At 36.3% G+C, this 72,089-nt stretch overlaps 3 protein-coding genes and 1 non-coding gene across 5 annotated transcripts; 1 reads left to right on the forward strand and 3 right to left on the reverse strand.

The window, feature by feature from the left end:
* The first annotated feature begins 12,442 nt into the window (after nt 1–12,442).
* LOC132645552 (ferric reduction oxidase 2-like) lies at nt 12,443–20,259 on the forward strand. The gene is made up of 8 exons (XM_060362575.1): nt 12,443–12,717; nt 13,125–13,233; nt 13,331–13,513; nt 14,749–14,983; nt 18,197–18,524; nt 18,626–18,869; nt 19,069–19,772; nt 19,861–20,259. The coding sequence occupies exons 1-8, from the start codon at nt 12,519–12,521 to the stop codon at nt 19,998–20,000; spliced, it is 2,142 nt and encodes a 713-aa protein (XP_060218558.1). The 5' UTR covers nt 12,443–12,518; the 3' UTR covers nt 20,001–20,259.
* An 11,340-nt stretch (nt 20,260–31,599) lies between these two features.
* On the reverse strand, nt 31,600–45,090 carry LOC132645553 (uncharacterized). Of its 2 annotated transcripts, none has more exons than XM_060362576.1 (23): nt 44,699–45,090; nt 44,514–44,621; nt 42,883–43,031; nt 41,958–42,039; nt 41,369–41,793; nt 40,029–40,461; nt 39,696–39,919; nt 38,532–38,727; nt 38,239–38,387; nt 37,804–37,978; nt 37,655–37,708; nt 36,634–36,813; nt 35,396–35,508; nt 34,462–34,635; nt 34,190–34,247; nt 33,862–33,963; nt 33,642–33,683; nt 33,424–33,554; nt 33,154–33,286; nt 32,999–33,076; nt 32,394–32,510; nt 32,172–32,234; nt 31,600–32,094 (listed from the first exon to the last, which is right to left on the reverse strand). In XM_060362576.1, exons 1-23 carry the CDS (start codon nt 44,843–44,845, stop codon nt 32,008–32,010), a joined length of 3,420 nt encoding a protein of 1,139 aa, XP_060218559.1. In that variant the 5' UTR covers nt 44,846–45,090; the 3' UTR covers nt 31,600–32,007. The 2 variants fall into 2 exon arrangements, with proteins under 2 accessions (XP_060218559.1, XP_060218560.1); XM_060362577.1 differs by having other exon boundaries at nt 33,904–33,963; nt 44,699–45,088.
* LOC132600911 (U6 spliceosomal RNA) lies at nt 41,053–41,150 on the reverse strand. The gene has a single exon (XR_009567371.1). It is a non-coding gene; the product is annotated as a U6 spliceosomal RNA (small nuclear RNA).
* A 921-nt stretch (nt 45,091–46,011) lies between the features above and the next one.
* On the reverse strand, nt 46,012–57,084 carry LOC132645554 (uncharacterized). The gene is made up of 8 exons (XM_060362578.1): nt 56,818–57,084; nt 56,703–56,724; nt 50,132–50,188; nt 49,967–50,048; nt 49,666–49,761; nt 48,260–48,384; nt 48,154–48,172; nt 46,012–46,575 (listed from the first exon to the last, which is right to left on the reverse strand). Exons 1-8 carry the CDS (start codon nt 56,918–56,920, stop codon nt 46,276–46,278), a joined length of 804 nt encoding a protein of 267 aa, XP_060218561.1. The 5' UTR covers nt 56,921–57,084; the 3' UTR covers nt 46,012–46,275.
* Nucleotides 57,085–72,089: the final 15,005 nt, after the last annotated feature.

Consider the following 72,089-nt stretch of genomic DNA (forward strand, 5'->3'; position numbering starts at 1 on the left):
ACATTATTCATGTACTGATTCTTTTCTTTTCGTTTTTGCATGACCATCGCATATGAGTCCGAGGGACTTGTCTCCCTTTGCATTCGGTGTTGGGCTAAAAGCCCAACGAAATCTCCCTCGCATCAGCTCTGTCCGTGGCAAATAAAATGCTGGGCCAAAGGAAAACAAAAAATATTTGGGCTTTGGCCCATATAATAGCAGCAACCCACATCAATGCAATGAAGTTTCTGGGCTGGAGCCCAACAGCAATCTGATCATAGTAGCCTTGAAATGGGTTGAGCCCATTAAATTTATTCATTCCTCTATTTTATTATTTTATGTATTTAATTTGTATTGCATGACTAACATTTGATGATTTAGATCTAAACCTTAGTGAAATCAGTAGGTTTAGTCTTAATAGTGGGTAGTTAGTTTAAGGATGACTAACCATCAACTCCATAAATCTTATTATCTTCTTTTTACATTAAAACTATTTATAACGTTTAATATTTATATTTTATTCGGAATGATTGATTCGCAAAAATGGCACGACTATATATTTTTTATCGTATCAAGACGTCATTAATATGTCACTACAAACTCAAATATATTTTATAGGAAACTTATTCAAGTTGAAACGTTCATGCATATTTTTAAGCATAATTAATATAATATATTTTGAATTCTATTTATAAGTCTAGATTTTTCTATATTGCTACATTCCTATAATATAATTTATTCAAAGTTTAAAATTGCTAAATCCTTTTCCCAAAAGCTATTATTTTGGCAAAATATCCTAATTTCATATAAGTCTTATTTTGAATAGCATTTATTATATTTTCATATAAAGTCTTAGTAACATTTAAGTTTTATTTTAAATAACATTTAAAATCCTCTTTTATGCGAGCTATTATACTTTTACAAGTATTATTTTAAATAGCATTATTTATTGCTTTCATTTAAAATCTAAGCAATATTTATAAGTCTTATTTTTAAGTAGCATTTAAAGTCCTATTTTGTGAAAATTATCTTATTTTTTCATAAATCTTAACTAACATTACTTTCCTTTAAGACCTAAGCAATACCTGTAAGTCATTTTAAAATTTGAACAATGTATCTCGTCTTAATTAATTAACCTAAGTTTGGTCGGATAACTGTAAGTTAACGAATTCTAAAGGATGCCTAACCCCTTCCCTTTAGGATAATATAGATCCCTTACCTAGAATCACACTGGTTAAGCAGACTATTAATTAAGGTTTAGTTTTAACTTTCCCTTAGTTAATATTTAGGTGTCTTAATTCACCGTTAAATTAATTAGGTGGCGACTCCTTAAAATAAAATAAATAAAATGGAATCACCAATACGTCATACTCCTAATTTTAACTTCCCGGTTAAAATGGGGTGTGACAGCTTGGCGACTCTGCTGGGGAAATACTTAGGTTCTTAACTGTAACAACTTAGGTTAATAAATAATTTGTTGGATGTTTTGTTTTATTTTGCCTGTATTTTTGTTTTATATGCTTTTAAATGTTTTTATTATTATTTTATTCCGTATATGCATTTTTATGTAATATATATATTTCTGCTTTCCTTAAACTGGCATTCCGCTCATACTTCCTCCACTCCTGGAAAATTCACACAAATTCACACACTTAAAGCGGTTTCGCGGTTCGCGGCCGTGCACTACTAAATTACCCCTTTAGTTGGATCGATCTTGTGGATTTAGTCGATCGGCGGTGCAGTCGACGACCACGGACTTTCCACTCCCAAGTTGTCCGCTTGGGAGAGCCTTGTGTCATAGGAAAACCACTCCTAGTCTACCTAGGTAGAGCGAAAACCAAAATCTTTTTTTAAGGACATGCACGAGCCTAGGGGGCTTAATACCCTTGGAGTATTAAGTTCATTAGTCAACCTTACCAAATGTCCAAATGAGTCTATGACTCTAAGTGACACTGTTCACTATTTATGTGCATTATTTGAAGGACAAATATGTGGAATATGTGGACCTAGTACTCTATAGATAAATATTTCAAGAAAACTGACATTTTGTTGCAGGTGGTCGTGGAGCATCCAATTAATGCCGGAGGGTTTAAGACAACTAAACGAAATTAGTAGAAATGAAGTGTTAGATATCTTAGATTAACTTTGAATTGTATTATTAAACCGGCATGTAATAAATTTTTATTATTCTTGTAAAGAGTTATGGAATAATACATAAAAAACATGTTTGTCCTTCAAATGTTCGTTAGGCCTACCTCTGGCATAAAGAAGTCCCTTGCATTATAAAACGCGATGTATTATGTGCAATAATGTGTTTATATGCAATAATATGTCCTTACCTTATACTAACTCGTTTCCTTTTTCTTTTCTTATTTTATCTTTTATTTTCTTTTAAACTCATTTTCAACAAAAAGGTTGACTTGTGCTAAAAGGGGAATTGGCGGAGTATCCATATTTCACGCGACCTAAAGCCAAGAAATCAGACTCTGACTCATCACTAATCACCTGGTTAACTAAAAAGACTCGTTCTAAAATAGAGCAAAGTTTGATCAGTGCAACTTCATCTGAGCCATCTCTTAGTTTACCGATCACGAGTGATCCCACATCCTCTAATGAACCATAAACGCATTTGGAGATCATTGCTCGTCTGGAGTGACGAGTTGCTGAATTAAGTCACCTGGTACTTCAAAACCGATCATTTTCTCAAACACCAGCCTGTTCGAACCCACATCGGGTTCGGCCCTCCTTTTAAACAAAAAAAAAAAACAAAAAAAAAAAAACCTCAAAAGTTCTTATTTTTATTCACGAACTACGTCTGGCCTGATTTATTTGGGGATACGTAGGCAACCCGAGGCGGGTTCGGCCCTTCTATTTTAAAATTTTCAATATCTTCGGTTTGTCCAACCATTTTGTTTCCTATAAGATACATAAAGATTTTTATACAAGATTTTGGTCTTCCCACTGTTTAAATCGGTTAAATCGCTTCCAAAAATTTTCATTATAACTTCTCACTTTTCAACTGTTTAGAACCAAGCGCCTCCAGAGCTAGAAACTGGACAATTTTTTTTTTTTAGAAGTAGCACAAGAGTGGTCTTAAATGTTCAGCGATTTTAAATAAAGTCCGTCCATATCCTTCTAAAAATGTGGATAAGTTTGAATTCGAGTTTTCATAATCATTTTATCTATTAGAGCCACTAAATATCCTCTTTCGAAGTCATCCAAATCTCATTACTCTTAATTTCAAAAGACGTTCTTTATTACTTATTACTGAAACTCCTTGGCAAGGAAAAATATCTGGTAGGGCCCCGAAGAACGTGGACACAACTGAGACAAGAATCAATTCAAGGACCAAGTTCCCCGACATGCACAAGTCAACCGATTTTCTTTTAAACTCACAATTTTTCTTTGATGAGACAGGTTCATTAACATGAATGTGGTGCATATTTGACTCTTCTAAAATTTTTAATTATGCACGTGATCAAAGAGTTAGCTTTCTTCAAAAGGCAAATATTCTTCAATGTGGATGTAAAGTCAGCCTGCGCTAAACGGTGGACGTTGTTCCACTCTTCATGAAATTTTGATCGCAACAGTGGACATGAATTTATCTTCCCAACCAGGGACTGCGAGCGTAATTCTTTCAAACCCAGCTATTTACATATTCTTACCACTAACAGTTGTTTTAGCTCGTGGCATTTCTCGATGGATCAAGTGCACATAATCGTGGATTTAACTTTCTTCAAGGTGGATACGGACATGATCACCTATTATCGGGTTAAATTCCTCAACTTTTTCATCGCTTTATATATACTTATTTATTTCAAGTCGATAACAAGTTATTTTTTTAGAATGTGATATTTACTAAGATGACAAGATCGAAATCTTGCATCGTATATTAATTGTGGGGATAATTATAGATTTAACTTCCGTCACAACGGGACATGGATTAGGATGTGGATATAAACGTGGATACCTTTCTACAATACTATTTTTAAAGTGGACGTGGATTTACATTTTTTTTTACATTGTGGATGTGGACGTGGAAGTAGATTTATATTTGTACATTATAAAAAAATAAAATTGTGGAAGGGGATGTGAATTCATATGAACATTATGGACGTGGAAGTGGATTTATTTTTAAAGTTTGTGAAAGTGGAGGTGGATTTATTTTCTTGCACCGTGAAAAGTGGATGTGGATTTATTTTCTGCATTGTGAAAGCGGATGCGGATTTATATTTTTTGTACCGTATAATACGGACGTGGAAGTGGATGTGGATTTATTTTTTATACCGTATAATACAGACGTGGAAGTGGATGTGGATTTATTTTTGATACCGTATAATACAGACGTGGAAGTGGATGTGGATTTATTTTTGGTACCGTATAATACGGATGTGGAAGTGGATGTGGATTTACATTTTTGTACAGTGAAATGCGGACGTGGATTTATATTTTTGCACTGTGGAAGTGGACGTGGATTTATTTTTCTGCACTGTGGAAGTGATGTGGATTTACATTTTTTGTACCGTGAAATGTGGACGTGGATTTATATTTTTGCACTGTGGAAGTGGACGTGGATTTATTTTTCTGCACTGTGGAAGTGGATGTGGATTTACATTTTTTGTACCGTGAAATGCGGACGTGGATTTATATTTTTGCACTGTGGAAGTGGACGTGGATTTATTTTCCTGCACTGTGGAAGTGGATGTGGATTTACATTTTTTGTACCGTGAAATGCGGACGTGGATTTATATTTTTGCACTGTGGAAGTGGACGTGGATTTATTTTTCTGCACTGTGGAAGTGGATGTGGATTTACATTTTTTGTACCGTGAAATGCGGACGTGGATTTATATTTTTGCACTGTGGAAGTGGACGTGGATTTATTTTTCTGCACTGTGGAAGTGGATGTGGATTTACATTTTTTGTACCGTGAAATGCGGACGTGGATTTACTTTTCGGCACTATGGAAGTGGATGTGGATTTACATTTTTTGTACCGTGAAATGCGGACGTGGATTTTTTTTTTACACTGTGGAAGTGGACGTGGATTTATTTTCTGCATTGTGGAAGTGGATTTATATTTTTGTACCGTGAAATGTGGACGTGGATTTATTTTTGCACCGTGGAAGTGGACATGGATTTATATTTTGCACCACGAAAGTGGATGTGGATTTATATTTTGTACAGTGAAAGTGGATGTGGATTTATATTTTTGTACAGTGGAAGTGGATGTGGATTTATATTTTTGTACAGTGGAAGCGAATGTGGATTTACATTTTTGCACCACGAAAGTGGACGTGGATTTACATTTTTGTACAGTGGAAGTGGACGTGGATTTATATTTTTGTACAGTGGAAGTGGACGTGGATTTATATTTTTGTACCACGAAAGTGGACGTGGACTTATATTTTTGCATCACGAAAGTGGACGTGGATTTACATTTTTGTACAGTGGAAGTGGACGTGGATTTATATTTTTGTACAGTGGAAGTGGACGTGGATTTATATTTTTGTACCACGAAAGTGGACGTGGACTTATATTTTTGCATCACGAAAGTGGACGTGGATTTACATTTTTGTACAGTGGAAGTGGACGTGGATTTATATTTTTGTACAGTGGAAGTGGACGTGGATTTATATTTTTGCATCACGAAAGTGGACGTGGATTTACATTTTTGTACAGTGGATTTATATTTTTGTACAGTGGAAGTGGACGTGGATTTATATTTTGTACCGCGAAAGTGGACGTGGATTTATATTTTTGCACCACGAAAGTGGACGTGGATTTACATTTTTTGTACAGTGGAAGTGGACGTGGATTTATATTTTGTACAGTGGAAGTGGATGTGGATTTATATTTTTAGTACAGTGGAAGTGGATGTGGATTTATATTTTATGCCGTGGAAGCGGACGTGGATTTATATTTTATCGTGGAAACGGATGTGGATTTATTTATTTTACACCATGGAAGTGGATGTGGATTTATATTTTTGTACAGTGGAAGTGGATGTGGATTTATATCTATATTTCCTCAAAATAAACGTGGATGTGGATTTAGCTCTCGTTAAAGTGGATATGAATGTCGACTTAATTGGAAGCCGTAAATTTAATTCATCTTCAAAGTATGTTGTGGATTCAACTTTCGAAACAGGGGTTACAAGTGTAAGCTTCTCCAACCCTGTCTTATTTACCCATATATTTCTTTATTGCTAACAATTGTTTTTAGCTTGTGGCTTTTGACAATATTAAAGTTGGCATCACACATCAATTCGTGGAACTATTTCTTCGGCAGCGAACTGGGGCAATTTGTCGGGAAGGATAAGCAGACTTCCCGACACGGGTCAAGGATCTACCTCGAACACTCGTCTCTAGTTACAAGTATTCTCTTGCATTCCAGCAATTCAATTTTTCAGAATTCTTAAGTTTCTATCATAATACCCAGTGTCATCATAATTCAACACTGGGACAATATTTTGCAAAGATTCGCGCCAATCGTTAGTCATAAGGTGTCGTAATTGTCCCAGAACTACACTCGACCTGATTCTCGTGCAGCCCGAGATATGTAGGCAACTCAGAGGCCGGAGTTCGGTCATAATCCTCTCAAGTTTCCTTTAGCCGGGACAAAATAGGCTATTGAGTCAACGTATTTGCCCGACAACTCTTTTCATCATTACCGGGCAAAGAGGGACAGCACCGACATGGGCTTTTACGAAGGCGTCGGCGAGCATTTCAAAAGAAGTGATCGAATGCTCGGGTAGATGGTCGTACCACGTCAATGCCCCCTTCGATAGAGTCTCTCCAAATTTTTTCAACAATACCGACTTTATCTCATCTTCTTCCATATCATTGCCCTTTATAGCACAGGTGTATGAGGTCACGTGCTCATGCGGGTCCGTGGTGCCGTCGTATTTCTGAACATCCGGCATCTTGAATCTCTTCGGGATCAACTTGGGGGCCGCACTCGGAGGAAAAGGCCTTTGAATATACCTTTTTGAGTTTGGCCCTTTTAGCAAAGGTGGAGCCCCCGGTATCTGATCCACCCGAGAGTTGTAAGTCTCGACCCTCTTTTCGGTGGAATCCACTCGCTGCGCCAAAGTTTCGAGCATCTTCAGAACCTCGGTGGAGGAACCGGCTCCAGAATCATTACTCTCGACCGCCCGTGGCTCGTTCCTTCCGATTTCCACTGTACCCTTAGCCTTTTTAGGCCCAGCTTCACCCTTTCCGCTCTGCAGTTGGGCAATTGCTAATCCTTGCTCGGCGATTGCCGCCCTTTGTTCCTGCAACATTTCGAAGATTAAACGCAAGTTAATGCCATCGTTTAGTGCGTCCGGTTCTTTCCGGCCCCGATCCCGGGACAATGTAACGGAATGGTGAGTGTTTAGGGTGTCAGTGGCCGGTGGGACGGCGTTCTCTTGATCTACGGTATTTTGCCGGTTGAGTCCTTCCCTTGAATCAACGGGGTTCGGATCAGCGGGGTTCGGCAATGCCCGCAGTCCGCTCCTTTCGTTTTCCGCCACGATCTCGGTATTATTGATATGACCGGATTGTTCGACGTCAGCCATTTGGACCTTTTTCACAGAGATGGGTAGGGACGCTTTTGGCTTTGATGAATATGGTAGAAATCAAGGCCAAAGACCACTATTATCCTAGCCCTACGGTGGGCGCCAAACTGTTTACCCCTGATTCGGGTAGTCAATTAAATTTATAGGTGGGTATAGGATATGTGCTTTGTTCTTGATGTGTGTTAGACAAAGAAAACGAAATATTTGAAGTTTCCTTGGTGGAACGGCTAATGATGACTGTTGGCTAGCGATACAAAGGTTTGTGAGCAATGTATGATACTTGATGGATGAAATGCAATAATAACAATAACAGGTGGCCTTAGCCGAAAATGATGAAAGAATATGTATACAAGAATTCTTCTATTACAAATGTTCTTGGAAAGTAAGAAAAGCCAACCTCCTTAAGGGAGGAGGATAGACCATATTTATAGCAGTGAGCCCATGGGCCTCATTCAATATGAATTAATAAAATAGCAGTAAAAAGGATAGCCCCTGCATGAATTTGGTGGGATTGGACTGACGGCGCCGTCTGACATACGCATAGTTGGTAGCCGACCATGACGTGACACCACTGATGCGCTTCAGCAACGGTCATAACGGACCAACGGACACACGGACAAATGGCTGTCTGGATCAACGGTGACGAACCCTCGGGAAGAGTCCCCGAACCATCGGTGGCATAGAGACCGGGCCAAATGGCGTCTCTTCTCAACTTCGATTAAAGCTCTTACCCGGAAAGGTGTGATGCCTCTCGTGCGAACTCCCAGCCCTTTTCTTCCTCTGATCCATAGTTCCTCCGGATTGACTCATATCCGGTTTTTACCGTATACAATCATGTTATTCCATGTCTCATGTTATTTTTTCAGTTGCTTTACATACCAGTACATTCAATGTGCTGACGTCCCCTTTTATTTGCCCGGGGGCCTGCATTTCACGATGCAGGTACTGATTTACAGGACGACACATCTGCTCAGTAGGACAACATTCGTATCAGCTTATTGGTGAGCCCCATCTCATTCGGGGTTTAGTCAACTCTTTATTTAATGATTAGGTATGCTCGGGGCCTTGTCCCAGCGAGTATGTTTTCCATGTTCAGACTTATGTTAGAGGTTTCATAGACTAGACAAGTCAGTTATGTCATGTCACACTTTCGGAGTCGTATAGCCATTTTGGCTCATTCATGTTATTTCCGCACTCATGTTTAAACAAGTATTTTGATTAAGTATTATGACTTATTTCATTTTATAAAGACTCATCATGCATTCACATTATATTCCGCTCATGTTATGCCTCATGATGATTCAGCAAGCCATGTGGTTCGCTCGGTCACATGCAGTAAGGCACCGAGTGTCGTGTTTCGCCCATTCCATGGTTCGGGGCATGACAAGTACCGAGTAGGATTGTTTAAAAATTTGATACAAACCACAGTATTTTTGCCATTAAGTACTTTAAAATATATATATATAGTCACTTCACTTTTAATGAGCGATTATCAAGTAGTATATCATTTTCATCAAGAAGATCATATTAACTTCTCACCACAATTGTCATTAAATTATAGATCCACACATCGAATAATTGCATTTAGTCCACACTATCATTCAATCAATAGCATATAGGATTTCCAACCACATATTATGCCCGAAGACTAGACATGCTTTGTCCTATCAATCTCATAACACATACAATCAACTAATCAAAGTCTAACTCAAGTAAACCGTAACCTATCTCAACTGCAGAGTTGGAACAATGCGAATCACTGCGCTATAGCCTTTCCCTTATGTAATGCCTCGGAATGCTCAAAGTCTAGTAATTAATATGCTAAATAAGTCACACCACTCTAGCCAACAATATCAATTCAATGAACACCCTTCCACTTTACCCCTTTCTAATGCGTGAATGCTTACTAGGTGTAAATCATCCTAACGTTGGCCTTAGCAACCATAAACTATCCATTCTTAAGGTTATTCATTCAAGTTATCTCTTACAAGCAGTTTCTATGGTCAAGCTCCCATCTTTGTGAAACACTAAGTCTCAATCCACTTGATTCATGTCTCTAACAGTTCAATTCTTGATTAGAAAGTGATAACCCAAGCCTTTAGATGATGATAACCCAAGCCTTTAGATGATAAACACACAATAATATTCATAACCCACTAACTATTAAAGGTCTATTAAGTTCTAGGGTTACTAGTCCTCAATTTACCATTGTAGACCCATTAGAATGATGACAATCTTATAGATGAATGCGTAATGAAGAAAGGAAGAGTTGAGACTTACCTCTCAAGAATATTCTTGCCCTAGCCTTAGAATTTCGCCCTAGACTTTCCTTGGGAAGTGTTTAAAACACGGCTTACTGCTCTGTCGACTGCTGTGGCGATCGTTCTGTCCACTGTAGCTGTCTCGCTATGGTGGGCAAGGACCCGCTGTAGTGTACGCCTGAATTCCCTTGGCTCGTCGTGCTGGGCACTGGTGCAATAGCGGCATCTCATCCGTCGTAGAGGACTCCCCCATTTTCCTTCCCCTCGCAGCAGCGACCGGTCCGTCGCTACTGCGGCCTCGCTGCAGCGGGACTTTTTCCGCCCCAACGACCTCTCCGAACCAGTGAGCTCGATTTTCTCACCAGTTTTTATTCCAGCACACAACACTTCATCCGAGGCCTCACCAACACAAACAAAATATGCACATTAATGTAAAAACACCATACAGACTCACCTGTGGCTTCGGAATCCCCAAGGAAGGTCTAATTTCCTACGTCACCCCCCAATGCACTCAATACAACCAAACAATAATCGCAAACAAGCCAAGTTTTCAGTTCTTGAACTTCTACATTTGAGTTTCTATTAGCTCGTTCTATCTAAGGAAAGGTTCTATTAGAAGGGTGATCCTAGATTTTCCATAACGACCGGGAATGCCGTTATAGAAGTATATTTGTAATTAAGTATATTAAAATATAGTCAAACCTCTTTATGATGACAGCTTTTGTCTGAAAATCTCATAGCTGCTATAGTGAGATGCTACTATGTATGTATACTGACATTTCATATTTGCCTCTCATTTAGCTATTATAGACAAAACTATGCAATTTTTTTATGTACTTTTTATGTTATAAACGAAAACAACATACTTGTTAATTTCAAAATCTCAATTGATTCATATTCCGTTAATTAAAAATTGAAGCTACTAATAAATCTATTACTAGTTGTACCGTACCGATAAAGAATTAAAATCTAAAGAACATATGCTTTTAAAATTAATTGAAAATTTAAATACTTCAAGTTTGACGTAAGAATTCTACAATTGTAGGTTGTTTCGTAAATTCTAGTCTCTTAGTGCTAATATAACGCTTGAATTGACGGAGATTTTTGTCCAAATTTTCAGCAAAAGGAATTTAATAGCTTTTACTTGATGATTACCATAAGAATTTTAATATTTTATTTTTATACATAATATATTTGTTCCAAAATATTATTACACAATATTTGAGTATGACTGTTAAAGAGAGGTAATTTTACAAAGACTGTGTATCGCTATAATGAATGTCACTGTTGTTATAGGTAAAATACTGTTATAGAGAAGTAAAATATAACATGAAAAATTAGTTTCGGAGAAAATCAGGCCGTTATAGTGAAATGTTGTTATAACAAATGACAATATAGAGAGATTTGCCTGTATAATTATTAGTTAAATTTATAAATAATTTTCTTGTGTATTTATTTTTATGAATTCCCTTCTTTGCAACTTTATGTGTGGACACTGCTGGATATGGTCACTGAAGGATTTAGTGGCACAACCCATATCCACCACTAGTTAATTACTTGATCCTTCCTTTTTTGTATTATTCTTTTTTATTTAAAAGAGGAAAAGGAAACAAGTCCACTTTTTCCATAAATATAGTTTGTTTGTTTTTACTTATTTCATGATACTTCCACACCTACCTCCCCTAGCTGCTTCGTCAGTAAGGTAATAACCAACAAACAATACCTAAAATGGAGAAAATCTAAGGCAACAACCACAAGATTCATGGTACGTACAAACTAAAGTTAAAAGATTAAAAAAGAAAAAAAAAACCTCTACAACAATAAAATCAAATGATGTTTACACCCCATAATCTTTGATATACAATTATTCACTACCGGACTACCACCAAAAAAACCACAATACCCTTTATCAAAAACCAATAATCTCCCTTCCACCTAACAAAGCAAAAAATATTTCTCTCTGGAGAAAGAAGCATTCCATTTAAAAATTTGCGTGACATCGAAAAAGAGTAACCAATTCAAAAAAATTGTCGCTGCAAAATACCATTAAATCCATATTCCTTTATGACAATAGGTGGAAAATTTGTTTTCAAAAATTTAGAATTAGCATGAAAGATTGGTGAGTGTTAGACTACTCAACATACCGATAATTATACCCAACACCTTCTAATAGACTTCTCTTTCCATCGCCAAGAAATATTTCAGAGCATTATACCTCATTAATACTTAACCTATGTCCCACGCAAACAAAGGAGAAAAAATAGGAATCAGAAATGGCCAGTCTGACCAAATTGCATTAAAAGATTCAGAGATGGAACGAAACATGTGACATAGTTATGGGTATAGAAATTACATAGGAAAGAGAGCTTATATAACAATTAAACTCATTGTACAACCCCGGAAAAATAACTTAGTTTAAAGGCAAAGTTTCGACCAAAACTTGAAAAAGAGCTCAAAATTTACATTTATTTGTCCCAATGACCTAAAGTAAAAAGAATTTTGCAAAGTTAGGTAAAAATGTTAAAAGAAGAAATATGTAAATGGGGCCCTAGAAAGACAAGATTACCATACCATTAAGAGGTGCAATAATCTTGTCAAGTCAGCATCCCATACGAACTTTGCTTATATATAGCACACAACATATAAACACTCCTTTGCTAACAAGTTCACTATATCCATTGAGAGGCCATAAAAAAAAAGCTAATTAATTAGAAGAAAAATGGAGGTGAATAGGAGATCATCATCATCACTTTCTGATGGAACAATCAGAATGATACAAGGAGCAATATTAGCTTTAGCACTTACAGTATTTCTTGGGAATTTGATGATGTGGGTGATTATGCCAACGTTCACATATTATCAAAAATGGGTTCCTGTTCTTGTTGCTTCTACCAACTCGACATTCTTTGATATCCAAGGTATTTGATTAACTCCTCCATTTTCTCCATTCTTTTCTCCATTAGAATACTATAAGTTCGAGTTCGGAATCCTTGAAAAAAACTATCAAAAATTTGCGTGTTTTTAGTAGTGTGTATATATATATAGCACAGCTCATTTGATTACTGGGTTCAAACTCTACTATTTCTACTTAAATAGTGGATTTTTGACACTTATACAAAGTCTGAGCCAAAGATATTGAATTTAGGTGAATCCATAAGTACTTAACTGCATCCTCCCTGCCTTTTGGGAATTTTCAATAAAATTGGAATTTTATTTTACAGAAAAATATGAGCATGAAATGGGACTTCCTTTTTTTTTTTTTTTCATGTTTAGATGAAGGAAAATAAAAGAAATTATAAATTTGATTCTTGGTGTAATTCTACAGGTCCCATTATGATGAACTTCACATTCCCAATCTTATTCATAGCTGTTTTGGGATGCATTTATGTCCACCTAGAGAAGAAAAAGAGTGATATTGTCACTTCATCATGCTGGTATATACAAAAATGTCTTAATATTTTCTTGTTTTCTTTTTTTGACATTATCATGTATTAATTGTTTTTCTGCTTGTTATTGTTGTTTTTATTTCAGCAACAAAGATTGGTTGAAGATATTGAAGAAGCCAAAAATCATCAAACCATTAGGGATAGTGACATGGATAGAGCTCTTTTTTCTGGCTATGTTCATAATTCTCTGTGTTTGGTATTTCTCAGCTTTTGTCTATTTTCACTATAGTACCATTACCACTTATGCAGCAACCAAAGGAGTTGAAGTGTAAGTTTCTTCTATTCAAAATCCTCCTTTTATAGTTTACTCATTCACCAACGGAAAGCTACACTATAAAAAGAAAAAAGAAGTTCTATTAAGATTAAATATAGTTGAAGCATTAGAGCCCGTTTGGATTGGCTTATAAGTTGGCTTATAAGCTGTTTTCAGCTTTTTTGAGTGTTTGGCTGGCCAGCTTAAAGTCATTTTATGCTTAAAATAAGCTCAAAAAAATAATTGAACCAATTTGACTTAGTTTATCTAAAGCAGCTTATAAGCTGAAAACAGCTTATAAGTCAAAAAAAATAAGTTGGACTACCCCAACTTATTTTTTTCAGCTTATAAGCTGCAAACAGCTTTAAGCTGTAAGCCAATCCAAACGGGCTCTTAGTCTCTCCCTTTCAAACACCTCTTTTTATAAACACTCATTCTATAAGGAAAAATTTTACTATAAAAAGAAAAAGAGAAGTTCTATTAAGAATAAATATTGAACGTTATTACTTTCTGTCTATTATATTACCTCTTGTACATCTTACCTGTCTTTTAAAAATTCTTGCACAATTCTAGTGGTCGTTTGGTTTGAGGTCAAAATAGTCCCGGGATTACAATCCCGGGACTAATTTATACCATCTGTTGGTATAATTTTATACCATCTGAAAGATGGTATAAAATAATCCCAGTATAAGTGGGTTAAGAAGGTATAAGTTGAGTTATTCCAGCACTAATTTTTATACCACGTTTGGTACAAGGTATAAAATAATCCCGGGATAAATCTATACCTTATACCAAACGTGGTATAAAAATTAGTACCGGCATAACCCATGTTATACCTTAAACCAAACGACCCCTTAAGAGAATTTAATAGCCTTAACGATAATAACATTTGATAACTTTTCGCAAACTGTCTGACTTATTGAGTACTCCACTTGAACAGTTAGGGTGAATTTGATAAATTAGAAAAAGTATAAATAATTTTTTTTTTAAAACGCAAATATCTTGGAACAAGTTCAATTTGCTGAAACCACTAATATTTGAACCGACGAGAGTACCATTTTTCAAATTTTACTTGTATTGAAATTGATGGTTCACTATTCATGAATGCTTGAGTAGACGTACAAGAGTAGCATGTATAGAACTTTTAGCCTTTTCTTTCACTTTTTTTTGGTCTTTTTTTGGTCTTTTTTTTCTTCAATCTTTTGGTGAGCGGTTATAACATTTTTTTGTGGTGGAAACTATATATGCAGGTGGCAGGCAAGGATTGATAGGTTGGCTTTGGTGGTAGGGCTAACAGGGAATATATGCTTAACATTTCTGTTTTATCCAGTGAGTAGAGGTTCATCAATTTTGCCTCTTTTGGGGCTAACTTCCGAAGGTAGCATCAAATATCATATATGGTTGGGACATATGGCTATGACCCTCTTCACTATTCATGGTCTTCTCTTTATTCTCTTTTGGGCTGTCTCTGGGAGAATACATGAGGTAATTTTCCTCTATCCAATTCATGTTTATTCACAACGTATTATTTCACTAATTGCAATATCAATTGTGTGGGTATATATGTGGAGAGAGAAGGGGAACTGTATCGTAATTTTGCCGTATTCGATTATCGGGTACACTAAGATTAACAGATTTTCACTGAGATACTGATGTACAAAATGTTACTCAAACACTACGTAAAGGAGATTTTCAGTGGCCACCCACATAATTGCGATCTTAACAGGACGTCCATAGAAAATTAGCGATTTTCTGGTGATGATATCCTAATTTCTTAGTATTGAGTATACTTAAATTTGAACCTTTTCGAAATTAGATCTCTTTTGGAACAGAGGGGGTTAGTACATGATTTTTTTTTTTTTTTAAAGTACTAAATTCAGGGAGATATTGCTACGTAAACTTTATGTACAAGAAACTACTAAATCAAGATTCAAGAAAACGTCAAAAAGACGATAAACATTAATGATACTTTTGAAACTTAACTTATATACAGCCGAAAAAGAAGAAGATGATCACTACGCACTAAGTTCTTGGTTTGCCCCTCAATGTCATTTTGTTAGGTTGATAGTGCCCACACTAAGAAAAAGATGTGAATATCAAGTTCACTAGGTTTCAAACCTCACTGTATGCTAAAGGCACTAAATTGGCTTCTTGGTGGCCTACAATATCTAAAATTGTGACTTTCAAAGAAGTGAGCAATAATAACAACCAACAAACAATTTGTGGACGATGATTATTTTCAACCAACAAAATATACATTCATGTATAAAGTTTTAAGTTTAATCCATTAATGGTGGAGAAAATATTTATACAGTTGGATTATTTATAAGCAACAAGGCAATTACAAGTAAGTACCCATAATAAATATTACTATGTAATGGATGATAACTAGCCTGCAGTCACTTAAGTAAATCAGTATATAACTTATACTATCGTCCAAGTTTAAAAAAAAAAATGATAAGGGAAATAAATTCTCTTTCCGTTCTACTTTATGGTGAATAGTTGATTTTAGTTACTTTCAAGCTTTTGCGTATCAAGAAAAAATATGTGAAATATTTTACAGAAATATAACAACAACATTCTTAAATTTATTATTATTCTTGATGTAAACCGAGCAACTAACTCTGAAAACCGAGCAACCAACTCTGACCTTTGTAGTGTGGTTGGTGTCCACTGAATTTTACTCTTAATCAAAGTTCTCGTAGTTTTACTTACTTTTAAAAGATACCCAAACAATATGCATTCATACTACTCTAATTGAATAATTCGATTGCAATTATGCATTTTTGGTAATCATTGTGCCTCAGATCTTGCTCTTACCTAACACTCAGTTTCAGAAGACTTATGGTTCAAATTCTTATAAAGTCAAATCACATAGAAATATATATATAACTTTTTTCTTAAGGTCCATTATCTAAGTTGTCATATTATGGGAGGAGTAATCAAAAGTATAATGTGATATAAAGAAGATTTCATCATTACATTTTTATCCTTTCTTCTGTGTCCAAAACTTTTAGTCTTTTCATAACAAAAGGCAAAGCTATAGTAAAAAAAATCATTTTCAGTAAGTTTTTCCACAGATGTAATAGTTTTTGTAATTAAGGTGTTGAGCATCTTTATTGATAACAAGACCAACAAAATAAATGATTATATTTTTTATATTTCTCATATCACTCGCAAATCCGATCCAAAGTTTAGAAGAAAAAAAAAGTCAATAAACAAACCATACCAAAATCAACAAAATTTATAGTTTAGTGGTACTGGTGTAAGTTTTCCAGACATGTATATGGGCGTGGTTCAATTCTATATTTTTCCCTTCCCTTTGCCAAATTAGAAAAGAAAAAAACATAACAAAATAATGGCGTCTCTTATTTTTTGGACTAGTGTAAGTTTTCCACACATATATATGGGCATGTTCAATTCTATATTTTTCCCTTCCTTTTGCCAAATTAGAAAAGAAAAAAAAAAGAAAAAAACATAACAAAAGAATGGCGTTTCTCTTATTTTTCGGACTATATTATCAAGAGTCCCTATATTCAGTCCAGAAAGAATTATTTTACTTTATATAAACGCTGTAAAATAATAAAGCAAAAACTTAAGTAGTTATTAACTTTTAATGAAAGACAACACATGGTGAGTAGCTAACACAATAATATAAGTAACATAAAATTAAAGGAATAAAAGTTTGGTGAAACAGTTTAATGTGAGAACCTCTTTGTCTTAAGACATAATTAAAGTTCCATTATCATTGGTAGTTTGATAAGAGAATTCAGAAGAAAAGTGCAAGAGCCATTATTCATGAGAGTGACACTACAAGAAAGGAGAGTGGCATTATTTGGACCACATGATCAAGATTTGTGTATTACTCATGATTTGTTTGAAGTGGTTGCCATTTTCAGGAAGGCCCTCTTTTTTTTTTTTTTTTTTTTTTTTTTTTTTTTTTTTTTTTTTTTTTTTTTTTTTGGTGTTTGGTGTTTCCTAGTTTATAGAATATTCTTTAAATTTGGACCCCACATCAATCAAGAAATGGAATGGTTTAAAGTTTCAAGTGTGACACCTATTTGGGTATCACCCGCGCCAGCATGACGCCTAAATGACGTAATCATATTATATCTAGATTCCCCTCCAAATAAAAATAACCTTCCGCGGTGGCAAAATCAAGAATTTCTTTAAGAGCGTTCAAAATTTAATATTTGTGTATAAAATATTTGATTATATATGAATATATAAATTCCCGGTGAAACTGATCATATTTTCGCTGGTTGTAACTCTTTTAAAAAAAAATAGAATAAAGGACAAAGTAAATCACCCTGGAATTTAATTTATTGTCATTTACCATCATATTTATTTATGGGATCTTTACCCAAATAGCCTATTGGTTCACTATACATAGATTAGACACTAATTACGCATGTTTATACACATATTATACATGGATTATGCATATACTATACATCCGGCTATTTTTAGTTTAAGCAGTCGAGTGGGCGGCAACTAGACTAATTCTTCTGGGATGATCCTTACATAAATAGCCAGCTGGATCCGATTTACTTCTCTAGTCAATATGTATATGTTGATTATACACGGTTATACATGGATTATACATAAGTCGGCTAATTTTAACTTAAGCGGCTGAGTTTGCGGTTATTTAAGTTAATTCTTCTCTTTATCTTATTTACTATTCTTGGTTTGATGCAGATGCTGAAATGGGATCCACATTACATATCAAATGTACCTGGAGAGCTTGGTTTGCTATGTGGATTAATATTGTGGGTTACAACTTTTCCAGCAATAAGAAGAAGAATGTTTGAACTATTCTTCTACACTCACCACCTCTACATTCTATTCATGGCTTTCTTCCTACTCCACACTGGAATGTTCTATGCCTGCATTATGCTTCCTGGTTTCTTCCTCTTCGTGATCGATCGATACTTGAGATTCTTGCAATCCAGACAAAAAGTCCGTTTGATATCAGCCAGAGTTTTGACCTGTGAAACTGTTGAACTCAACTTCTCCAAAATACCAGGTAACAATTCTGCCCAACTTATGTACACTGACGATGTAACGAATTACTAAACTAATAGGGTACATTTTATTATGTTATAACAATTTATTTTGGCTCCGTAGGTTTGGAGTACTCTCCGACAAGTGTCATGTTCCTAAATGTGCCAACCATATCAAAGCTGCAGTGGCATCCATTCACTGTAACTTCAAACAGTAACTTAGAATCAGATATAATTAGTGTTGTCATCAAATGTGAAGGAAGTTGGACTAAGAAGCTTTACGATGTTATGTCTTTGCCTTCCCCTGTGGATCGTCTTGAGGTTTCTGTTGAAGGACCCTATGGACCTGCTTCCACTCATTTCCTAAGGTTAGTAACTCTACTACAAACCACTAATAATTGATTTTAAGTTATATACACTAACAACGTAAAGATATTTTACAGTATCAGTGTATTTTAACTTGTGAAAACATGTTTTTACTCAGTCTGTACATAAAGCTTAAACTCTTCCAAGTCGATTTAGTTCCCTATGAATACTTTGTGATGATGTAGCCATATTTAATCACAGGCATGACACATTGGTGCTGATCAGTGGAGGAAGTGGAATAACTCCATTCATTTCAATAATCAGAGAGCTGATTTATATGAGTTCAACACTGAAATGCAAAACCCCCAAGATTCTATTAGTTAGTGTGTTCAAGAACTCTACTCAACTCTCCATGTTAGACCTTCTTCTTCCTGTAACAGGCACTCCTTCAGGATGTTCTTCTAATCTTGAGCTACATATTGAGGCTTATATAACCAGAGAGAATGAACCAGCACCAGAAGAACCCGAACCCCTTCGAACCGTTTGGTTCAAACCTAATTACTCTGATGCACCCATAACCCCCATTTTAGGACACAACAACTGGCTCTGGCTTGCTGCTATAATATCATCTTCGTTTGTTTTGTACCTTCTATTTGTGGGGCTTCTTTACAAATACTATGTGTACCCGATGGACCATGGTACTAACAAGGTGTTCCCATACTACACAAGGAGTTTGTTCAACATGTTGTTTATCGCAGCTGCTATAGTAATTGCAGCAAGTGCAGCCTTCCTTTGGAACAAGAAGAAAAGTGCTAGGGAAACTAAGCAGATACAGGACATGGCAGATTCAACAAAATCTTTAAACTCATTATTAGCCTCTGCTGATCAAGAGCTAGAAAGTCTTCCTCAACAATCACTCGACAAATCAATCAAGACACATTATGGCCGGAGACCCGATCTCAAGAGTAATTACTATATCTTTGCATAATTGATGCTATGAGTACTACCTTTTAACTCTCAATGTGTGGGTAACTAAATGAAATTCTCTTGCAGGAATATTGCTAGAAGTAAAAGGATCAAGTGTTGGAGTACTTGCCTCTGGACCGAAGACCTTGAGGCACGACGTAGCAGCCATTTGCTCATCTGAGTTGGTTGAAAATCTGCACTTTGAGTCCATCAGCTTCACCTGGTGATTTATTCGTCTTCTGAACCCGAGCTAGCTTTAAAAGGACTCAATAAGAATGTATCAGTATCTATGTAGATATTATGCCCTGTGATATGTTCCAGTCTCCTGGTTGGATCAATATGCGTGTTTAAAATAGGTATTATGAGTATGGCTGCTCAAGATTACATTACTTTTTGTCGAATATCATTTGTAAGGTATTGTAAGTAGTCTTTGAATGAGGAAATAAGGTTCATCAGATTTGAATGGAACCTGTATTTGTTTGAGAAGAGACCCTAAACTATGACCATCTCATACCAACTTACTGTTGATGTATTTATAAAGGGAAAATGGCCTTGATTTACCCCTAATTGGAAATAGTCCACATTTACCCCCCGTTATACCTTCGGCACAAATTTGCCCCTACGGTTACCTAAGTAGCAATATTTGCCCCCCGTTTGGATGGCAGTCCACTATGGCAATTAAGCTTCCATGTGGCCTCAGGGGCGGATCCACTTGGGGGCGAGGGTGTTCACCCGAACACCCTCGGCAAAAAATTATAGTGTATATATAGGGTAAATTTTCTGTGTTTATGTGCATATATTAACTTTTGAACACCCTCGGCAAAAAATTACAGTGTATATTTAGCTTTTTTTTTTTTTCCGAACACCCTGAATGAAAATCCTGGATCCGCCACTGCGTGGCTTGACATTTGGATGAGGTGACATGCCACCTCACCACCCTCTCCCCTCTCCATTTCTTTCTTCTACCTCCAACCAAAGCCATCTCCGACCTTCCCACCGCCGCCCTCAAATTCATTCGAAATAACCCTCTTATTTTCAAAACTTTCAGGCATTCAATACCCAAATGTTGTATTTTCACACAATGATGAAACCCCTTTTCTTAATCTTTCACATTATCGTAAAGATTTAGTAGAAAGATTAGCAATGATGTTAATGCTTACAAGAGTTAAAAGACTTTCTTTTATGTTATTGAAAGATTTAAATTTTTTATCTAAAAGTATCTTCAGATTTGTCAAATGGGTTTTAAGAATTTTAATGGTGTGAGGTTTTTGGGTTGGAGATAAATGGACAGTATCCGGATAAAGTGATAGTAGTGGCGGTTATGGTGATTCCGGTGAGGTGGGTTGGTGAAAAAGAAGATATAATTGTTGGAGGAGATGGTGGTGGGGTATGGCTTCAATGGTGGTTGGAGGTGGCTTTGTTTGTTTGTAGAAGAAAGAAATGGAGAGGGGAGAGGGTGGTGAGGTGGCATGTCACGTGGCATGCCACCTCATTCAAATGTCAGGCCACATGGAAGTTTAATTGCCACGGTGGACTTCCATCCAAACTGGGGGTAAATATTGCTACTTAGGTAACGGTAGGGACAAAAATGAGCAGAAAGTATAACGGGGGTAAATATGAACTACGGAAAAGGGTCAAATATACCCCTGTACTATCAGAAAAGGGTTAAATATACCCTTTGTTATACTTTGGGTCTAGATATACCCCTACCGTTATACTTTAGGCACAAATATACCCCTCCATGGTTAAAGTTAACCAAAGTGGACATTAACATTTCGGTGAGGTGGACGCCACGTAGCGTGCCACCTCACACCCCCTTCACGATTTCCATGTCGCCAACCAAACATAATGTAGAAAAGTGTTTAGAATGAGGACCAACACGCCCCAACTCTAAAACTGCATTATTTTTTACATCCTCACTTTTGTACACTTCCTTAACAATGACATCATCAACAAAGATCCGATCGAATGGTTGGAGTTCCTCTATCTGCTCCACATGCAGGCCACTATCCAAGGTAATATGTAGTTGGGCATCAGACACCTCAACCTTTTTATTCATTTGTGCCTGCAAGCCATGGATATCTGAGCTAAATTGGTCTATCTCTTGTCCGAGCTCAGTTCTACCTTCTATCAGTTGTGTAGCCATGTTTGTAAGACCATCACGGAGAAACCCATGAAATTTCATCTGTTGAGCTTGTTCTGTTAGCCAAGATTGGCTCACTATCTCTGCTTCTTCAAAGCTATCTACTTGTGGGAACTCGCTCTCTTCTTTTGTTTGAGGTTCGTCTTGAGTATTGGCTAAGCCTATAACTTGTAAATCATTACAAGTTTCGGCCTCGGCCTGCATCTCTGTGAGGTTGGCACGAATCCTCTCTATGGCTTTCCACATTTCTGCGTTTTGCTCTCTCATTAATGCATCATGCTCCATCATTTGCTCCCCTATTTGCTTCATCATATCGCTAACCCGAGCAAGACTTTCCGCATCCTCCACTTCGTTACTACTGTCAACATCACAAATAACAGGAGAATTATAATATGGGCTCGGGGATGGGGAGTGAGAGTTAAGACAACCATTCCAATGACCGTCTTGACCACCACATATATTACAAATATTTCACTCAAAAGATTGGGAAGGTGCACACAACCCATTCCCGGAAATATTTTGACAGTGTTGCCACAGGTGGGGTCCCCCACAAATCAAGCAAGGATCACCAAAATAGGAACAACCAATATTCGACCAATTTTTAATCCAAGATGCCATATCAAGCAAACTAACCAAAATATTAAATTAAAAATAAAATAAAATAATAATAAATAAATAAAAACTTGAATAGAAATTCTAAAATCCAAATTAGAAAAACAGTAATATTGCTAAGTCCCCGGCAACGGCGCCAAAAACTTGTTGCTCCCAAACGCACACGCAAGTATACGTGGTCGTACAAGTAATATAGACTGTTAAGTCCAGATATCGATCCCACAGAGACTTAGATTCTACTGTCAAACTAATTCAAATTCGAATGAAACTATTCAAGAAAGTGAAAATCAAGATTGTTTGTTGTACTAAACTAAAACTTGAAAAGTAAACAATTTATGATGGGTGTTTTTATGACTGGGACTACGTCGACAAGGACTGTAAGAATTATCAGATGAGAGAAATATCTAGGGTTATGGCTTTCGACAATCCTGTTGATCTTCAGACAATTCCACCTATTTTATTTCCCGGAGTACTAGTTAACGGGTTAATTATGCTTTATGATATTCTCTCGAACTACTCACAAGCTTGTAGATGTTACTATAACGCCTATATCTCTATGGTCATCAGAGGTAACAAGAACACGTTTATTTCTCCGTTTTCAACTAAGTAGGGCTAAAGGGTATATCTCTATCCTCATTAGCGAAACGATTAAATCGAACAAACTCTATTTATTATTATTACGTACGTGAATTCCCTTTCTCAAGTTCAATTCACGCACCATAGATAGTGTCTAACTATTGGCCAGATAATCAAACAATTAAAACCAAGAATAAATAAGCAACCCACAATATGAAAAATCAATAGATAATAATTGTCATCAAATCAACCTTCAAGTCTTTCGCCACAACCCTAGAACTAGGAGATTTAGCTACTCATGATTCGATCATAGACAACAGAAGCCATGAATAAACTAGGGTTGAAAAAGATGAAAAATAAAATAACCTAGAGACAGAAAAAGGAGAACGGTGGCTTACAAATCCTTGAATAATCCCAGAATACCGTTCTCAGCTCTCAGAACGTCTATATATAGGCTAGGGTAAAAATAATAAATAAGGAATCCAAATCCTAGTCTAATCGGGAAAACATCCGCAGGTCCTCGCTTTCCTTCCGCATCGCGGAAGGATCGCCTGATGTTCTGCAGGTTCTCGCTTTCCTTCTGCGATGCGGAGGGATCGCGAGATGGTGATGACTGAGCTGGTGTGTCCGCTTTCTCCATGCGATGCGGCTAGATCGGCTGATATTCTGAGGCTTCCCGCGATGCTTCCGCATCGCGGAAGAAAGGCGGGGATCTGCAGTCGAATCAATCTCCTTTTAGTTCATCCTTTGTGGCCTTCGACTCGTCACCTCATCTAATCGTCATATGCTACGAAATCAAATCATTTTAAGCACAGTTTTCATCATTTGTCGTCATTGTACCTATACACATGAAATATAACGACATAAGTTTAAATACGACGATTGCATCATGAATTAAGCGGTAAAAGTCATAAGATTAGGATGTAACATGCCACAAAACATGATATTTGTGCCAAATATCACCACCCCCACTTAGACTTTGCTCGCCCTCGAGCAAACATAAACCAACACCAGTCTACACTTCTAGCTCAACTCACTCAAACAGGTCTGCAACGGGATTCGGCTAGTATGGCTATCTCTTGAAGAAAGATTTTCAAAAACAAACCAACGACCCAGATTGCGAAAGCCATGCCAAAGTTTTAAAAACAAAACTCATTTTCAGCACCAAGTACTTCTTTTCAACGAAAACATTCAAAATCAGTTGACTCAACGACACCACTTTAACGCATATAAGCAACCTTATGATCAAGAAATCAACACTTCACCACTCTATTGCTAATTATGTGCCCTCACCACAACAAAGTAGTCCATATCTCATCAAGAATCACATAAGTTTAAACCAATGGACCTGAAGTCAATAAGTATGCTCACTCTCACAAAGAACATCACATGTAAAATACGACATGCCATAGGCTTGCCCGTAGTGTAACCACTCCACTAATACAAGTAAGATGAACCTAGAATCAAGTAGGACTTCGAGGGTTGTAATGTAGGCTACGGGACGGGTAGAAATTATTTGGATAGTAGTGACTAACCTCCCTAAGCACTTTAATACATATACTTTTATCATTCTTGCCCAATTTCTTCATTAGTCCCTATTCAACACCAACCAACCTTTCAATTTCTCCCAATTCACCCATTTTATTTGTTTAAGCACCACTCTTTTTAAAATCACACAAGTTAGAGGGAAAACTTTTTTTTTTTTTCAATTCCCAGCTAACAAGTGAATTAGTTCTTTTCATTCGGTGCTCCCATTGTCTTTCTAGATTACAATTAACAACCATTCCCCCCCCCCCCCCCCCCCTTTTTTTTTCAACTCCCACTATGCATGTAAATGATTAAAGTGCTCATAGAGTATTTGGATCAAAAATCAAATTTTATAGAACGAAGGGGTAAAGGTTAATTAACTGCTATCAAAGAAAAAGGCTAAAGGCTTAAAAGGGTTAACTAGGGTGCTATTTGCAAATTGGTAGGACAACTCTTTAGGCTTTTTAGTGACTAAACAAAGAAACACCTCTATCACTTTCTAGGCTCGACCAAACTTCATTTCGTTTTGTGAACACACAGGGCAAGTTCTAGACGTCAATACCAAACATGGATTCAATTACGAAACCTTACTCACACATGGCACAAAATCAACGCAAGAGGGATCCGGTTGTCCCTCGAAACAATCAAACACAATGGAAGTCAATAATGCCAAGTGGGTCATACGAGTCAACACAAAAACCATTTTCAGGTGCTTCCAAGAAAAGTACTACAGTTTCACGGCATGCTTTCACAAAACATTTCAAGATCGCTCATATGCCAAGACTCCACCTATCCCGTGCACCTAGCATTTGAATGTACCTAGCCTACGGACTGATTTTCCCTCAAGCAGGTTGTCATCCACCCGTCATCAGGAACAACCCTTTTTATGACTATAAAAAAAAAAAATCTACCTACGCCCGGTTCAAAGGCCCCCCCTCGGGAAAGAACCGAGGCCATAAGAAAACCAAAGGGGGTGGATGATGAATGCCTACTAATGAGGGGCTTAAGAAGTTATCAAAGAAAAATAAAGAAAAATAAAATCTTTTTGAAATTTTTCCACTTTTTTTTTTATATATATATTTTTGACACTAAGATGCAAAACGAAAAAAAAAAAAAAAAAAAAAAAACCCTAAGGCATACTAATCATCATCCGCAACCTCAAAACATGTTGTTACAAACCAGGGACGTATTTTTCCACCCCACACTTAAAACTACGAAAAAGGGCCTAAAATACCCTCGAACTATTGAAAATGGAGCAAAAATACCCTCCATCCATCTTTCAGCCCCCAAATACCCTTATCATCCACCTATTGGGTCTAAAATACCCTTATCACCACCTATTGGGTCTAAAATACCCTTATCACTAACAGAATCTTTTCATTAAACACGTGTCATTTTTCTATTGGTTGGATTATAAAATTAATTAAACTAATTAACTTTTGCAATATTGACCAGATAGTGCCCCCCCCCCCCCGGTGAAAAAAATATTTGAAAAAAAAGTTAGACATTTGTTTTTGCACCCCACCCCGCACCCTACCCCCCCCCCCCCCCCCCCGGAAAAAAAATTAATATTTTTGAAAAAAAAAGTTTTGACGTTTTTTTTGGGTTTTTTAAGCTGGGAGGGGAGGGGGGCGTAGGGTGCGGGGTGGAAAAAAAAGTCAACTTTTTTTTTCAGCTGGGAGGGGGGGGGGAGGTGTAGGGTGCGGGGTGGGGTGCAAAAAAAATATTGTTACGCTTCTCAACTTCCTAGTAAAAAGCACAAGTACTGTGAAATATCTTGATAAATTAAAATGTCTAATGTAATTGAGTTACCAAAAAAAAAAATATCTCACCCTAAAACACATGGTATATTTTCAACCAAAAATCTAAAAGGCACAAGTTGACTTTTCTTCCACCCCGCACCCTCCCTCTACGCCCCCCTCCCCTCCCAGCTAAAAAAACCCAAAAAAAACGTCAAAACTTTTTTTTTCAAAAATATTAATTTTTTTTTGCGTCGGGGGGGGGGGGGGGGTGCAAAAAAAAATGTCAACTTTTTTTTCAAAAAAAAAATAAAAAAATTCACCGGGGGGGTAGGGGGTGGGGGCACTTGGGTTATCTGGTCAATTAATTTAATTAATTTTATAAGCCAACCAATAAAAAAATGTCACGTGTTTGACCAGAATATTCTGTTAGCAATAGGGGTATTTTAGACCCAATAGGTGGATGGTAAGGGTATTTGGGGGCTGAAAGGTGGATGAAGGGTATTTTTGCTCCATTTTCAATAGTTCGAGGGTATTTTAGGCCCTTTTCCGTTAAAAGTATGCAATGCCCTCAATGCATGTATATTTGAAATCAAATAAAGCTCCAGCAAGGTAAGAAATACTCTCTGGGGCCCACTAGGGCCTAGCTAGCAACATGCTCTCATCATCAAGGGGCGAATGACCCCACACTTAAAACTCTGGCATGCTCCTCCGCTTTAAACTTTTGGGTACTCAGACTTCCCCTAATCGTCGTGGCACGACATGAATCAACTTTTTCCTCCACCTCGAACTTATGAATTTCACCCCTAATTTTGCATCCAATTTTCTATCACGCTTCTGGGGCGGTGGTGTGAAAATAAAGAAACCAATCAATAGATATCGTTTCTTGAACTTCTTGGCCCTTAAGTGAGGAATGTCGCTTTGTCTTTTCGGTGTGGCAAATTTCAGGATGTAAGGCTCTTGTTTCTCATCTCTACAATTCTTCATCGGCGTGGAGGGCTCGATTTCCATGTCGCCAACCAAACATAATGTAGAAAAGTCTTTAGAATGAGGACCAACACGCTCCAACTCTAAAATTGCATTATTTTTTACATCCTCACTTTTGTACACTTCCTCAACAATGACATCATCAACAAAGATCCGATCGAATGGTTGGAGTTCCTCTATCTGCTCCACATGCAGGCCACTATCCAAGGTAATATGTAGTTGGGCATCAGACAACTCAACCTTTTTATTCATTTGTGCCTGCAAGCCATGGATATCTGAGCTAAATTGGTCTATCTCTTGTCCGAGCTCAGTTCTACCTTCTATCAGTTGTGTAGCCATGTTTGTAAGACCATCACGGAGAAACCCATGAAATTTCATTTCTTAAGCTTGTTCTGTTAGCCAAGATTGGCTCACTATCTCTGCTTCTTCAAAGCTATCTACTTGTGGGAACTCACTCTCTTCTTCTGTTTGAGGTTCGTCTTGAGTATTGGCTAAGCCTATAACTTGTAAATCATTACAAGTTTCGGCCTCGGCCTGCATCTCTGTGAGGTTGGCACGAATCCTCTCTATGGCTTTCCACATTTCTGCGTTTTGCTCTCTCATTAATGCATCATGCTCCATCATTTGCTCCCCTATTTGCTTCATCATATCGCTAACCCGAGCAAGACTTTCCGCATCCTCCACTTCGTTACTACTGTCAACATCACAAATAACAGGAGAATTATAATATAGGCTCGGGGATGGGGAGTGAGAGTTAAGACAACCATTCCAATGACCGTCTTGACCACCACATATATTACAAATATTCCACTCAAAAGATTGGGAAGGTGCACACAACCCATTCCTGGAAATATTTTGACAGTGTTGCCACAGGTGGGGTCCCCCACAAATCAAGCAAGGATCACCAAAATAGGAACAACCAATATTCGACCAATTTTTACTCCAAGATGCCATATCAAGCAAACTAACCAAAATATTAAATTAAAAATAAAATAAAATAATAATAAATAAATAAAAACTTGAATAGAAATTCTAAAATCCAAATTAGAAAAACAGTAATATTGCTAAGTCCCCGGCAACGGCGCCAAAAACTTGTTGCTCCCAAACGCACACGCAAGTATACGTGGTCGTACAAGTAATATAGACTGTTAAGTCCAGATATCGATCCCACAGAGACTTAAATTCTACTGTCAAACTAATTCAAATTCGAATGAAACTATTCAAGAAAGTGAAAATCAAGATTGTTTGTTGTACTAAACTAAAACTTGAAAAGTAAACAATTTATGATGGGTGTTTTGATGACTGGGACTACGTCGACAAGGACTGTAAGAATTATCAGATGAGAGAAAGATCTAGGGTTATGGTTTTCGACAATCCAGTTGATCTTCAGACAATTCCACCTATTTTATTTCTTGGGTTACTAGTTAACGGGTTAATTATGCTTTATGATATTCTCTCGAACTACTCACAAGCTTGTAGATGTTACTATAACGCCTATATCTCTATGGTCATCAGAGGTAACAAGAACACGTTTATTTCTCCGTTTTCAACTAAGTAGGGCTAAAGGGTATATCTCTATCCTCATTAGCGAAACGATTAAATCGAACAAACTCTATTTATTATTATTACGTACGTGAATTCCCTCTCTCAAGTTCAATTCACGCACCATAGATAGTGTCTAACTATTGGCCAGATAATCAAACAATTAAAACCAAGAATAAATAAGCAACCCACAATATGGAAAATCAATAAATAATAATTGTCATCAAATCAACCTTCAAGTCTTTCGCCACAACCTTAGAACTAGGAGATTTAGCTACTCATGATTCGATCATAGACAACAGAAGCCATGAATAAACTAGGGTTGAAAAAGATGAAAAATAAAATAACCTAGAGAGAGAAAAAGGAGAACGGTGGCTTACAAATCCTTGAATAATCCCAGAATACCGTTCTCAGCTCTCAGAACGTCTATATATAGGCTAGGGTAAAAATAATAAATAAGGAATCCAAATCCTAGTCTAATCGGGAAAACATCCGCAGGTCCTCGCTTTCCTTCCGCATCGTGGAAGGATCGCCTGATGTTCTGCAGGTTCTCGCTTTCCTTCTGCGATGCGGAGGGATCGCGAGATGGTGATGACTGAGCTGGTGTGTCCGCTTTCTCCATGCGATGCGGCTAGATCGGCTGATATTCTGAGGCTTCCCGCGATGCTTCCGCATCGCGGAAGAAAGGCGGGGATCTGCAGTCGAATTAATCTCCTTTTAGTTCATCCTTTGTGGCCTTCGACTCGTCACCTCATCTAATCGTCATATGCTACGAAATCAAATCATTTTAAGCACAGTTTTCATCATTTGTCGTCATCGTACCTATACAAATGAAATATAACGACATAAGTTTAAATACGACGATTGCATCATGAATTAAGCGGTAAAAGTCATAAGATTAGGATGTAATATGCCACAAAACATGATATTTGTGCCAAATATCAACACCCCTCACCATCTCCACTGGCGCTACCACTCATCTCTGCCATACAATGACAACTGCCGCTGCCACCGTTAACCTATCACAGTCATACAAGGTGTGTTCAAGAAAGGCTCTATTTAGGATGTTGACCATAGGGACAAGACAATCCAAGCCGAAACTAAAATTCAAGAAACCCAGATGACCTATACCTATAAGAAACACAAAGAATCATCAAAAAGTGAACTTGAGGTAAAAAGATCAAATTTTTATCTGGATTTCAAGAAACCCACATGAGGATCATTCTAGGAAAAGTGACAAGAAGCGTAAAATGCATCTTTTTGTGGCTGCTCAAAAAAAGCATCAAAAGTGAACTTTGAGGAGAAAAAGATTTAACATTTTATCTAGAATTCAAAGATACCCACATGAGGAGCGTTGTAAGGAAGCATGCAATTTCCCTTTTGTGGCTATTCAAAGTTGAAACAAACAAACAGCTACCATTCAAATATTCAAACTTCATGACATTTCCCCACATAAAACCCTTTGGAATTCTAGCTTCCCAGTTCTGTGGAGTAAAGAATTTCGCAAATAGGATAGGTTAATAGCGGCGACGGTTGTATTGTATGGCGGAGATGGGTGGTAGCGTCGGCGGAGATGGTGAGGGTGTCGTGACAGTGATAGTGAAGATGTGAAGGGGGGTGATGGCGTCCATCTCACCGAAATGTCAATGCCACATGTCCACTTTGGTCAACTTTAACCGTGGAGGGTATATTTGTGTCCAAAGTATAACGGTTGGGTATATTTGGACCCAAAATATAACGAAGAGTATATTTAGCCCTTTTCCGATAGTACGGGTATATTTGACCCTTTTCCGTATGAACTATTCCCAATAGTAGAGGGGCAAATCAGGCCCTTTTCCCATTTATAAACTGTAAACCAAACTAAAAGTCCAAGTTGCTATAACTTTACTAAGACCAGGTCTGAAACTTCCAAGTTTCGTATCTTCCAACAACAAATCGTCTGGTTCCTATACAAAGCTCACTACAGTCACACCTCTCTATAACCGCTAAGACTTTTCGGAACCGATTTTTTATGTTATATTTTACTTCTCTATAACAGCAACAGCCAACTTTATAGCAATACGCTCTTTGTAAAATTACCCCTCATATAACAGCTATCTTTTTTTTTTTATAATATAATAATTACCCATCTTTATAAAAATAGAATATCTATGATTACCAATAATAAGAGTAGAAATTTTGATCAAATATTTGATCATTTAATACACTAATTATGACAAAAAATATCATATGAATATATATATTTTCGTAGTTAAACTATTTTCTTTCGTTATACAAAGTGTGATTAAGCTTAGAATTTGACAATTAAAAATAAAAATTAGATTTTATGCATTTTTTTGCCTATAACAGCGAAGTATTATTTAAATGTCAATGTTGTTATAGGTGTATAACAGTCATTCTCTATAACAGCTAAAAAAATTCAAATCCAACCATACTGTTATAGAGAAGTCTGACTGTATATATTACAATCAGAGGAAGCAATAAGGGGTTATATGAGATTCAAGAATTTTTAAGCTTGAATCTTCAGCTTTACTTGTCCATGTAATGAAATGCACAAAATCTACTTGATACTCTTTATCTTTCAGAAGATCAAAATCTTACATACAAGAAGCGCCCTTTTCATTACAATTACCCACGCCCTCAATGAAAAAAGCTAAAATCTGGTACAAACTGTAAATCAAGAAAAAGGAAAGGATGCAGTAATGCAAATCTTCTCTATTCTCTATTTATCAGAAGATCAGATCTTTCATACAAGAGGTGCCCCTTTCAATTACGATCACCCACACCCTTAATGAAAAAGCTAAAATTTGATACAAACTATGGATCAAGAAAAAGAAACAGGACCATAGAAACCAAAGAACTAATAGCAATGATATGCCTATCTACAAAATAAATTTCTGCAGCACAGAGATGTGGACAGTAGAAGATCAACCGAAAATCTCATCTCGTGCCTTTTGCAGAGCCTCTCAACTCGCTTCCCAATATAGTGGTAAACATCTATGTGGATTTCAAGTTGGTGCGGTTAACGCTTGAAGAAGAAGATCGAACTGGAAGCTCTTTCAACCATTTCTAGCAAACCTGTTCAACGGTTCTTTACATCCAGATTGCTCATGTCTCGTCTGAATTTGAAGTGGATGAAAGCTTTTCTTCCAAACTTTCAAGCAAGTCATGGTATTGGACAAATGATGGATGGGTCTGAAGACACACATGAAAACCACAGTGAGAAACACAAATGAAGTCAACTTAACCAAGAAATGACGTATCAAATTTACCTTTAAAGTAATGCTATATGCTTTCCACAAGCGCATATCATGATGAAATAAATCAAACAAGACCTGAGCAAAAATAACAAAAGGAGCCCCGTGTGAGTTGCAACAAACAAAACCAATTCTCAAAATGAGCAGATTTTGAGGTTCTCCGACGATGGCAAACCATCTTTCATGTAGTTAAGGCAACCTATATGTATCCTACATTCAGTTAAGGGAAAGCCAAACCTCAGCCCGCCTCAAAAGTGTGGCCAATACTACAATCCACTCTTTGAACTTCACAGAGCACATATGAGACAAAAGGAACTCTGCATCTAAACGACTTTGCAATGTTTCCATCTGAAGCTGATGATTAAGAAACAAGATAATCAGTATGAGTATTAAATTCAACAACAGTTATAGCTGAACATACCTTACGAATGCATATCAGCAAACATATTAACAGAAATACATCTAAAATGGAATTCGGGCACCATTTGGGAACTGATTAGCATAAGTCAAAAGTTGTTACGTGAAGTGGAACATCTAAGGACATAATTAAGGGACCACTAATAAAGCATGAAAACAAGAGATCGGAATTGATTTAAGAGTACTTTGCTATACCCCAAAGATCAATAAACTCATAACTTGATCATGAAGTAGAAACTTATCAAATTCTCTGGAGACAAAATGCCCCAACCACATTCCCAAGAGAAGAACCCTTGTGATGCAAGAGCTTAAAATATTTTATGGACATAATTCACCCTATCATCCATGTGATACGAAACATCTAACAAGATAATGACACATTGGTAGCATTCTAAATGTCATTGACAAGCATTACTAGTTAGTACCTTCTGCCCAATAAGTTCAAGCCCTGAAGCAAAATTGTCCAAACGAGCACTTCCATATCTTTCTCGCTGCAAATATTCCTGCAAGGCGTTTATGTCACATGATCTGTTTTCAGTATCATAAGGGGGATACAATCTAAAAAGTTTGTCAATCATACCACGAGATCAAACTGCGTGCCCTTCACAAATGCGACAAGCTTTGACAGTTCTTTTCCAGACATTAAATAGCTTGCATGACTTTCTAAAATATTCTTCACAGAAGCAACATGTGCACTCTGCTCCTTAAATGAACTGCTCCAAAAAAATTATAAGAAAAAGGAACAAAGTAAGTGAAAGTCTTCTTCCATCATCAGCACCAGAATCTTAGTGCCAACTTTTGCTAAAATATAAAACAAAGAACTGGCACTAGTTAATGTAGCTACATCTACCCTTTGGAATCCAAAGTTTGCCTCCGGTAACTCGAAGGAAACAGAAAATATCCAAAGAATCTAGGAGATAGCTTCTCAGAATCAGTGGTTGTGGGTTCATATTCCCGTCCAGATCTGAGAAGAAACCTCACCTGAAAACAGAGCAAAAAAAGTGAATACTTCACACAAAGAAGACAATTATCTTGTTAAAGAAACAAAATTGACATTTAAGTTCATACCAGTTCCCCTGCCAATTCATATAAAGACTCATCCAATGTTGCCTGGGCAAGTGAAGAACACCATGTGAGGTCAAGGAGTAAGGCCAAAACTTGTTTAGTACAATTAAATTTTTCTTTTAACATTTGTAACTCTATCTGCCATATTTTCTGCCTATTTTATTTCTTCAGCAGGATAACAACAACATATATAATTATCCAGGGAAATACTTCAGTACATTACATGGACAACGAGCCAACATTCTTTACATCTGCACGTGATTACCTGCAACAAACGCAATGCACAGTACTGACTTACAGCTGGACCTTCAAGCTTAGCAATTACCTGCAGCAAGAGGCATATTAAACAAAGACATCCAAAGGTACATCCAAAGGTACAACTTCTTGAGAGATATTGCACAAATTTCTCAACACAAACTAAAGTAGTCCCAGATCCCAACTAAAGAAAGGGAAACTTAGAGCAGATATACAATACAACTTGTAGCCAAAGACGAGATGGAAACTGCAGACAGAAATTTGAAACTGAAAGCCTGTAAGGTTGTAACTCTTACTAGTATATAGCAAGCGGCGGTTCGATACCATCTCCTTTGAAAGCATTCTTCAAATAGCCTAAACATAGAGATAAATTAGCTAATAATGGAGTTGGACTCAAGCAGAATTAAGTTTCTATACATATGATCTATGTAATAGGCTTTTGATATACATCAAAGCTGCTCTTTTGTTAAAATGCATTCAGTTCTATTCAATATACATCAAAGCTGCTCTTTTGTTAAAATTCATTCAGTAGTGTCGTAAAAGTTGAAGAATAGATTCTTTTACATACTCAGTTGATCTCCCAGCAGCAGCAAATAAATCTGCCCAATGCCGGCCATCAGTCTTTCTTGCAACACTAACAACCACGTCAAAGTACTCTGGAAAATTTCTAATCAAATCACATGTCTTATCCAGAAGTGAGGAATTTGTTGACTGGTTCGAAATAACACTCTGATTCCTGCTCCTGTAAAGTAAAAGACGCATATTTTACTACTATGTTGAAAATATAAGTGTTCTGGGGTTTGGCAGAGGGAGAAAAAAGAGCTAAGAGAAGACTGTCAGATCAAAAGTCATAAAAAATCAGTGACAAACTCAAGAAGAAACTTCCAAGTTCCACCAAAAGCTGCATTCCTAGAAACAACATTCAACAAAAATTAAACTCTTACCTGATTTTATATACTCCCTCTGTCCCAAAAAGATTGTCCCCTTTCTATATTTAGAAACAATTTAACTTTATGAGATGATTTACAGCCACACAAATATCTACGGTTTGTTTTGGACCACACATTTCAAAAGTCTTCCTTTATTTCTTAAACTTTGTGCCAAGTCAAAAGAGGACAATCTTTTTGGGACGGAGCGAGCAACTGTTTTTTCTCAAAACTAGTACTATTTTCAGGGTCAACTGGGTTTTCTTTAACTACAATTCTCTTAAACAGTTCTATAAATCTAAAATCATGTGATTCTTACTAACTATAGGAATTGATATCAAAAATTAAGCCAAAAATAAGACTGTTTGATCCTTGGGGTACTCCATAAGTGTTCATTATGGATGGGGTTGGAGGGGAGTACTAGAGCAAGATATTATTTGTCATTCAACAATGTCCCCATGGAAGCTTCCTGAATATCAAAACTCTAATGTCTGGAAAAATATCCATGATAAGGTCGCAGGAGTACTTTCGATAGCAAGTGATAATCTTACAAATTATATAATTGGGATAAATTACCCAGAAATGTCGGCTTCAAACACGGTAAAAAGAAGCCACTCTAAGCAGTGCGAAAAATGTGGCTTCTCTGCTGATAATTGTGCCAATCTTAGAGCTTCTTCCTTTTTATCCCTCTGCCAAAACAGTAAGAGAGAATGAAGTTGTTCGTTCATTCTGTTTCATGTAAATCCTCACAATTAACAAAGTATAAAAATCATAGTAGCGTCTCGGAAATGAATGCTTATTCAGATAAAAACATAGACTGCTAACACACACAAAAAAAACACAGAATGAAAACATGGATTTTCCAAAATATTGTCTACCAAAATCTCGATACTGGACATGAACTTGTCAAATGTTCACAGAACACATAGACCATGGACAATGACTAACAGGTGCATGGAGTAGGATTAAACGTGAACAATTAAATGCATAGACGTCCACAAATTGATCCGTACAAAATTTTCCTACAAACAGAATAATTTTTACTTTACACTTTGTCAGATTAATTGAAAGATTACTGCCTTATCATGAAAAGTTTTGTATGCTTGTGGCTTCTATTATCAAAAATCAAATTTATAACTTCGATAAAATCAAAAACTATTTCCCAAGTGCAAAACGTTTCATCTTGTGGTACTTCTCAAGTTATTATCTAATCATATTTTTAAAGATAAATTAATTATCAGTCTAATTCACAGTAAATACCCAAATAGCTCTGAATAAGCAAAAGAAAACATTCAATTAGGGTTGGAAGAACTTCATGACTTGATTTGGAATAATTATAATCACTATACTATACTATACTATCTAATAGCAATTAAGTAATTACGATTGAATTGGGTTTTTAGCACTCCTAACCAAGGAGGACTTCATTCCCACGGCTCAAACCCAGGGCACTGCAATTTCATTGTTACGTACCATTACTCTCTTTCTCTCTCTCTCTCTCTCTCTAAGCACATAATGGATAATGCAATTTCATTGTTATGTACCATTACTCTCTCTCTCTAAAAAATGTGCAAAGAAAATGTAGCACTTGACACTTCTCCATATGGAAAATCAAAAGCGATGATTTGACAGAAATGTCACCACCAGCTTCCTTGGAGAAAGATATTATATATCTTTCTTAGTTTAGAATTTAAAAACAATCGCCACTATAGAAAGATGATCTCACTTCAAACTTCCACCCTTTTATCCATAAAAAGATAATCCATCAGCTGTCTCACTTTAACCTTTGAATATAAATTACAATTCCAAGGTACCTGTAGAAGATGTCGAAGTAGGCAATGCAGAATAGTCTGAGCTTGAGGAGATGGCTCAAAACATGGAAACTCTGTGCATGCGGAAAATGACATTCTCTGGGAGACACCAACTACAACTCCAGCATTTGGCAGCAAACCAAGAGGATACACCTCACGATCAAATTCCAGCTCCGGATCCAACTACAAGTTCACACCGAATATTCAAATAAAAGAAAGAACAGTATATGTGAATCTAGACATAAAGCAAAAGACACGTCATGAGATTTTAGGTTTGTGCATGATTCTTTTTATTTTTATTTTTATTTTTATAAGAGATAATAGGTTATTTTCTTAAAGAGAATTTGTGCGTAATGGTAGTGAATGATCTGGGGCAATAAGTGATGAGCTAAGATCATAACCGGTGGTGAGGTAATGCTAATTATCCGTGGATCTTAGTTTGGTCATAAACAGAAGAGTATAACCTATATATTAAAGATAATCAATAATAATATTCTGATGCTTAAATCCTGCAAAAGATGAATCTTAACCCGTAAGGGCGAGCAGTATATCCATGTGGGTATTTCAATTCTCTTTTCAAATGACATCATTAAATGCTCCATTATTTAAACTTCAATCCAGGTTCCACACTTCAGCTATATTTCACTCGGGACTCCACTGTTTTAAACTTTAATTAGCCCCTAAAATTGATTGACCTTGAGAAATGCTTAAGCACTTTCAAGAACAAGATCCCAAACAACCTATACCAGAAAATATCTGGGTTTCTTTTGACTTCCCCTGATCTCATTGTTGATCCTGACAACTTTTCCTTAATATTCTTTACCCAACTCCTCCCCTCAAGAGAAAAAGAAAGAAAAGGGAAAAGCAAGCTTTCACATACACCAGTGACTGTCAAAATAGACCAAAAGTTATATTTCTTGAATCATTTGACAGCTACTAATAACTGAAACATGGACAATTAAATAGATAGTGTAAAATCAAAGACAAAAGACTATGTGGACTCTAGCAATAACAACTTGAATACCTGCAAAAAATCCTCTTGCTTAAAAGCATCAGCACCGGGAGATGGATACCAAACCTGTAATAAGGAGCTTTTAACCAGTATATATATATCAGACATGTAAGGTAAGTACAGAATTGTACAAAAACTCAACTGTTAAAGAAAACCCTTACCTGCATTCCTCGGTGGCCATAGTCTAACCATGAAACTTCCTCAATCAAGCTTGTTTTCTCCTCTGACTGACCACAGGTAACCCAAAACAACTCTACAGAGTCTGTGAGTTCTCTTTCTCTCCCCTCATCCAAATCAAGAAGTGAAAGCTCTCCATTTGTCCTTAGTATTAAGCATCTGAAAGCACATGCACACACTAGAAAATGACAACAATGTCCTATTGCACATATCAGTGCACATCGATCCTAGCATGCACTGCTATGTTGCTCGGACCCTTCAAAAATGTGAACGGGTGCGTGTCGGATTCTCCAAAAGTAGTGTATTTTTCGAGAATCCGACACAGGTGTGGCATCGAAAGTGAAGAGTCCGCGCTACTTATGCATGCAACAATACAGGGTCCAACTCAGAGATGTAAACATTCAGCAATAAGTACATACCGGGTAGGCTCTCGGACTGACAGATCGAAAGAAGTTGACAGGCGACCATTTCCTGCAACGCTTTCTCTTGGGAGCTGATCAGGAATAAAACGCATTGAAGCAGGATGGCTCTTTGCAGTCATGATTGATAGCTCTCGTACTGTAGAAAGCTGTTTGTCATGTTATCACTTAAAAACACATGACAGACACAATACTCTTATTCAAAAGAAACTGTGATATATATCTTGAGCTGTAAAATGCAAAAGAGAGTTTGACTCAGTTTTATAGAGCATAGACTCTTAAGGAAGTTTCACCTGTAAATCGGGAGAACTCGAAGGCGTTAGTTCACCAGATAACTTCACATGATAAATATGGACATCAAAAGGTCGATAAGTAACAAGAAGATAATCTTGGTAAACATCCATGGCCATCGGTTTGGTAAGCAAAGGTTTCCGACATAGTAGTGAACTCTGATCAAGGTGATATCTGGGATAGAAAAGCAATTCATACCTGCAATGCCAATCAAAGTTGAACAACTGTTGTTAAAAGCTATATTTGAGAACCCTCTAGGTACAACCTAAATTTTTTTTTTTTTTTTTTTTGGGGGGGGGGGGGGGGGGGGGGGGGGGTTAACATAGAATCTAAGAGATTCAATCTACAACTTGAAAGCTATGTTCGCCCTTCAATCAGAAAAATGACCCTCTCACTCTGTAAAAATACTGCCCAGGACCATATATCCAAACAGAAGTAGAGACAAATAGAGGACTCCTGCACCAAATACTTGAGATATAGAAGTGTTAACAATATTTGCTGTAATTTTGATGCATCTGTCTGACCATAACAAATTTCTTGTGACCACAAGGACATCCATTTCACGCACTAGCTGCCTCTTGTGATCAAACAGATCACGAGTCATATAGTAAAATATTGTTTATCATTCAACATTCAAGGGTAAGATGTGTGATTTGGAGATCCTGAATAGAATGCCACTCCACCCAGGGCCCCAGGCCGCACCCTTTAGTGGCCAAGCTAACCAATCTATAGCTGCTTATCCAACTAGAAGAATAAGAAGTTCTTTAGTTTTCAAAACATTTCTGAAATGTTCTTCACATTATGATCACCATTTATTCAACTAACCATCACTCATCCAGATTTTCATGCCAAGATATGCTTTTCTTTACTCTAGAGGCTCCCTGATTGATAATGATTGTCTCACCTATAAAATGCTTGCTATCCCAGCGTAAACCAAACACATGGTAATTTCTAAATAAACCAGGTTAAACTTCTGAACAGACCCTTAAATTAAAGCCAACACCAACCAGCAGTAAGTTGTTAGAGAAATCCAATATATGAACATACATATCTTGTACAATCATACCTTGTGTAAAACATAATAAAAAATGTAAATGTGCTCATCTATCCTCATACAGCATAAGTTGATGCTGTTTAGGTATAGCTAATGCATATAGATAGCTCACCCGTCAGAAGAATCATCATAGTTGCAGACAACAACAATCTTCCCAAGCCATAACAAGCCTCTGCACTGGATCTTCTGTTCCTGAGTGACATCTCCAAAAACTCGCCACTTTTTCAATCGTATGTCATACAAGATCAGTCCATGAAGGCCAGCAGCTGCTAAGTACATTCCATCCTTGCTAGCAGCCACATGTTGAACTGGCCAATTCTGAGAGATGTAGGAAACCTAGCGGAGAGTTGAAACTACATTAGAAACATAAATTCTCAACAGAGAAAAACAAAAGCAAAATAAAAAAATGAAAAAAACAGACTCATCAGTAAATATAACTCTTAACTGGGAGGCTAAGATGCAAGATTTTTAGTTCATCAGTATCTTCTGACTGCACAACAAGCAACCGATCTTCACCATAGATTACTTGTCGGACATAAGTAGTCCCGGAGACTCCTCTGTTCAGACAGCACTTTCCAAAAGAGAATGCAATAATCCTCTCTGAAGATCCTTCCTCAATAGCATAAAGCCTGTATCCATATTCATCCCAGTTCATCAACGAGGTACCACTCATCATAGGTTCATATTTACATTCCTGATTTCGCTTGACCACTGGAGAAGACGCAGAACTTAAGCCAATTTGACGAATTGTGGACATCAAACGACAACCAGAAACAGACCAAACTGTTAACCCTCTTAACTTCCACCCAACTGCAAAAGCAGAATTATCAGGTGTCCATGCAACACAACTGACAGCACCAGTATCCTCCACTGAATATCTGCAGAAGAATGGCAGGTTATTAAAAGTGAGGAAAGTCCTATATTCTTTTGTTTAGTGCTGCAGTTTCCTCATACAGAATCTTCCATCGCCTTCCTTTCATTCTAAGAAGATGAAGCCGGAGCTAAAGAGCCAGTACTACTCTAAAACATCTCCAAATCAGACCAACTAGGTAGGATATTTTCAACTTAACGGTTTATAGTGATGATTCTGCTTCAACACTAGTTCTGATAACTGCCAAAATTTCATAGATATATGCTTCACATGATTTACACACGAACTTTTTTCTGAAAAGGGCATATGGTTAGATTGTTGATGGTACGACTGAAATAATCCCCTTTGGTAGCAAGTGTGAGCACTATGATCACAGATATAATTATCTTACACAGATGCTTCTTCAATTTTACGTTCTATTCACCAGAAAAAGAAAGTTGAATAAACTAAAATATGTACATTCTTTCATCGTTTGAACTCAAATATGTACATTCTTTTTATCGTCTGAACTCAAATATGTACATTGCTCAATACTATGAGAAAGAAAGACAGGTTTCTTAAAATGCAGATCCTTTACTATGAGAAAGACAGGTTTCTTAAAATGCAGATCCTTTTTTTTTTTTGTGCATGTCATCCTTGTGCAGGCATGATCTTCTCTGTACCATTCCAATTTTATCAGATGTACCTGAAGGGATCACAGATCATTATAAAATTTAGTTGCCACATAATATTATTTACTGACTTAATCATCTATTATCAAGCTAACACACATTTCAAAGCAAGACTCAGATATAAATAAATGAATTTAGCTTAGGACAAAATAATCAAAATGCAATTTGTACTAAAGGGTTCTCTCATCAGCAAACAATCGAGCCCATCTTTCCCAACCTTGGATGTCAACAGCAGAAGCTTACCCCCAATCATACAGAGAAACAGAACGCATAAGCGAAGCAGATTCTGCAATGTCATACAACTCAACAACGCCTCTTCTGGTACCAACTGCAAGAAGTTGTTGATCTGAAGCAACTGCAGCGCATACAGCATCACCAGAACCCAGTCTCTTTTCAGCTTTGATAGACTCCATTTGCTTCAGACCCTTTTTGCTCACAGAACATAAGACCAGTTGTCCATCAGAAAATAGCACAACAAGCAACCTTACGGGTAAGGAGAACTCCAAGTGGATCACAGCTGAGTTTTTTGACGAATGATGACTGGATTTAGAAAAAGATAAACTCTCGCCAGAAGCAACACCATTTTCCAAAGAACTTGCTAGTTTAGGAAGCCCACTGCCATCACGAGGCTGAGCATCAAGATCAAAGGCATCAAAGGCCCCGCAAAACTGCAATGCAACAAAAAATCATGAACAACCATTTCATACACTTTCTGCAGACTGAAATAAGCAACTACAGCCTTCAATTTAATGAGTAGAAATAAACTAGAAATGTTAACTAAAATTTTCACATTAATGCGCGACACAATTAAGACATGTTTAAAAAGAATTACCTCTCCCTTCCAGGATATATTATACAGAGATCCATCAGAAAGCCCAACTATCATATGTTTGTTGTCACAAACTACATTGCTCCTGCAAGCAACATATGCAGGGAATAAATAGTTTGTTTCAGCAGACATCAGTGGCCGACAAGTTTAAATAATGAAGAAATGAATCTGGCATGAAAGACAAGAATGGAACGATCTTTCTCTTCTCCACAAAATAAACTGCCAGTGAAACAAAAATAACGTCCCACAAATAGTAAAGTACAGACAGAATAGGACCTCAAGTTCTAGATATGGTAATAAATGAAGAGACAACTTAAGCTCCAAGCCAAGTTAGTCTACTTAATAGACAAGTTAAGTTACAAAACCAAAATAATCTTTAAGAAAGTCGAATTCTAAATTACTGGAGAAGCACAGGATTCAAAAAGATTTGTCGTCATTAAAATCAACAATGGGATCAGACTCAACTGGTCTTAAAGTTCAGACTCAACGGTTTTTCTTTTTTACAAGAAGTTTAATTCAATGTTACCATTGTCTATGCTGTTTTTTTTTGGTAAAGTAATAAAATTACCATTGTCTATGCTGTTACTTTGAGAGTAAGGTATTAGTAGTATTGAAGTTGCACTGAGATCGTCTATGCTATTATTAAAGGAAGAGGAGAAGCTTTCATACATATTTGAGTATGCAGTACCAACAACCCTTTGACTTCATGACCAGTAGGACATCTGGTAGCTTTTGAGAAAATAAGGTACTTTTAGAAAACATTTCTGATCTCATGCATCTATCGAAAATAAAATAAATGAAACAATTCTCCTCTCATGGACAATGGAAGACTTGTTTTTATTTCACGGCAGGAAAAATCCCAAGGCTGAAGTTTTCAGCTTGAGATTAAAATTATAAATTGTCAAAAAGTAGAGAAAGGGTAACTTACATTGTCAAGTTACTGTTAGCAAAAGGCACCTGTTCATTCAAGAGCAAAGTTATGCTTGCTAGAAACAAACCAGTCGGTTGTTTGCCTCCAATTTGTATTTTCCTTTCTGTAAATTGGACCTTCAAAATGTGTAGATAGAAGGAAGATGTCTGCAATACAAAGAAAGTAATACGAAGTATAAAACGTACTCATTGTTTCACACGTATCAAAGCAACTCTAACTTCTCAATATCAGAAATAGGTGCAACAAACAGAAACGAGTCTTTAAATATCAGCAACAACCTCTTTCACGTAACCAACTTCTAACTAATAGTAATTTTAGGATTTAAGTTAATATTTTACACTATCAGTATTTTTAACATGATATTTACCCTCAGATTTTCAATCCATAGTTACCATAGACAATTAAATTGATAGTGTAAAAAGTTGAACCCAATTTTCCTAGAAAGCTTAACAAGCAATCTACTTCTCAAGTGTCCATACAAGTATAGCAACTCTGACAAGATAATTTAAATAGTAGAACTTCTTATATTTGATGGGGTGGATAAAGATTTTGTAAAATTGCATAGGAGTGTTTTGTTTCTAGTTACTATTTGGTGTACTCACAAGCAGAGGCGGATCCAGGATTTGAAAGTTCCGGGTGCCATACCACTTTGAACAGTAAGTATGTAACATTTTGCATAAACGATGTTAATATTTACAGAGGGTAAGATAACATATACTACTAGCATCTATCATTTAAATAAGAAAGAGTCTTTGCTCGTTGGATTAGGTGACTCAGAAGTTAGAGGAGGTCCAGGGTTCAAACCTACTTTGCCACAAAACTTTAATAACAGCTCGCTTTTTAACAAAAAGGAAAGTGGTAGTTGGGGTTCGAACCAATGAACACCATAGACAAAGCTAAGCTACTAACCATCTCGCCAGGAAGCACATATTATCAAGTTGGTGTTTATCCTAGCTAGAGTATGTAGCATTTATATGCAGCAAGCTAAAATAGTTGTAAAGAGTGTATCAACCGATTCCAACCCGCGACCAGAGGTAGAAAAATCTGATGTTTCACCACTGGCACTATGCCCTCACTTGTTACTCCGGGTGGCAGGATTGGTATTTATACGTTTTCTTTTACATATATACACAAAATTTCACCTGAGACGTCCAGGTGGCGTGCCACTCCCACGCTTCTACATAGATCCGCCCCTGCTCACGAGGTCCCTATTTGCATAGAGGATTGGATATCTTTTGGTGAGAACCATATTTTGATGTAGGTTCTCTTCTTTAGGTTTATGGCTTGTATACAGAGTTCTCCCAAATGTTAATCAAAAAGTTTTTAAAAAAAGTAGAACATCTTATATTATTTTTTATGGGTGTGAAATCATCAACTTTCACATTTTCCATAAATCCGGGCAATACACTACATAAGAGCACAATTTTCAGCTTAAATGCCAAAATTGTCACATTTACCCCCAAAAAATCACGTGAAACGGGCGACTCTACCAACTTACATTGCATATAACACTGATTAAAAGACTCCACCAATCAACTATTCAATCTAGTTGTCGTCGACTCTCTCTATTCAGGCACATTACATTACTTTACAAGGACTTGATAAATCCCAATGAATGCAGTACTTACAAGAACGGCAATCAATTTGGTATCAGGACTCCAAACAGCACGCAAATTCTCGCCTTCCTTGTGAATCGAATCCGAGCTTCTCTTGTACTTGCCCAATCTCACTCTATGCTGCAATTCAAAAAAAAAAATCAGCACACAGTTGGAAGCAACATAAAAATGTGAGGAAAAATTGATAAAACTGAGACCTGTGAAGAGGACCAGAGCTCAAGATGAGTGGGAGAAACGACAAGTAATAAGCGATTGATGAGTTTGAGGTACACAATGTGCTGAGAAGAAGGGCATAGCCCTGATTCCATAGGGATCACCTGTGGCCATCCATATGCCATATACATCTTCTAAGAAATTCTGGAAGCTTCTAAATCCGGAAATGGAGATCAAAGCACGGGTTAGGGTTTTAAAATGGAGATCGAAATGGGAGTGAATTTGATGAAAGAGAGTGTCAAATGTGATGGATATGGGACCTCTCCCTTTCAGTTGCGGGTTTGGATCTCAAAGAGAAGAACTGATGATGCCTGCCTGCTACGCATTCATTTCCTGAAATTTGTACTTTGACCCACTTAACTGTTTTTAAACCCTCTTTTTCATCCTTTCAGTTTTTTTTAACTTCAAATAAGGGTTGAGAATTGTAGCAAGTTAGATTGCTAATATTAAATTTGAGGATAGTAGTTCCGGGATAAAATTTGGCATTAACTTTATTTCATGTCTGGTTTGGGGCTATTAGCTAATTTTTGAATTATTTTATCCCATCATTTGCAGTAAAATGGTGGGATTACTATCTTATATAAAAGGCGTCATAAAATAATCTCATGAATAGCCTTGTTTATTTCATCTCGAATGTCAAACGATCCCTTGTAAGTTATTTCTTAAGGGGCTGACTTGAATAGAACATAATGGATACAAAAAGTTCAATATAACGTATCACTACTAGTTACTACTTTGGGATTAATGTGTGATTGATTAAATTAGATTCTTCAATCTCATTCATCTTTCAATTAAATCCTTGACAAAAAAAAAAATTAACATAATATATCTATTCCAAGACAGTGAAAATAAGTTATGAATCCATTCCTTCTCAAAATAATAAATGAATATTGATGTTCAAAATGATTGGAAGTTTAATTCCTAATTTAGACATGAACTATTAAGAGTATATCACATGTTAATATGAGTACAAATAACGTCGATGGGTCTACTCCTCTTTGTGGACTCGCTAAAGTCAACATGGACAGGGCAATTAAGATATAAAAAAAAAGGATAAAGTGTTTGTAATTAGTCTCGAACACTACATATGATAATCATAAACTTACAAAGAATTGGATACTAGACAATACTTTATTCATATGTTAATGGTTGCTTTGATAAATTTCCTTCACGAGATTGATACAGTCAAGTGATATAACTCTTCTATTACAAGTAACTTACAAAATATGCTTTCAAAGAGTAAATTTGTTACCGTTGCTACATTTGTTATGAATGCATGTGATAGCAGTAATACATAAATTTACTGAGTTCTAGATTAATAATTTGTACATATTCAATAATTTTCTTAAGACAAATATAACGTCTGGGCCGAAGTTACTGGGTTCGGCTGAACCCGTAATCAATACATTGGCTCCGCCCCTGACAACACGACTCAATTATTATCTGAACTGCCATACTTTTTTACAAGGTAAAAAGCGAAGAATAGTCTAAAAGTACTGTACTAACTGTAAATTCAAGCAGAGATCAATGGATTTTGCTGCCAGAAAAAGAAAGTTCCAACTCATTCAGGATAAACAGAAGGGGGATAATTGGCTGGTGGATATTCATAAGGCTGCTGCTGTGGTGGTTGGTAACCCTGAGGCTGCTGCTGAGGTGGTGGGTAACCCTGAGGTTGCTGTTGTGATGGTGGGTACCCATGAGGTTGCTGCATTGGTGGATAACCTTGAGCTTGTGCAGGTGGATATCCCACTGACTGGGGAGTGGGCTGATCTAGCCGAGACATTTGTTGAACTGGTGGCACTGCCATTGGCCGTGGTCCAAATTTTCCATCTCTTTTATCCATTTCAACCTTATGCTGTGTCTGAATAGAATTATGAAAAACAAGATTAAAGTGAGTGAAAGCTAGATTATGCTAGTGCAAAAAAAAGGAAAATGAACCATGTAATCTGAAAGTCTCATTTCATCATGGAGTACGTTTTAAAAGGCAGTTCTGGGACTTCCCTCGGGGCTCGCCCCCGGGCGGGGCACTGGCAAAACGGGGGCTTAATTATGTGAGGCTTATGCAACGCCCGACTGTACGCCTTGAACACGCCTAACGTCCAACGATCGGGGCTCGCCTAGGAGTTCTTACATAAATTATGTATCAAATTCCTCAGTTAACATTATTGACCCTCATAATTCTTTGTTATATGAATAATGCTTAATAATTTTCTTCATCTATAGAAATAAGACGATTGAGAATAACAAACCGTAGTATTGCATCTCATACTTCTTTGCTATATGAATGATGCTTAATAATTTTCTTCATCTAGAGAAATAAGACGATTGAGAATAACAAACCGTAGTATTGCATACTTACTATGTGAGGACACTGTGAGGGTGAATATCACTTAACATTTCTTTTAAAAATACATGGCCGAATTTTACATCTTCAATTGTCATTTGTCTTCATGTTTTTGTCCTATGTCTCAAAATTCATGGTTTAATATTTTGCTATTTGAAAGTAATTTTTTAATTCATGAGGGAATGATGTTTTAATTATAATATGATAAAGTTTATTGATTATTTTCTTGTAGGGAGGTAAATTGCATAATATGATAGGAGTATGCTTTAAGAAATTATGATTCTTTTATTGTTTGAAAATTAAGATGTTAGAGTTGGTTTGCATCTCATAATAACTTTTAAATTATTGCATTATTTATTCTTGTAAAATCATGTTAGAAGTTTTGTTTTCTACGAGTTTCTTTAATCATGTTTTTAATTTTTTTTAAACTATTAATATATATTTTTTATAATTTTTGTGTTATTATACTATTTTACTACCGTATAAATTAAAAATTTAATTACGCCTCGCCCAGTACTAAGTAAAATGCCCCGCCTCACGCCCCCGTCTTTTAAAACACTGTTTCACAGACACAAGTTTCTGAAAGTTATGACTGTTATACAAGCATAATTAGTTCCAGCAATAGGCATGATCAGACTTCTCCTGAAGGAAAAAAGGATTCTGATAAGTTGTATGACAACTCCACCTGTGTGAGTTTCGTCCTTAGGTTGATGGAGAAGAAGGTTGCAGTATAATTATGATGAATCCTCTGAATAGGGTCTGAGTGAGCTGAATGGATATAGATTATGAATCCTTTGGATGGAGACTGAATAGAGGTTTTTCCCAATAAGTTACAGCCAGTATGGAGTTACCTCCTATGTTTTCTCGCGAACACAGGAGCTTTCATTGTTTAAAGAAAAAATTGCAATTATATGAATTGGGGCATCGCAGTATAAAAAATACCTTTTTTTTTTTTTTTGCTTGGTAAGCTAATTGACTATTTCAATGGAATTTCTTTTTCTTTAGCAAAGGTATGATGATTTGACTATTTCAGTGGAACTATAATTCATGCAAAATGATTTCCCAGATGAAGAATGCGTTCAAGTTATTACATACCTGCATACAGCTGCAAACCCTGCAGACAGAAGATAAAAGTAAATGAAGATCAAAATACAACTAGGCATAAGAAATGTTTTTTGCTACTTAAAACCAAGTGTCTTACGTGCAGTAAACAAGGTCCGATAAACAGTTCAGAAGCTGAGCAGCATCTTGAACTTCTTCACTTCCTGTGAGACAAGCTATAATGTTGCAGATACATGCTAACTGCTGTAGGCAAAACATGAATCCCTGCAAACCGAGGCAATGTAAGTTAGATAAAGAGTTTAAGTTCTATGGATCGACGGTAAAAAGATATTTATATAATCATGTCCAGTGACGGAGCTAGGAATCTAGCTAAGGGTGTTCAAACTTATACAGTAAATTATTTTTTTAATGAATGGGTGCACCAAAAAATTTGAATCGAACTACATAATATTTTAGCTTTACCATTTTGAATGCTAGTTTATCCTCAAAACATAATCCATCACTAAATACGAAATGTATTTTTGTTTTTTCTAAAAATTATAGTTGAGCAGAGAAAATCACTCAAGGAAGTTTAATAAAAAAATTAACCAAACACAGGTAAAACAAAAAAGTTGGAATGTAACAAAAGAGAATAAAAAGAGAAATAGAGAGGAACGAACGAGGAAACTATCGCGATTGTGTTTGACCGGTGGAGTCGATGAGATTTTAAACAAACTTTGAAAGTAAAAAATCAAATGAAACGGACTTTATTTTTAAATAAAATTACTAAAACTATTAGCGTTTCGCGTGAGGGAAAAACATTAATAAATTTAAAAATATTTTTTTATTAATAGTTGAGATACTTTCAAGTATATACATATAAAAATTAATAGTAATATATATTAATGAAATCACGACCAGCTTTATTATAATTAGAGTTTGTATTGAACTAAATCACAAATATAAACTTACCTTTGTTATTATAATTTAAGACTAATAGTTTACAAAAATACTTAAAGAGAAAAATGACGTAAAGAAGGTATTGGGCTATTGGCCATATAATACATTTGCCTTTGACTTGAAAGTTGAATCCTATTTGACGAAATAAAATAGTATAAGTATCAGAAGCGTGTGTTAAAAGCAAAATATGAACAAAAATGCTTTAGTTGGAATCGGACCCGCGAAATGAGACCGAAATTGAACCCAGTTTGCCATTGAGCCACGCCATTTGGATGTTCCAAGGGCATTCAATTTCTAGTATATATCCCAAAATTACAAAATTTGACCTATAGACCCAACATAATTTTTCCACGAAGGATGTTCAGGTATAGTGTAGTTCCGCCCTTGATCAGGTCGCTTATGAGGTAATTCTCGATAAATCTCTATAATAAGTAAGTATTAGTTGAAAACCTGATAAAAACGATAACATACATGCAATAATATGTGAAACTACACTAATATATCATGTAAAAAATCTTTACACTATAACTTAAATCCTGGGATTAAAAGATGAGCATGTTACAAGCAAAGAGAAGTGGGAGGGAGATGGAGAAGAGTTGAAATTACTATTATGCAGTTATCGCATTGTGTTGTCTGCAGATTGAACTCATCTTGCAACATAAAGCGTGTTGAAGCAACAGAATTCCCAAAGCAAAGAAAAACCTGACAACAAAAGCATATTTGAGAAACAAATTAGGAGAAATATTTTTTTTAATTTTTTATATTATTCTTTTTGGAGAAAATAAAGATACGGACTCTGAGGTTTTCAGAAAAGAAGTATTTAAAGATCTGCCTGAAAATAAAAAGATATATTATTTAATCATGAAACTGACAAAAAATTTGTAGGATCAACAGAATAACACCAGACCTCCGTGCAAAGACAGAATTCGGGACAACGGCTTTCTCCACAGCTGCCGCTACAAGGCATATAGCCTCCACAACACTTATATCTATAAAAGGAAGAGTCTTTTAAGTGATATAGATACTTCAAGATGCAGCAACTTGTATACAGACATAAAAACAGGACAATTACCTAGACATATCATTGTATAGAGCTCGTTTGCGGAGGAGGTATGATGCACATGGGGCGCTTTAACATTCAAAGGTAAAGAAATAATCAATTTCGAATAGTAGTTGTTGGGAATAAAATAGACCCGCAAAAATAATATTCACGGTATTAGTAATAAACGCGGAACACTAAGTTATGGTTAAATTAGCAAGAATAAAATGCAGCAATAATGACACCAAGATTTTACGTGGAAACCCTTCTGAATAAGGGAAAAACCACGGCCAAGAGGAGCAGCTGATATCAATATAGTAAGGAATTTTACACTGTGTAGTCACGAGTATAAATACTCTAAAGACCACTACACACTCAAAAAGAAAAACACTCTTTTGATTTTTCCCACCTCACTACAATATCACTCACACTCTATTTTTCTTCACAGACTATTTTCTTACAGTCTATGGAATACCTCACTTTGCTCTCACTCAGATGTATTGTGTGAGATTTTGGTGTGTTACAAATGAACCATAAGCTGCCTATTTATAGGAATGAATTTCCTATGGTGAGGTAAGCGCTTACATCACGATTATGATGAGGTAAGCGCTTACATCATGAAAATGTGAACAAAGAAATTGGCTTGTTAGCCAAGTCCACAATTGTTGCCAATGTATAATTTGTCAAAGGAAGAAAAATCTTCTTTTCTTAAAATATGGGATAGGGGACTGAACCCCACAAATCTCCCCCTCCAGTCCCATTCACCTGAAGGAGGGTACACTGGCTTCTAATTTGAGTGCATGCCAACAAGTTCTTTGCACGATTCGAACTTGTCTCTCGGTACCGCCTTGGTTAGCATATCTGTAGGATTTTCATTCGTGTGAATCTTCTTGACTTGGAACAATTCGCTTTCCAATTGCTCACGAATCCAATGATATCTGACATCGATGTGTTTTGTTCTCGCATGGTACATGAAGTTCTTGCTCAAGTCTATTGCACTCTGGCTGTCACAATAGACAACATACTCCATTTGCTGCAATCCGAGTTCTTGAAGGAATCTCTTGAGCCATATCATCTCTTTGCCAGCTTCAGTAGCCGCAATATACTCCGCTTCCGTTGTAGACAGTGCGACACACTTCTGCAACTTCGACTGCCATGATATAGCTCCCCCTGAAAAAGTAAACAAATATCCAGTAGTGGATTTTCTGTTATCAAGGTCACCTGCCATATCAGAATCTGTATAGCCCTTCAAAATTGGATTTGATCCTCCAAAACACAAGCATTCATCTGAGCTTCCTCTTAGATACCTGAGTATCCACTTCACAGCTTCCCAATGCTCTTTCCCTGGATTTTCGAGAAATCTGCTAACAACACCGACTGCATGAGCAATATCTGGTCGAGTGCATACCATTGCATACATTAAACTTCCGATGGCAGAGGAATAAGGAATCTTGGCCATTCTCTCTTTTTCCTCTGTTGTTGTAGGACACATCTTTTTGCTCAATTTCAGATGACCAGGAAGAGGTGTGCTAACCCACTTAGCACTCTTCATATTGAAGCGCTCTAGTACACGTTCTATGTACTTTTTCTGCGACAAATAAAGCTTATTTTCATCTCTCGAACGAGTAATTCGCATGCCCAAAATCTGCTTAGCATGACCCAAGTCTTTCATTGCAAAAGACTTACTCAATTGTTTCTTCAACTCGTCAATCCTGGAAGCATTTTTGCCTACAATCAACATATCATCCACATATAGCAGAAGGATGATAAAGTCATCATCAGAAAATCTTTGTACAAACACACAGTGATCTGAAGAAGTCTTCTTATAGCCTTGCTCCCCCATAACAGACTCAAACTTCTTGTACCACTGTCTGGGAGCTTGCTTCAATCCATATAGACTCTTCTTGAGTTTGCATACAAGATTTTCTTTACCTTTTGCCTTGAAGCCCTCAGGTTGTTCCATATAAATCTCCTCTTCTAAGTCACCGTGAAGAAAAGCAGTCTTCACATCCATCTGCTCGATCTCCAAATCAAGACTAGCAGTCAAACCAAGAATTGTTCGAATGGAGGACATTTTCACGACAGGAGAAAAGATTTCGTCAAAGTCAATACCTTTCCTTTGACCAAATCCCTTAACAACCAATCTAGCTTTGTATCTGGGCTTCAAGCTGTGTTCTTCGGCTTTAACTTTGAACACCCACTTGTTTTTCAAAGTTCTCATGCCCTTAGGAAATTTTACCAACTCATAAGTATGGTTCTCACGCAGAGATTTCATCTCATCTTGCATAGCTTCAATCCATTGATCCTTGTGCTCATCTTTCATGGCCTCCTCATAACATTCAGGTTCTCCCCCATCAGTGAGTAATACATACTCATTAGGTGAATAACGGGAAGAAGGAACATACTGTCTAGTAGACCTTCTAAGTGGAATATCTGACTCATCCACGACTTCATGAGTATGAGCATCTACCTCATCAATAGCAGCATCGTTATCATCATCAACATGCTGATCTGGAACATGATTCTGGGCATCACCATCGTCATCGAGCCCGCCAACGTCATCAACATTTGTATGAGGAACTTGATCAAGATTAACTAAACCTTCAGAACTTGAAGATTTTATCTTCTCCGCTTTGTTAATATCTTCAATGGTTTGATCCTCCATGAAGATAACATCACGGCTTCTCACGACCTTCTTCTCAGTTGGATCATATAGCCTGTAACCAAACTCATCAAGGCCATAACCAATGAAGATGCACTACCTTGTCTTGGCAGTTAATTTTGACCTCTCATCTTTAGGCACATGTACAAAAGCTTTGCAACCAAACACTTTTAAGTGGTCATAGGAAACATTCTTGCCATACCAGACTCTGTTTGGAACATCACTTTGCAAAGCAACCGCAGGGGATAGATTAATAACATGTGCGACGGTCAACAATGCCTCACCCCAAAAGGAATTCGGCAACTTTGCTTCAGAAAGCAAACATCTGACTCTTTCCATCAAGGTCATGTTCATCCTCTCTGCTAAACCATTAAGCTGAGAGTCTTAGGAGGAGTCTTCTGGTGTCTGATACCCTGTTGCTTGCAGTATTCGTCAAACGGTCCACAATATTCACCACCGTTATCAGTACGAATACACTTCAGCTTCTTTCTAGTTTCTCTTTCAACTGAGGCCTGAAACTGCTTAAAGACACCCAACACTTGGTCTTTAGTCTTTAAGACGTAGACCCAAAGTTTCCTTGAGCAATCATCAATAAAGGTAGCAAAATAAAGTGCACCACCCAAAGTCCTTGTCTTCAGTGGACCACATATATCTGAATGCACCAACTCAAGCAACTCTGTCTTTCTTGAAGGAGGATGAGACTTGAAAGAAACTCTATTTTGTTTTCCAGCCAAGCAGTGCTCACACTTTTCTAATTTAGCACTTTCGAAATTTGACAATAATTTATTTTTGGCCAGAACATTTAGTCCTTTCTCGCTAATGTGGCTAAGCCTCTTATGCCATAACGTTGAAGAGCTATTGCTCTCAACTGCATTCACCATATCAACACAGGTAGAGGCCGTAGTCCAGTATAGACCACGACGTTTTTCGCCACGAGCCACAATCATGGAACCTTTAGTGAGCTTCCACTTTCCAGCACCATTGGTACTGACATATCCCTCATCATCCAAAACACCAACAGAGATCAAGTGCAAACGAACATCAGGTGCATGCTTTACATTGTTTAAAACTAGTTTAGTTCCAGTACTAGTTTTCAAACAAATCGTTCCAACATCAGCCACCCTAGATATAGTCTCATTACCCATACTCAAAGTTCCAAAGTCACCCGGAGTATAGGATGAGAAAAATTCCTTCCTTGATGTCACATGAGATGCGGCACCACTGTCCACAACCCAGCTTGACTCATCACAAGCAATGTTTATCAGATCCGCATCAAGGACAGTAACAAGATCTTCTGTAGTGACAGCGGCAACACGATTGCCATCTTCTTTCTTTTCCTCCTTATCTCTATTTTCCTTTTTCAAAATCCGGCAGAACTTCTTTGTGTGCCCTTTTTTCCCGCAATGATAGCAATCAATATCTTTAAGTCTACTTCTGGATTTGCTTCTATGATGTTCTCTATTTTGAGAACCACGATTCTTGCCTCTCCCCCTAGTGTCAGTCACTAAGACATCTGATGAGGAGGAACCTTGAGATTTTCTTCTCATCTCTTCATTTAAAAGACTGCTCTTGGCAAGATCCATAGAGATCACACCATCCGGAGCAGAATTTGATAATGAAGTTCTAATAATTTCCCAAGAATCTGGTAGGGAACCAAGTAGAAACAAGCCTTGAATTTCTTCATCAAAATTAATGCCCATAGCAGATAACTGGTTCATGATCCCCTGAAAAATATTCAGATGATCTGTCATTGCGGAACCATGGTGGTATTTTAAACTCAGCATTTGCTTTATCAGAAACATCTTGTTGTTACCAGTTTTTCGAGCATACAAACTTTCAAGATGCTCCCATAGGGTCCGAGCATGTGTCTCTCCAGAAATATGGTTCAACACATTATCGTCAACCCACTGTCTAATAAAGCCGCAAACCTGCCGATGCAACAAATTCCACTCTTCATCTGATTTATTATCAGGCTTTTTATTTCCAAAGACAGGTTGATGAAAATTCTTGACATAGAGCAAATCTTCCATTTTGCCCTTCCAAATGACATAATCTACGCCACTCAAAGTAACCATTCTACTAGTGTTGGCTTCCATTGTTTATCACAAATACAAATACTATTTTATTCGAAGACCAAAGTAATTCCTTTCTGATGTGGAAGTTCAGACTGTGCTGCAACCACAGAGCATACTCAGACAGAACCTTGGCTCTGATACCACTTGTTGGGAATAAAATAGACCCGCAAAAATAATATTCACGGTATTAGTAATAAACGCGGAACACTAAGTTATGGTTAAATTAGCAAGAATAAAATGCAGCAATAATGACACCAAGATTTTACGTGGAAACCCTTCTGAATAAGGGAAAAACCACGGCTAAGAGGAGCAGCTGATATCACTATAGTAAGGAATTTTACACTGTGTAGTCACGAGTATAAATACTCTAAAGACCACTACACACTCAAAAAGAAAAACACTCTTTTGATTTTTCCCACCTCACTACAATATCACTCACACTCTATTTTTCTTCACAGACTATTTTCTTACAGTCTATGGAATACCTCACTTTGCTCTCACTCAGATGTATTGTGTGAGATTTTGGTGTGTTACAAATGAACCATAAGCTGTCTATTTATAGGAATGAATTTCCTATGGTGAGGTAAGCGCTTACATCACGATTATGATGAGGTAAGCGCTTACATCATGAAAATGTGAACAAAGAAATTGGCTTGTTAGCCGAGTCCACAATTGTTGCCAATGTATAATTTATCAAAGGAAGAAAAATCTTCCTTTCTTAAAATATGGGATAGAGACTGGACCCCACGGTAGTACCATCAATAAAAGAAAAATTCAGAGCACCACTTTGTGAGGAAAACAGATAAGAAAGGAGATTTTTGTGGACAGTCCAAGTTTCTGAGTAGTATACCTCCTTTTAATTAGTGATAACAGGGATATGGAAAAGTAATTTCACCAGATCTGCTAAGCAACAAACTCATTTGTTGAACAATAAACGACTTACGATTTTGCAGGAAGGAATTAAGTAACTAGGATGCTCAGACCTAAGTGACTCTTCCTGTGTTGTAGACAGATTTTTATCCGCTTTCAAGCCGCAAGTAGGCATTTCAATCAGACAATAAACCACCAGAAATTGGGAATTACTCACTTATTTAGTACAAGGACACACAAAATTTTCAATGATGCACCAATCAGTACTTGGAATGGCTTGCTGTTCATTGCAGCTTAAAATCACCAGTTACTTATAGAACAATATAGCAAGAGCACTAGACAGTCAATGGCGAATCCAGAGGGTCGGTTACGAGTTCACGTGAACGGAGCAATTTTTGCCCAATTATATATATATATATATATATATATATATATATATATATTAAGAAATCTACTAAAAATTTATAAATATATGACGGTGGACCCAATTATTATTATAGTATTAACTTAAAGTTGTTTCGGAACCATAAACTTCAAATCTTAAATCCGACTTCTAACTAGTCTATATACACCGAAGGCACCTTTGGCTCGACACATAGATATGCCAAAAATTTACTAAAAACATCTATTCACACCAAGTCCAAAACCATTGTTTGTGATGAGTTAAAAACTTAGATCCGCGTCTAAGTAAAATTGACCTTAAATTCCACATTAAAAAAAGTAAAGAACTAAAAATTAACACTAACTTTCAAAACGTTAGACTGAAGCTGCTTCTTTCTTATAGCAAAAAGAAATTCTCATTACCACATTCACTCAACATCCTAATTAAATGAAAATTTTCTAATGTACATGCAATCATAACAACAATCACCCGTCCCCAGTGTCTACATTATTCAACAAACAAACAAAGTTACAGAAGTAAACTCAAAGATCATAAATCATAATCATAGTCCATAAAGTACAAAACTGCAAACATAACAGAAGCTCAAGCACTCACCACCAAAGCGAGAAACAGCAAACTGCAAAAGCCACAGAGATCACTCTATAAGTCAAAAATAAAAAACTACACCACAAACAAACAAACAAAAAATCAAGAAAAAACGAGAGTTTACAGAGAGGGTCAAATTGAGTAGCTCTCATAAGATCAGTATGCCAGTGATTCGGATAATTCTGACGTGACCGTATCTTCTCCATTGGATCCCTAGATGACGCCATTTTTTTCAACACACGCAATTACAGTGTGATGTGTTCTTATAATACACCAAAAACACGCACCAACTGTGAGAGATTTTTCAAGTATTTATGTTTTGTTGACAAAAATGGAAAGAAAAAGAGGAGGAATGTTGTGTGTGTGGACTATGGAGTTCTTTCTATATATATAGACGGATGAGAACATTATTGAGTACAGACTACAGAGTACTCGTATTATGTGTGTGGCGCGATACTAGACGTTCTCGTTACCAATTCTGACGTGGCGGCTTATGACTGGTTGGTATTCATGCTGGCTTTTTTTGCTGTATTATCTGTACACCTAACTACATTCCACAACAACTGGTTTAACTACTCTTCTTCTAATATAAATAAATTTATTACATTTATATTATGCGTGTTAGTTTTGCTTTTTTAATATGTTTTTTAAAATAATTTATCTTTTTATATTTAGTAAAAAAATTATTTTAATATTTTGATTTTATCATAATGATACTTTGTTATATGAATGACATGATATGTTTAATTAAGATCACAAAATTACAAAGGATAATATTTTATGTAAGTTTAAGGGCCTGTTTGGAAAGCCACTCAGGTAATTGGAATTGGGTGTAATTACACAGTTTGACCTGTTTGTTTGACCAAGTAATTACACAGTTAGGTAGGAATTGGGTGTAATTACACTCTCCAATTCTCAAGGGGAGGCTAAGAATTGGGTGTAATTACACCCTGTAATTACAGAAGTTACTTTTTAGTTTATTTATTTTTTTACTTTAATTTATTTTTAATTTCTATTTTTTATTTATTTTTATTTCTATTATTTTATTTCTTTTTTATTTTTACTTTTTAATTATTTTTATTTTTTAAAATGTATTTTTCTTTTTATATTATTTATTTTTTGTTTTCTTTCTTCTCATTCCCAACCTTTACTTCTAGTGGTTTCATGTAATTGCTCGTATTTTTTTATTTTATTCATTTAGCATAACCGTGTTATTATTCTAATATTTGAAACTACACCCCTTAATATTGGAAAGAATGAATCATTAACAAACTTGACATATAACGAGTGACGTTATTAACGTAGAATTTCGTTGTGAACGAGGTTATAGACTTATATTTTTCCTTTCTTTTGAATTATTTACTTAAGTTATGTTGGAACTTACTTATGTAATGTAGGAAATTGACATAAGAGTATTGTATTGAACTTTTGAATTTTGAATTTTGAATTTAGGCTATATTTCCAATTTTAAGTTATTTGCTTTTACATTGCATGTTATTTATTTTTCACTTACTTTTGATGGATTTTTTATGTCAAACATTTGAATAATGTTATGGCATTATATTTATTAATATTATTTTTTGGTCAAACATCCAATCCATGACGTTCTCACAAAAAAAGTCTTCTTTTAAGTTTTATAATTAATTAAAATTAAATATTAATTTGAAAAATATATATCAATTATTTTTTACAATATTAGTTACAAATATATGATTATTAATTAATATATTTTCAAGAAAAAAATGTGTTATTAAATAACTAATTTAATATCATTTATAAAGGAAATATTTTTTAAATATTAATTTTAATTTTTTTATAATTAAATTTTATTTTTAATTAAACTGACTGTGTAATTACCCTTGTGCAACCAAACAGCACGCTTGTAATTGCACTGTAATTACGTTATGACAAACAAACAGGTCATTGCAATTACACTACTGTGTAATTACTAGGCTGTGTAATTACTACCCTAGTAATTACACCAAATCCAATTACCAGGTGGCTTTCCAAACAGGCCCTAAAGGTTTTTGTAGGAGAAACAAGCTTTTGGATAACAGAATATACGAGGCAACTTTTAACAGCTAGATTTAGCTCCTTTATCTTTCTAATGGAATTTGACAAATAATTTTTACCTTTCAGCGTAGCTTAGTATGTTTAGGCAGTTTTATATACTTGCTAAAGCTAGAAATGAAATTTAGCTTCTTACCGACTATATCAAAAGCAACATTCCCGAGTTCAAATACAATGCAAACTCAAAACGAGATTACCTATGCTGGATATTTGAATCTGAGTTGCGGGTCGTCCATGTGGACCGACCTCACCCATTTAGAAGAGATAGAGATGAGAGAAGTTAGAGAATGGATAAGGAAGGTTAACACATATGGTTAATAAAAATGATTTATAAGAAAGCCACTGCTCTCTCTCTTCTTCAGAGGAAACTAAGTTTATTTTCTTCTCTGGGAGAATTTCTATTTCTCTTTGTTCTTCCACATTAACACACACGAGAGAGGACATTTAGTTTGTGGATTAAATTTTGTTTACTAGTGAATCGAAGTTCGATTTGGGGCAATTATTTTGGTGATGAGTTCAGCGATTCTTCCGCTGCGATGTTAACAGGTACGCGATTGTTGTTCTCGCCTAACGATTAATTATTACATTGGTATCTAGAGCCTTGATTGTGTGTTCCGTTATTTTCAATACACAGTATTATAATGAAATTTGTGACTGTCTACTTTTAAGATTGTTGTCACAAATTTTTTTTTGTTGATGTCGCAAGTCTTTCGTATACACCACAGTATTTCATTGTAACTGTACTTGGAGAAATAATTCCCTTACTATTAAAATTGATATGTGGCATCTTTGATTTGAACTCTTTTGTCATAATAGACTCCTTTGTTTGTTCAAACCAAAAAGGATGATGGCTTTGTAAATTATTTCCAAAGCCTATCCCATACGCTCAATGTGATAATTTTCTTTATGTTTGAAAAGTCACTTATTTGTGTAACAAAGTGATTTAGTGGGACATGTGTCCCTTTAAATCATAAAGAGGTATGAGATCCATGGTGATGGAACTTAAAGTATGCAATTTTTATTTTTGGTTTTGTCGTTGTTAACAAAAAGGTGGATTCAAAGAGTTTTCCTTTGTCTTTTCCCACTTGTTTCATGAATCATTCGAAAGAACTTTCTTTTGTCTTTTTCCACGTGTTTCATGAATCACTTCTTCCAAGAACTAAAAAAAAAATTAAAAATTTGTGGGCACTGTTCGTACTGAAAATTGATTTTAGTGTATCACATGTATAAAATTTCGACATGAATCTTATGTTTCCAGAATATACTCGTTTAGGGCTTTCCGTTGATATGTTATTCATGTAAAAGGGATTAAGAACGAGTGAGATTCATATTTGAAGTTTTGCTGAAACGGTTATCAATTTCTGAAAATTACCTTCTGTAATTTAATTTCTTGAAATTACTTGTTTAAATTTATATAGAGTGCGATATACTTTTTCGGAATCTACTCATTACAAGCTTTCCGTTGATATATTATCGATGATAAACGGACTTAAATTAGTTAGATGTAATTTTTTAAAGTTTTTTTAACAATGATGTGAAAAGATTTATGCCAAGTCTTGGTCCTCCTATTACTAATTAAATTTGGTTAATCCTGATGACCCTTAAATATAATTTAGTCTTCTACGATAAATGTGGCATATGTTATCACATTAAATGGTTGTGACCATTTTCTTCCCATTTAAATAGCTTGACGAGAACGAGCTCGAAATGCTCCACGTGGGAATAGTAGTAGAAGTCGAGCAAGGGCTTAAAGTAGAAGACTATGTTGTCGGAGGACTATTATTAGTAATGATTCCGATTCTGAAACCTTGGGCTTAATGTTCCGATGGCAGTACAAAAATCTTTAGAGACGAAGAGCTTGGTGAAGGGAAGGGAGAAGAAAATACAAGGTTCTAAAAATTTGAGAAGGGACCCTAAATTGAAGCTTGGTTCGCTTTGCCCATATTGAGGGATGCTGTCACGACCCAGCCCCGTGGGCCGCGACTGGCACCCTACCTGGGTACCCAGACCAAATCGCATATTCATTACCAAATCCAAACTTATTTCAGAATTTTATAAAATCATATCAAACATAATTTATATCAAAATATGTCTTAAGCGGTCGCACAAATCAAAATGTCATATCGAATCCAGACTGAGCGACGGAATAGACATCGCCGGTCAAAAGTGCAAACATAAGCATAAGGGCCATTTAGGGCCATCATAACAAACGGACCGCTTTTAAGACCAGAAAACAAAACCAAACAAACATATATAGGACCCGCACCCCACATATATGACTACAGGCCTCTACGAATTCAAAACAAAGACATATGGCGAGACAGGGCCCCGCCGTACCCAAATAGTCAAATATACCGAACATATACAAAGCAGAAGGAGTCTGTACCAAAAGTGGACTCCGGATCAAAGAGGAGTACTCCGGAATAGCAAAGAGGGAAGCCTACTGTGGAGGATCACCAATATCTGCACCTGCGGGCATGAAACGCAGCCCCCGAAGAAAGGGGGTCAGTACGAAATATGTACTGAGTATGTAAAGCATGGAGTACAGAAATATGGATCAAAACTGAAAGCAAATTAGATAACAAAGTGGAGTACAAATCGGGATGTCAAAATCCGTATCAAAATCATATACGTATACATAATGCAAACGAAATCATGCAAACGCTTAGGAACATGGTCGCCACTCCGACGCTGGCGCCACACACAACATAACACCATAAGGTTTCAAATCTCCGTATCTCCGAACACAAACACAACATAGGTGAGCGTATCGCATCACGAGCCATATCACAGCATAACTCCAAACGGAACCCGGCCCTATGGCAAAGCCTCGGGAACCGTAACACAGCATACAGCCGAATTATCATAAGGCGCACGAATCAAAACCGGCCCGGGAACCGGTGAACGAAGTCATAACAAGGCACGAGCGGAGTCGTGAGCAGACAAATGCAAATCGTATTTCAAAATAGTCTTTCAAAACATAATAATCTCATAAATCATTTCATAATACAAAATAATCGCATACTTAGTCGATATAAAGTTTCATTTCACAAAACATTTCCAAAGTAGTACGTATAGCTCAAAACGTAACTTAGCGTATCGTAATATTCAAAACATATCCCGTAGGAGGAAATTCCAAAATCGAAAGTATCATTTCAAACTTTATTCAAAAGGACAGCCCAATAAGACAAATAGGGCGTCTCGGGGTTAGCGGGCCCACCTCGAGTCAAATTGAGGTGGCGAACATATTTTCTGAACATTTATAGGCCAAAGGGTCATACATAATCATTTCTAAGTTACCCGACCACATTTCGATAGGTTTCGGACGAGTGGTGGCATTCTAGCCAAAATAGAGCCCTTAGGCTTCAATTGAATTGAATGAATAGTAACTTTTCTGTGGATCGGGTTTCGAGGAGCAGGAATGCTCCGGAAGTTCTCATATTCGCCTATCATACTAAGATATGCCAAACGAAGGAGTGGGAAGCTTTACATACCTTACAAACGTCTTACGCTCTCCCAAAAGTCAAGTCCCGTTTCGTCTGAAATCTGCAAATGGTCAAAGTTACCAATTGAGATTCTTAGGCTTAAGAATGCCTTTAACTTCATTTTTGCCTACCGAAATTTCGGCAGCATTTCCCCTATAATCTAACATCCCCGAGACTTAGCTCGGTCCAAAATATATCAACAACAACAGCCCACACATCATCAAACAACACAAGTAATAATCAAACCACTCTAGCTTCAAAGTTCTACTTTGTTACCTAAGTTGGCAACTTTCATTCAAACTTCCAAAACTCCAACTCTATATCTACATAATTGTATTCATTTCCTCATTCAAACTTATACAATCACATCCCAAATACAATCCAAGCCATACACGAAATTTCCCCAAAATCCATTACTTTCCATAATTCTTCAAAACAACGAAAATTCACAACGAACATTCTAACTTGCGTCGTTTCATTCCGAATTCATTAATATCAACTATAACTCATATTTAAAGTCTTTAGCACCCTAAATATACAATGATATACACAATTATACCAAAGGTATACACTTTCCGATAATGTCCGAAATCATTTTCCAACGCCAATTTAATTCATCAATCAATCATTTACGACATAAAGATCACAACAACACATTATACAAACTAAACAAGATCAATTCACATCACTTTCTTCTTCCTAGGGCTCACGACCAACATGCAATATACACACACACACACGGCTTTCTATATACACCAAAGTTACGGGATTCTCGTCTATTCCCAATCCTTAACACATTCATATCAATTCTATAACATTAGAGGGGCAAAATTCTTACCTTTTCTTGAATTTCCGACTTGTCGCAAATGAGGTTCTTGTGCCAAACTAATTATACCCCGTTGAAGAGGGCCTTGAGTACTTCACAACTATGTAGAAATTAAGATTTTTGGATCAACAACCAAGCTTGGGAATTTTTTTTCTCCCTTTCTCCCATTCTCGGCCGAGAGGTGTTCTTGGCTCAAAGTTGAGTTCTAATTTTTTTCTTGATAATTACTAAGTGTGGAGTTGATATATATCCATCCATAGGTCATGTGTATATCACATGACCTTTAAAATGTGGGCTTGGACCTTTACCTTGGCCGGCCACTTCATCATCTTGGGCTTCAATTTTTTTTTGTGCTAATTCTTGGCCCAATTCACAAAAGCCCCGTTTTGTAATTCCCGAAACTAATTTCCGAAATTCCAAATTTACCCTCGGCCTTCCCCGATGTCTTAACGTTAATGATTCCATAACCAACATAGTCATATTCACTAAAATCAAAATATTTCCTTATAACACACAAATCGTAATTATTTCCCGATTTCCAACTATACGAAAACACGGGACATAACAGATTCTCTCCCAGAGCATTGGGGCAATGTATTGAATAATATTTTTCATGAGTATTATCCAAGTCAGTCCCTTTAACTATATACTCAAGCGCTTTCAACTGAGTGGGAGAGATAGGACATAAGCTAAAATTAAGAGATTTTAGCTTCTAATGACATGTCTTGTGCCTTTATTTATATTAACTTTCTCCTATAGACAAGCTCGCTAATACTTTGGTCGAAAGAATTGGAAAATTTTCATTAATGAACATATGTTGTTATCTTTTTTTTTATATATATAACATAGTGTTGTAAGAGGATGAGACTTAAAGAATCTGTGTGATTCTAGTAATTAATAAAATTTAATACACACTAAGAAATGATTTTCGTTTTGATTAAATGTTTGGACTGTAGATGATGATTGGGAACTTAATGACCTTTTAATTCTACACTAAATGTGAAGTCATTATGGGAATCGATTTGCTTGAGTGTTTATATGACAAGCATAATTGATGAGTCTCACACAAGCGTATGACCTTTAGAATACAAAGATAACCTTTGACCGGTGCTCCACTCAGCCTATTATGACCATGTGTTCATTTAGTTAATATTAGATATATTTTCACAATTATACGAATAATATATCGAGATTAGTCGAGTGACCATGTGTTCGCGTGACCCAAAATTTACACACAAATTCGCCCATGGTCTCATTTGCATAATTGTTTCTTAGAATAGACTATGGCTTAAAAAAGTATAATTGCTGATCTGAATAAGGGTGATAAGTCGAACAACGAAAATCATGATTTATGAAGCCGTAAGGTATGGTTTGTAATGAAAAAGGCAAGATGCTATAAAGAGTATAAAATTTGTGATGTGTCACCCAAAGGAACACTGCCTAGCATAGGAGAGATCTTGACACTTACAATGAGTAGAAGAAGAAAGATTTCACCACCTGTGAAATTATTGTAAGTTAAGTTGTCGATAATTTCATCTATGATGTGAATAAATTTTATTGTTCATGCCATATAGGCACACTTATGATATATATATATATATATATATGGCAGTACAATTTTGACTCGCCTCAGACAGTTGACAATCAAGTTTGACACGTAGAAGAAGTGAATTGCTCATCGTGTCAAGCAACATCAAAAAGGTGATGTCTGAAATGATTGCTCAACTTAAAAGTGTTGGTCATGTTCTATTGGATGAGCAATAAGGCCAGGAAGTGATTCGGTCTCTTCTTAATATTTGGGAATTTAAAGGTTACTTTGACCCACAATGACAGAATCAAAATATTTGTTGATGTTGCCTATCATTTGGAGCTTGAAAATGAGCGGCTTGATGCTGCTAAATCAATACCTAGTGTTATGTGGCAAATCAGGTGGTGTAAAAAAACTTCCTGGCTTCAAGCGCAAGAAACTTAAAAGGGGCCAAGGAGACTGAAGATGGAGCCTCCAAGAAAAGAAACCTACTGAATTCCAACAAGGAAGAAAGCATTACAAGAAGAAAGATAAAAGCTGCAGTTCTGCAACTATCAATGTTTGTTCTCCTTGTATTAGGTTTCCCTTCAGCAATAATATTACTAAAATTACTCTAGAAAATGTCTTATATGGTTCTGGACACCTTATGAATGTTTCTTAGTGTAGATTGTAATCCTTTCACTTATGACTATTATGTGGACTAGCACATCATGACATGTTGTTCGAGCAACAATGATGTTGTTGTTATTACATGGCATGCAAGATTGAGTCATATTGGGCAAGATAGAATGAATTGGTTGGCTAAGGGAGGACACTTGGGTTCTTTCTCCAAAATAGACATGCCAACTTGTCAAAATTATCTTGTCGGAAAGATTACATATAAACCATCTGAGATGGCTAAGAGAGTTGACTTCTTATTGCAATTAATCCATTCAGATGTCTGTAATTCAATAAATGTGCAGGCTAGGTTTGGTGCCTTCATTTCGTTATGTTTGTTGATGATTTCACGTGCTTTAGTTATGTCTATTTGATTTCTCATAAATTTGAAGCACTTGAATGCTTTAGAAGATATATGAATGAAGTTGAGGATCAGTTAGAAAAAAGTATAAAGACTTTATGAACCGGTAGAGGCCGTGAATATTTGTCAAAACAGTTAGAAGAATTATGTAATGAAAATGGCATTACCAGACATTTAACTATTCCTTGCACATCACAACAAAATGGTGTATCGAAAAGGAGGAATAGAACACTATTAGACATGCAAGATCCATGACGATGCAGGAAAAATTACATATTTCCTTTTGGGGAGATGTGTAATTGACTGTAGCCTAAATACTGAACAAAGTGCCTTCTAAATCAGTTACTTCCACTCCCCATGAGCTATGAACTGGTCACAAACCAAACATGAATGATCTACGACCTTGAGGTTGTGTTGCATATGTAAAAGATCATTTTAACAAGTTTGATATACTGGATCCAAAATCCAAGAAATGTATCTTCATAAGATACTCCGAACATTCCAAGGGTAAGTGTTCAGTGGTGATTAAAGAATGAAAGTGTTACTGAAACTGAATCACGAGACATCATATTTCTGGAAAATGATTTTCTAAAGTAGGGCGAAATAAAGAATGGTGAGCCTCTTTATGAAGTGTTGAATTCTGATAGTTAGAAAATGTCTTCAGACATGTTTGATAATCAATAGATCAAAGAGTGGTTCCCGATACAAGTGGGAGTCTTGAATCCCAAATTCTTTCGGAGGAATCTAAATTACAATTACGTAAGAGTACCAGAAAAGGTACACCTAAAAGATCTTATGAGATTGAATATTATGCTTTTCTTGGCAGTTCCTATAGAATTGGATGAGCCTAATTCTATGTCTGAGGCTTTAGTGAGTCCCGGAAAAGATGAGCGGATGAAAGCAATGAAAGAAGAATTAGAGTCCATAAGAATCAACAAAGTCTGAGATCTTGTTGTCCTTCCTCTTAGCATGGAGATATTAGGAACAAATGGGTTCTCAAAGTTAAACGCAAAGCGGACGGGTCAATAGAAAGATACAAGGCACGATTAGTGGCAAATAAGTTTTACTTAAGAAGTTGGAATAAATTATGAGGAAACCTTTTCACCAGTTGTGAAGTTTACCTCAATTCGCTTACTTTTGGCTATTGTTACACGTTTGGATCTAGAATTACACCAAACGGACATGAAGACAGCTTTTCTCAATAGAGAACTAAACGAGGAAATCTACATGAAACAACCTGTAGGTTTCATCGTTAAAGGCCAAAAACATATTGCCTGTAAATTGAAAATATCTATTTATGGATTGAAGCAGTCTCCAAGGCAATGATAATTGTAATTTCACAAGGAGGTGATCTTATGTGACTTTATCATGATCAATGAAGGTCATTGCATCTATGTGAAAAAGCCTACTGGAATGTTTGTAACTCTTTCCCTTTATGTGGATGATATATTATCAGCCGGAAATAATTTGGAGTATTTGAAAACTACTAAGTCATGGCTTTCAAAGTTATTTGACATGAAAGACATGGGTGAAACAGTCTATATATTGGGTGTTAAGATCCGTAGAGATCGCTCCAGAAAAGTTTTTTGAGTATGTCTCAAGAAATATAGATAAAGGAAATTTGGGACGCTTTCGAATGAATAGCTGTAAACCCGTGGATACTCCTATGGCAAAAGGTGAAACTTTGAGCCTTGATCTGTGTCCACAGACTGGAAAATAAAAGGAAGACGTGTCTCAAGTTCCATATTCAAGTGCTATCGGGAGCTTCATTTGCGCTATGATGTGTACTTGTTCGAACATTTGTTATGCCACATCAGGTCTGGTAGCATGTGACCGAGCAAACCAACTGACTGGCTGAAACAATATGTGACATCCAAACATACTAAATATGGAAATAATACTAACACATATGTGCACTAAGAGTCTGTCTGAAATATCATAAATGCAGAAATACTGAATAAGCCCGAAAGTCTGAATAAGTAGCCGACAATGCTTACATAAAAGCCTGCTAAACATTTGACTGACTGCAACTATAGTCTTGAGGCCTCTGACTTTTTACCGGGACAAGGCCCTTGGCATACTTGACTGATTAGAAATACTGAAAAAAACTATAAAGTGTAATAATGCCCAGAGGGTATTGGGGCTCACCAAATAGCTGATACAAGAAGGTCTTAGCAAGAAGAATTGTCAACATGTAAATCGTTACCTACATCGCGAGATGCAGGTCCCAAGAAAAACGGACATTAGCACATTTGAATTGCGCTGGTCTGTAAAGCAACTGAAAGAAAGAACTATAAATACTGAAATTGAAACAGAACTGATAACCGATAATTGATAACTAAACTAAAATAAGAAAGTAAAGATATTTATACTCCCTGTTCTGAATGAGGAACCACCTGTTTATCCGAGTAAATAATCTGCGGCCTCAGGCCCAATATATATGTGCACACACTGCGGCCTCGGGCCCAAGTATATGTATACATAACTGCGGCCGTAGGCACAATAACATAGGTGTTCATAATTAAACAATTTACATAAAATAACTGAGAATCATGATGAAAGATATAATACTGACATACTGGCCAATAAGTCACTCAGACATGTATTCATGAACTGATTATAAGAACTGAAGCTTTGACTATTTATTAACATGATGAATATTCTAGACTGAGACTCATGAGTATCAAACACAAGTCTATATTGATTACGTACTGAGCTCACAACATTCGAAATGAAAGTCATGAATGAATTATAAAACTAGAGAATAGAAGTTCTACAACTATTTAAGGAACTAAGCTTAACTATATTTCCGAGGCTATTATTAACGTTGTAAAAGAACGTGGAGCAGGGAGAATCATTAACATTCCCAAACGTAGAGAGTTAGCCTCACATACCTTAATTCCGGCCTTTGAGCGTAATACAATATTCGTTAACGCTTTCAAATTTAATCCATAGCAACACAAGTCAAAGGGATTCTATATTAGCAATAATATCCATGCTTTGGTCACCTAAGCATTTTATCAAACACTTAGTGGGCATAAAGCTCCACAACCTTCTTTAATGGCGTTTCCTGCACCCAATTCCCATTCTATTACTTCTAGGTGATTCTACAATCTCAATTAGGTGTAATTAACATCATTCTCCATCACCCATATGATTACAACAATCTCAAGTCAACAATCCAAAACCCTACTATAGTTCGTGTAATTCTCTTTACTAAACTCATTTAATATTCTCCCAAAAACTCATCAATTCACTATTATGAATGATTAGAGAGTACATCATTACCTTTTTGAAGTTCAATCCTCTTAGATTTGCGTTCTATAGTTTCCATGTCCAACAATAATGTTCCAATCACAACTCTATTGATTAGAAGGGTTTACTCAAGTTAGAAAGGGATTAGAGACCTGAATTCAACTTAGAATCATGATAAAACTTACCTTGGAGGGTTCTCGAGACTTGTTCTCTTACCTTAGGATGATTTTTTTGTGATTAGGGGTGTTAGGGAAATACACCCCAAGCTTATATATAAGAAAAACGCGAAAATATGAGGTTTTGACCCAAAACCAAACCCATCCGCATTGGGCCTGCGTCGCACATCCAACACAGGAGCCTCTGCAGGTTCCTGATTAGATAGGGTGTTTTTGTGCTTTCAGCCCGTGATGCGGGGCCATCACACGAGCCCTCACCCGTGTCCTGTGTCGGTTCTGCACAGTGTTCGGTAAAATAGGCATAACTTCTTGTACAGAGCTCTGTTTGGGCTCCACAATATACTGTTGGAAAGGTATTTCAAAGGGCTACAACTTTCATGCTTTAAGTTTTCTCAAATTATCAACGGATTTTCATGAAATTGGGATGGAAGACAGACGTATCGAAAACTTAGCCGATTCTATCGAATTTTAAGCGCCTTACTATTAGCCATCTTGAGATGATCATATATCATTGATCCAGTCTCTGATTGGTCTGGTCCTTATATCATTAGAAAGGTATTTCTACGTACTACAACTTTTATTAAGGGCACTTTCCCAAATTCCTAACTAATCAAGGAGTTACAGCTGCCCGAAATAGGCCTATCAACCATTTTTGCAAAACGTTCAAACCTTCACTTTTCCCTCTAAAAATCTAATGATACGAGTCTAACCTTAGTTCTAAGATACGGGGTGTAGCATTATCTCCCTCTTAGGATTATTCATCCTAGAATGATGTTCTTGATTATAATCATGACTAATTCTGAGACTCTACGGAAGCTTGGCAGAATTTACTCTGTAACACATATACATGAAACTGATTGGCTGAGGCACGTGATCACTGAACTGACGTGAACATATGCCTACTGAACTGAATGTCTATTGAACTGACTGAATACTGAGCTGACTGAATACTGGACTGACTGAATACTAGACTGACTAGATAGTGAAAAGCATGGAGATTGTACTATAAGGATCTGAATGAAAAGATTAGTTACCTTCAACATTTTCTGCTTGCTCTTCAAAGAGCTAGGGATATTTGGACTTCCTGTCCTCTTTGGCCTCCCACGTAGCCTCTTCAACTTTCTAATTTCTCTATAGTACTTTCACTGAAGCAATCTCTTTAGTTCTCAACTTACGGATTTGACGATCAAGAATAGCCACTAGAATCTCTTCGTAAGACAAGCTATTTTTAACCCCTATAATCTCCGTGGAAACTACAAGAGATGGGTCTCTTATGAAGTTCTTCAACATAGACACATGAAACACTGGGTGTACAACAGTTAACTTTTGTGGCAATTCTAACTCATAATCCACTTGTCCGATTTAGCTCCTTTTATCTTTCTAATGAAATTTGACAAATAATTTTTTCCTTTCGGCGGAGCTTAACATGTTCGGGCAGATATATACTTGCTAAAGCTAGAAATGAAATTTAACTTCTTACCGACTATATCCAAAGCGACATTTCCATATTCAAATACAATGCAAGCTCAAAACGAGATTACCTTGGCTACACCAAAATTTATAATATAACATGTGCAGTCATCTAATACTATATTGATAATTACTAGAGCAACAAAATAATGGATGCTCCCTCAAAGTACAAATATACATTTTTCTATGATGCTACAACATAAGTATATCTGTTTTAAGTCTAGAGTTAAAGATTTTTTTAAAAGCACCGAATTACATTCTCGAATCCCAAAAACATTCAAAGGTTAAAGTTCACAGTTAACAATGGCCCGAGCAGGCATTAGGTTTTTATAGGGCTTCAATTCTTAACGTGCATCTAATTCAAAGATTGTGCCGTGCTCTTACCGTTAGATAAAATTCGAGAGACATACATATTTTTTGTTGAACATAAAGCACGATTCAAGTTATGAAAGCTACATGAATTAACATGTAATATCAAAACAATATTAGTTTTATGAGCTTTAACCTCTCTATAACACCTTGGAGCATGGAGGAGATGACTTGAGTCCACCGCTAGATAAATTTCAATTCTACTTTTTGTGCTATCACTAGTATGTTAATCCATATCATAATTTCGTTTAATACTCTCATACAATTGCAGAATCATGATCACTTTTATGTGTTTATAAAGTTCTTTGTTCTTTTGCTAGTTCATGGGGTAGAGCTCAATCACTTTTATATAAGAGACAATTATTTACTAAATCAATTTTAACTCTTATGCATTCTTTTAATGGTCCAAACTACATATTGTGTTTTCAAGTTATTTGAAAATATATAGTGTCATCCTTAGGATTTACCACAAATTAGGGAAGTGAGTAAAGAACGAAGCATAAGTTCATGTAATTTCCTCAATGAGTACGATTGTATATGGTGTTTTCAATTCAGCATATATAAACGAACGTTCACACAAATATTTGCACCTATTATTACAAAAAGAGTAAATTTGGAAAGAGAAAAGGCCACAAAACAAAAAGATAAAACTTTACCAAATTTACAAACACAAGAACATGCTCCATTGGCTCTTGCAGAAGTTGCAACTATGTACTATGGACTCATTTTGGCAATGAGAATTATTCACTTTTTTCCGTCAAATATTTGCAATTTATTTGAAAATCAGCACTTCGCCGTGAAATTCCAAATGTAACTAGTTGTTGTTGAAAATCTTACGGAAAATATTTGATCACGAAAATTTGTATAAAATTCTTGAACAATCTCATAGCTTGAGGCATGTCAATTAACATACTGTCCTTAAGGATATTTCACCCGGTATTGGTGTATCCCCCAGGATTCAACTAACTCTTCTAGTACAAAACTAGGAACCAAAATCTATCGAAGATTAGCATAAAGTAAACCCAACACACTATGATATGGTAGAAAGATTATGTAATAAGATCTCTACTTGATCTCAACTCAAAAGGAAAAGCACAACCAATATGAGCCTGTTTGGATGGGCTTATGCCTATAAGTTGTTTGCAGCTTATAAGCTAAAAAAAATAAGTTGGGGTAGTCTAACTTATTTTGTTTGGCTT

The sequence above is a fragment of the Lycium barbarum genome, chromosome 6, assembly GCF_019175385.1.
Source record: "Lycium barbarum isolate Lr01 chromosome 6, ASM1917538v2, whole genome shotgun sequence".
Taxonomy (NCBI): Eukaryota; Viridiplantae; Streptophyta; class Magnoliopsida; order Solanales; family Solanaceae; genus Lycium; species Lycium barbarum.

Coding starts and splice junctions, on each gene's coding strand:
- LOC132645552 (XM_060362575.1), top strand. CDS start 12,519: ATGGAGGTGAATAGGAGATCATCATCATCACTTTCTGATGGAACAATC. Junction 12,718..13,124: donor GACATTCTTTGATATCCAAG/GTATTTGATTAA, acceptor GTAATTCTACAG/GTCCCATTATGATGAACTTC. Junction 14,984..18,196: donor TCTCTGGGAGAATACATGAG/GTAATTTTCCTC, acceptor GGTTTGATGCAG/ATGCTGAAATGGGATCCACA.
- LOC132645553 (XM_060362576.1), bottom strand. CDS start 44,845: ATGTATATGGCATATGGATGGCCACAGGTGATCCCTATGGAATCAGGG. Junction 35,509..36,633: donor TACTTCGACATCTTCTACAG/GTACCTTGGAAT, acceptor CTGTTTTGGCAG/AGGGATAAAAAGGAAGAAGC. Junction 34,636..35,395: donor TTTGAAGCCGACATTTCTGG/GTAATTTATCCC, acceptor TTTACTTTACAG/GAGCAGGAATCAGAGTGTTA.
- LOC132645554 (XM_060362578.1), bottom strand. CDS start 56,920: ATGGCGTCATCTAGGGATCCAATGGAGAAGATACGGTCACGTCAGAAT. Junction 50,049..50,131: donor CTATACAATGATATGTCTAG/GTAATTGTCCTG, acceptor TTCCTTTTATAG/ATATAAGTGTTGTGGAGGCT. Junction 49,762..49,966: donor AATTCTGTCTTTGCACGGAG/GTCTGGTGTTAT, acceptor TTTTGTTGTCAG/GTTTTTCTTTGCTTTGGGAA.